Here is a 71,696-nt window from a genome sequence, read left to right as displayed (position 1 = left end):
ACAACTCTGGTGTATGAAACTATCGGAATAGATGACTTTTTGAAAGTATTTTCAACCTTTTTTGCAACTATTTCTGTAACCTCTTTACTCCTACGTTCATAGTTGTCGCCTCGGAGTCGCCCTATACGAAATCTTTCAAACTGATAACACAAAAGAACATCCTGGTAAGTAGGTAACTGGGACTCAGAGAGATTGTACGGATATATGCCAAATACAGGACATTTCTGTCTAATTTTAAATTTAGATACAGACATTTTGAGTTCTGTGTTCTGTTGAGAGAATGTAAGTGATAGCACTCGGCGAAATCAACGTCAAGAGCGAAGGAACTCGATGAAAAAATATTTATATGGAGACCAGTCCGAACGTGTCGCATGGCGCAGGGAAATGAATGTAAGTGATAGAACTCGGCGAAATCACTGACAAGAGGGAAGGAACTCGATGAAAAAATATTTGTGTGGAGACGTATCCGAACGTGTCCTTTGGCGTAGGTGAATGAATGTGAGTGATAGCACTCGGCGAAATCAACGTCAAGAAGTGTGGCCGCAAGCCGATTTTCACCTTGCGCTGTGGCGCGCCGCATTTTCGCTCGTATCTCGGGAACGTTTCATTTCGGTAGCAAATGACGTGACAAATAACTTTTGTTTTATACATTTTGCCATGAGATGCGTATTTCAGGCGCTAAGTAAACAATTTCACGATTTTAGGCGAATTTCCGAAATTTCAAGGCCGGAGTTGGGGTTGAAGATGCAATCCGATCTCAAAACAAAAAGTTGCATAGGAATCAGGAAGTACTAAGGCAACTTTTCCGCACTATTAGAAATCCCGAATCGAAAAAAGACCGGAATCGACCCACCCTACTAGCCCCCCACCGTTCTAGGATTTGTTCAGAATTGTTTTTTCATTATTGGCGGAGGCCATCCTTCGGGGCCGAAACTTGTATGTGCTTTTAATAATTTGAATTGTCAGAGGTAACTCCGACTTTGTTTTTTATACCAATTTGTGGAGTATTAGAAAATTGTGGATCTATTGGTTGTCGTGCGACGTACCCGGCAATATTTGATCGAGTAGTTGTTTCTTTAGAGAAGTCTTCAGAATACTGATCTTCTAGAGTTTTGTTTGATATGGGGGTGAGTTTCTTTAACTTTTGAAATTGCCTTAATTGTGAATTGAGGTATTTGTTTGTATTATACTCAACTTGAGTTGGTATGGTGGTAACTAGTTTTGTAACTGGTCCACTTTGTGTTTTGATGTGTAGCGTTTGAGCTTATTGTGCTTTTGAGCAGCGTGGTGTCTCTTGGCAATTTTTCAAATTTTGGGTTTCGGGATTTGTTTTTGCAATTAAACCCGTGTTTCTTTTTCTGTAAGCGCCTCTTTGAGGTGAGGTGGGATATCTGCTGTAATGAAGTATTGAATGGTGTCTTTTGTGACAATGGAAGCAATTAAATTTGCTTTTGCAATTTTTGTATGCATGCGCATGTGACAGACAATTTGTGCAAAGTCCTTTTGACCTGACAAAATTATTTCGTTCGTTAACTTTTAAGCTTTTAAACCTTTCGCAAGATTTAAGTTTATGCCCTCTTTTATGTACATAGTTCGCATGACGTAGGTTTTCGTTGTTCAGATGTGAACGATTTCGTTTTGTGAAAGTTTTTGTTCACGAGTAAATTGTTTTTTTTACTAACTTGGGGTCTATTTAAGCTTTCATTTTGGTCGTGTTTAATGTTCTTTTTTCTGATTATTTTTTCTTCTAACCTTTCCGCAATTTCATATTGGGTGGTGAGAAAATCTTTCATTTGTTGCCACGTTGGGAACTTTTTTCGTGATGAGAGCGATTGCTCCCATAGAAGTAACGAATTTTCTGGTAATGTGGCGGTGCAAATGTTTACCAGAATTAGGTCCCAGCTGTCTGTGGGAATATTTAGTGTCGATAGAACCGACAAACAATTTAAAACAGTGGATTCTAGTATGATGAATTCTACACTTGTTTCATTCTTGATTTTAGGCAAGTTTAATAGTGTCGTTACTTGTTTATCGACCAGTATTCTTTCGTTTTCATATCACGCTTTTAGAGCTTCCCAAGCCAAATTGAAATTATCGTCATTAAGAGCGAACTGTTTTTCTGTGGCGCCTGCTTAACTATTTGTCTTGTATCGGAGGTGATACAATTTTTGTGCTTTTGATAGTTCTGGATGGTTGATGTAAACGGCTGTAAACATGTCCCGGAAGGACTTCCATTCTTCATAACCTCCATAGAATATTTCTGTGTCACATGCGGGCACCTCGAGTTGGATGCCTGAACTTGCCTTTTGACTGTATATTTGTGGCAGCTCTACTCTACTGTGGAGAGTAGGTGCAATTGCTTTATTGAGTTTTAGTTGATCGGAGATCATAGCTTTTGTTTCTTCGTACTGGTCTAAGCAGTTTTCGTATATATCATAAGCCGATGATTTAAAATTATGTGGCAAGTCTGAATCGTCGGATTCTAGTTTAGCGTCATGAGCCGCTTGGAGGCGAGTCCAAAAATTTTTAAGATTTTGGCTTTTTATTTCTAAGAACGATTTCGAGTTTTCGTGAATCGGTGAAGAGGCAAATCTAGTGCAGTATCTTGCTAAACTGTCACCTTCTGAAATAAATTTAGCAACCTGTTTTGGGCGTGTAGCTCCTGCAGGCGTATTTTGATTATTGTTGTTGTTAACCATTTTTCCAAAATAATATTATTTATTTATATTTCTGTACGAAAATATATTCGATTTGTTAATTGCTATTAAAAACCGTGCTTTTTATTAATTAAAATATTTGATGTCCGTATGATTTTTATTTAGGTAGACCCTAATACTTGGACTTGTATGTGCTTATATTTTGTGCAATTGAGAGCTCGTTAAAGAGATCAATTCGCTTTGTGCCTAAGTATGCACGAATTGTTAGTATGTATTTCAGATTTATGTATTTTCTTAAGCAATTGAGAGCTCGTTAGAGAGATCAATTCGCTTTTTGTACGCAATTATGCTTGTTTTTGTTTACCAAAGAACAAGAGGTATTGCCGAATAATTGCCAATGTGTGCTTAGAATATGTGAATATGTGCGTGCACAATTTTTGTTTAACTGCGATTTGTTTTGTACTTTTGTATAAATGTCCATATACATAGATTATGCACTTATGTATATTTTTATATGTACAAATATATAAAATTAAAAGAGGTATGGAGAAATATGCTTGAATATACATATGTATGGTTGCTTTTGTGTTTTTTCTGTTTTTGTTTTATTTTATATACGGTATTACAATTTTGAGTATTGTATGTGCCTCTGCTTATTTAGTTTATAGAATCCTGCTTATTGTTTTATTAAACATTTAAGAGGTATGCCGGAAAATATGGGAAGTAAATTGATTTTTTTTGTTAATATGTGTATTTGAATACACGAAGATAAGCTAGTACCTAGGCATCGAAAAATTTGGTATTTGTATGCATGCATATACATATGTATATATGTATGTATTAAAGGACTTGATACGCTCACTTGGTATTTCTTTTATATGTAAAGTGCGCCTGTAGTATACGCATGTATGTATATTTCTCCAGCAAATTTTGCTCCTCCGCTTCTCTCAGTTGGTTGGACATGTTGTGTTTGTTGTTTGTGTTTGGTTTGTTTCTTTTTTTTTTGTTTTGTTTTTTTCGCGCCCGAATAGTGTTTGTTGTATTTATATACTTTTAGTTTGGGTTTTCGCGCCCGGCTGTCTGTGTTTTTTTGTTTGTTTGTTGAAATTATTTGTTTTATTTTGTTTTAAATTCGCGCCCGTTTAATTTGTTGATATATGTATATAATATATTTGTTTTACAGCAGGAATTCGCGCACAGTCTTTTTTGTTGTTGTTTTCTTGCACTTGCATTAATTTTTTTGTAAATATGTTTGTATTTTTGAGTAACTTCCCGCTCTTTTGATTAGGTTTTTAGTTTTCTTTTTTTTTTTGTTTTTCTTCATTTCTGCACTTTATATCACTACACTTTGTTTTTTGTCACTTCACCACTCCTGTAACACCTCGTGAATACATGTATATGGGTATTTTTGTGTCACTGCACTATTTATCTTGTTTTTGCTTTATTATGTGAGCACAAGTGTTTTTAATTATATTATACATTAAAAAATATACTTATATAAACATGTGTTTTTTTTTGTTTTGTTTTTGGTGTCACTGCTCTTTTTATGTTTTCTTATTACTTTACTTTATTTTTGTTTTTGTTCACACAATTGGTTTTAATATAATTAAATCTTATATCTTTTAATGTAATGTTTTTTCTTCACGAAAATCCGAAAGTGCCTTTCGGTAAGGCTCGAAGGGCCACGATTAATTTGAATACAAAATTTCTTTAGAGCATACGCTCTTAAATAAAAATGAATTTTATTTGTATGTTAATGATAAAATTAGCTAAAATATAATATGTAACATTATAATAGTCTTGAATTTTAATGTCGATTAAAATAAATGTCGACAAGCGGTGCGGCGAGAATCCACTTTCTCGAAACGGCAGCCGGTGCGTCAATTTTTCGTTGGTAATCTTATCGAATCTTGACGAAGTGTTGATGGTCGAATAGTTGACGTGCGAAAGTATGTTGATATGGGACGGGTGTGTGACGAATTGTTCAAAGTACAAATACGTCAGTATATCAATTTAAAGTTCGCCAATATCCCGATTCCCCTCCAGCTGATCGAGTATAATAAAAACATGCACATGCGAATAAACAGATGTGCGAAGCGGTGTAAAACCGAATCAGCTGTCCAAACGATGTTATTGCAAACGGGCGGGATGAGTCGCAAAACGAAAAGTGATAAAATGAAATGTTGAATGTTTCCCGTTTTCCATCCTTTTTGAGGAGTTTGTTAGTGTATAGGCATGGTCAGTTGTTTTGTGGTGTTCTCAGCTGTGGTTAACTAAGCTGTCTAATTAGGGTGCGCCAGTTTTTCCGGGGTTGTTTCAAATTTTTATTAGTGATCTGGCCGTTCCAGTCATTCCAATTGCAAAACGTCAAAACCTACCCAATCCAGTCAACTGTCAAAGTTCTGTAGGTGAGCAGTTCTCACATTTCCAGTGACAAGAGAGTTGGGGATCTCTTTATCTCTGGCAGAAACATCGTATTTCGCTACGAGCGGCAAGCGTTTTGTTCTCGTTTTTATACGAACAATGTTGCCATTACTCAATACGCATATGTAAACTAGTAAAACTAGTTTATATATTTATAAATAATAGTATTCGACTCTAATTTTGAGTTAGTTTAAGAAAATTTCGAACATATTAAAGACATTTTTTATAATTACTACAGTATATCGAGATTGGCAACCCTGCGTTGTGAGAGAGCAATCTGCTGACGCGTTCCTACGGGGAAAACCCCAAATCGTTGGAAATTCTATGGTGAGCGGGCGGTAGAAGCGGTGTTGGCTTATCATTCACATTGCGTTCCCATAAGATTCATTTGGGCATATGTGTTTGAAGAAACAGTGGTTCATAAACTGAAGTTATTATTAAAATTACTTTTTATTAAGAAGTTTAAAGAAATAACTTGGTTTGAAACTTTTTGATTCGAAAATTATATCTTTGTTTGGAAGTACCTACACTTGTGAATAATATTTTTCAATTAAGTCGAAATTAAACAAACATTAAATAAGAAATAGGTTATCTGGGGTCGAATCGTTACATCCGTGCACGGATCGGCAAACATACGCAGTGGCGTAGCTACAACTTCGGGCGCCCGGGGCCAAGGATGTTCTGCCGCCCCCTTTATCTACCTACCTAAATATCTTCGATATTAAGTATAGTATACAATTTAGGAAGGCCACGCAAATTCTGAAGTTCCAAAATTCTCACAATACGGTTTTTGAGGAAACTGATAGTAAATTTACAAGACATCTTATTAAAAGCCATAAAAAACCCATTTTTTGTTTTTAATGTCAACTAAAATACAAAAATTTTGTTCATATAAATATTTTTTTTTTTATTTTTAATGAGATATTCCATTCATTGGTTTCTTATTTGTGTTATTAATTACTAAAAATTATAAAAAACATAAAATTTAAAAAAATTTGCTCACATTTCCATAAATTTGTCTATTACGATTGGTAATTTGCGTTCGAATGACGATTCGAACGAACGGATACTTTTATATACTCGTTCACGTTTGTCATCATGCCAGATTACGATAGAAGCGTTACGATCACGTATATAAGCGCTACGATCACGTATGTCATAATACGAAATACAGACTTTTACGTGACGAGTGATAATAATGCGTATAGCTACAGCAAATGAGATTAAATCAAACATGGAATTTATTATTTGAAATAAACTTAATTAAATGCTGTTATAAAAACATAATAAAAAAATTATTACTAAAATAAAATATTTATTATGTTTTTTGTTATTTGTCTTACATTTTATAAATTTATAGTAATTACAAAGAGACTTAAAATTGTTAGGCAATTTTACAGTTATTACCCAAAGTGCAACTTCCCATATATGCGCGCGCTCTCATTTGTAAACATGGTGTGGCAAAATACATTGCTCTCATTTGTAAATATGGAGTGGTAAAATACATTGCTCTCACTTCCCTCTTCATGTTTGCCCCTCATCCAGCCCTCAAAATGTGCACTCGTGCCCGAATAACGAACATTTTGTTCTATATACATCAAAATTACAAAATCTTTTTGGAGATTCGCGGGTGTATATTCTTTATCTGGAGAGCCGCCTTTATTCTCTACAGAATATCAAGGGTATTCTCTTGCTCTTGAAAAACGCTTGCACGGTGCACGAATTGCAGAATTTCCACTTGCTGCAACGTCACAACAACAAACACACGCAGACAATTACTTGCAATGACTGTAATATATTTCAGAACAAAACCCATGTTTATTTTCGTGCAATGGCACGTAAAAGTATGATTGCGACGCCGTTTTAGATATCAATTTACATAAAAACATATTAAGCCTTTAAATTGTTGAGGAAAAAGTTTTAAATAGATTTTGTAATTTCCACTTAAATTATAAAGATTTGTTACAGCTTTTGGGTAAATTTTAGAATAGCATCCGCCGGGGGATGAAATTGATATCAATGGAAAGGTGACGTTTTCCAAATCACGATATGTAGCTGCCGCTGACTTAGTATTTAAGATATTTGCATTTAATTCTTATAAAAAATTCATTACTTTGAACTTGATAATTTGTATATTGTGAATGACTTTTTCACTTACATATGTTATGCACTTTTCACTTATTAACACTTCACTATAACGTTTCCGTATATTAATTTTTTTTAATATTTATTGGAAATAAAGCTTTAATTTAATTATTTTTATGTGCTTCGCTCGGGACACACTTCCAACCTCAAGTCCTCGCTCCCATCCTCTACCATGCCCAGTACCCAGAGACTTTCAACTCTTCTACTTGAAATATGAGAAAATAAGTGAGTACGTAAAATTGTATATACATAAGTGTTATTACCTTTGTTGTATTTCCGTTTTCCAAATCTTTTATCGATCTGAACAATTTTTCCAATTTTCCCGAGTCTCTTTATGGTCTATTTGAAACAACACAACGACTTCCCGACAATAGCTGTACCAATCACAGATGGTAGCTGTTGATAAAAAAAAGCTATAAAATTATTTGTTCGCACTTCTGTTTGGCACCAACGCGAAGCGTAAGCGAGCATGAGATAAAATATTTGAGGCAATGGTAGTTTCGCATTTTCGAACCAGGTACCTTTGGCCCTCGATATAGCAGCCAGCGAACGGCAATTACATTTACGGCATCTAAACGAACCCAGCGTATTATTCCCCGCTAGAGTTGGGATCATGCGCGTTTTCTGTTTACGGCACAATTTACTGCTTAAAATTAAGCCCTCTTCTTCCGCAAATGAAATGCACTTCTTCCTTGTGCTAAACGTTTCCACGATGTTCCACATTTTTTTTAGTTCTGCAAAGGTGAAAACATTCGATGCACTTGTACTTATACCGTTCTTCGAAATCTACAGAGAATACTTAATTAAAAATTTGGAAATATTTGATAACATACCAGGTAGTTTTGTACACATTTTATTATTTTTTTCTTTTTAATTAAAAACAAGTTAAGTGAAATGGAAAAATTTAAAAATCACTGACTGAACACTTGCTTAATTGCTTCGTCAAATTTAAAAGTAAAAGGGAGGAAAAAAAGAAACTTATTTCTTATTATTTATTTTCTTTCGTTGACAAATTCGCAGGTATGGCAATACCATTTATTTGCTAGAATGCAACCCTTTTGCTATTGTGCAAATGCAGAGAATTTAACTTAAATACACTTATTAAATTAAAGCTTTATTTCCAATAAATATTAAAAAATAATTGATATACAGAAACGTTATAGTGAAGTCTTAATAAGTGAAATGTGCATAATATAAGTGAAAAAGTCATTCACAATATAAAAATTATCAAATTAAATGTAGTTTTTTAACTTTAAATGCAAATATCGTAAAAACTACCTTAAACCACATAACGTCACCTTTCCATTGATATCGATTTCATCCCTGAAATCGGGGGATGCTATTCTAAATCCCATCCCAGTTTTTTGTTAAGAATGAATGCAAAATGTGCACCAATTCGCAATAGTCATTATCAATAAATTGGTCGACTAAGCAGTTCATATATCACTAGATTCTGCAATGTGTGCTCTCTTGGCCTTGCATATTTCGGTATAGGATTTTTGTATTTTGTGTCATCGTGCAATATTGCAAGAGCAAGAGAGTCCCCCTTATCGATACCGGTACCGATCCATGTTCGCGAAAATGTTTGATTTTTTACGATCAGTGCGCGCACATGTGTGTTGTTTTTTTTTATGGAGAGATGTAAAAAAATCATCAAAAGACACTGTTGCGTAGTGTGGGACTTTAACCCACTAAAAACAACATCTCAATAACGACACATAGCTTTGGTGAATTGCCCTGCAGAACTATCGATTAAGTATTACATCGCAGAGCAAGCTAAGCCTATTGACTATAACGTCTCAGGGTTTTTCGAATTGATTTTGGCTGTTTGCCTCGCTATATCGCAGTCGCTCTAGTCTTCGCTGCTCTTGAATAACCTTAGCGGCCCAGTGCTTCACATGGTTCCACACCTGCTTTGACCGCAGCATATGTGGCGCTATGTTATCTGGCATTATTCATTCAGAAATTTCCGTTTCTAAAAATGTCCTATCCTCCTCATATTTTGGGCAATGGAAAAATATATGTTCAGCATTCTCTTTTCCATAATCACAAGATGAGCATATTTCTACCTCATCATGGCCATATTTGTGGAGGTATTCCCTAAAACAGCCATGACCACTTAATAGTTGCGTCAAGTAAAAATCAACGTCGCCATGCTTTCTGCTAACCCAGGTTTCCACATTTGCAATCAACCTGTGCGTCCATCGTCCTTTGTGCGCTGAGTCCCACATAGATTGCCATTCTTTCAGACTCTGCTGTCTTTCTTCCTCGCGCTCTCTAGCTGTTACTGTACACTCTCTTTAACTCACTAGCCATTATTTCAAGTGGCATTATGCCTGCAATCACTCCTGCGGCTTCGTGAGACACCGTACGAAAGGCGCTGGCAACTCTAAGCGCACTTAACCGAAACAAGGACCTTACCGGTTTCGCATACGTTTTTTGTTTTAGCGCATTAGCCCACACTGGTGCTGCATACATGACTATTGACTGAGTCACTTTTGCCAATAATAGCCTTCGGCTCTGACTTGGCCCTCCTGTATTAGCCATTATTCGACTTAAAGCCGTGTTAACTCGCGCCGCTTTTTCACAAGCCTTCTCTATGTTTGGTTTGTAGTTCATCCTCGTATCAATTATTACGCCTAAGTATTTCAGGAATGACTGTGACGTTATTTTATGCCCGTCAATGTCCAAGGTGATGACCTCCACTTTCTTCCTGCTTGTTATGAGCACTGCCAGTTAAAGCTTCGCTGTTGTTAGCCATCTCTTTATTTTTTGTGCAATATTGCTGCATAAGTCCTCGATTTGGTGCAGTTCTTTTGCCACGATTGTCACCGCTATATCATCCGCATACCCTATTATTTCCACTTCTTTCGGTGTTGGAAGTCGAAGGATTCCATCATAGAGGATGTTCCATAGGAGTGGGCCTAGCACCGATCCTTGTGGTACTCCACCAGTAACTGCATACCGCTTTACCCCTTCATCCGTATCACACAACAGTACTCAGTTCGAGAGGTAGCTACTTATGATACGCAGAAGGACCGTTGGCGTTTTAAGAGCCTCTAGTGCTTTCAGTATTTGGGCCCAACTTGCGGAGTTGAATGCATTTTTAATGTCCAGCGTGACGCCGGCAGAATATTTTTTGGAACCGTACATCCACCTAGTTCCCTCGATGGCTTTGTCTGCAATTTCGGTAACTTTTTTGATTGCGTTAATTGTCGAGCGTCTTCTGCGAAAGCCGTACTGCTTGTCAGTTAAGCCCTTTATTTTTCAAGGTGTTTTTCTAGCCGATCACTTATTATCCATTAGAGGATTTCACCCATAATATCGATCATACAGAGGGGACTGTATGAACTTGGGTCATCTGGCGGCTTGTCTGGTTTGGGAAGCAGAACCAAACGCTGCATTTTCCATTTATTCGGGAAAACTCCATCCCTCAGGCACTTATTGAAGAAGTCCGTAAAATATTTTGGTTTGACTTTGATGGCAGTTTTTAAAGCCCTATTTGGAATGCCATCCAAACCAGGTGCTTTTGCGTTACCAAAACGTTCCGAAGCTTTTACGACTTCATTGTCATCCACAGGCAGAAAGACCGGATGCTCTAAGCTATCTAGGTCTACTGTTTGCGTTTGTTGTTTTGGAAACAGAGTCTCTACTATCTCCTTAAATAGTGTAGGGCAGGTCGGCATTTCTCCTTTGTCACCTCTAATCTTTGTCATTACCGCTTTGTACGCTGCATCCCATGGATTTTCTTCCGCTTTATCGCCGAGATCTTTAAAGCACGCAGCTTAGCTTTTCTTGATTGCTGGTCTAAGTTCTTTCCGTCTTGCTTTAAACATTTCGCGTAGTCGCTCAAATTCCAAGGTCCCTCTACTTCTTTGGTATCTCCGCCGGATTTTGTTGCAGTCACTTCTTAAAACAGCAATTTCACCATTCCACCAATATACTGGCTTTCGGGTGTGGTTGTATTTTTTCCTTACCATAGTAGTATCGCAAGCTCTGCTAACATGGTCAGTCAAAAATTTTGCTTGTTTATTCGCGTCATTTAGACTGCTTCATTTTTCGTCCATCATTATTTTAAATAAGTCTTCATCTATTGATTCGTCTTTCCATCCTCTACTTTGACCTTTTTTCGGCAACCCACTTCTCTTTTGCATTTATTACTATTGCAAGTGTCCATTATTATCGCTTGGTGGTCACTATGTGTGTATATATCACATATTTGCCACTTCGTCTTTCCTGCTAGGGATCTACTCAACAACGCAATGTCGATTATGGAACCATATCCATTTTTTTCAAATGTATTTTTGTTTCCCGTGTTTAGCAGCACCACATCAAGTACCGAGAATGCTTTGAGCAAGGCATTCCCACGTTGATTTGTTTTTCTGCTTCCCCATTCCCAGGCCTAAGCGTTGAAATCCCCTGCAATTACATAGATTCGGAGTTGTCGTTTGGGCATCTCTAACAAGTTCGTCAAGAATTTTTTCGTACGCTTCTAGCGATAAACTTGGTGGCAAGTAGCAACTATAGATGTGGGTACCACAAACTTGTGCTCTAGCATAGAACGATCGGCTAGTCAGTGTTCTTTCTTGCACCACCTTATCGCCGCAGACCCATATTGCCACTTTACCTGTGCTATCTGAGACCCATGTTCCTGTCTTTAGACTTTTGTATTGCTCGCATATTATTGCAACATCTATTTTCTTTTCGTACACTGTTTGTTTTAGCAGTTCCTGCGTTGCTTCGCAGTGGTTTAAGTTTAATTGGAGGATTTTCATTTCCTATTGCTGCTTGCTGCTAGGTAAACTGGGCATCTTTTACTGCCGATTTGATGGTTTGTATTCGGCCTTCCATTGATTTTGCAGGATACACAAAATGGTTCCTTCACACATGCTTTAGCAAAATGTCCCTTTTCTCCACACTTCATGCAGCATTTGCTTCTGTCTTCTGGGTTTGTGCACTTGCCTGCTATGTGGCCAGGCATCTATAGCATTTTTTGAGGTTCGCAGTTTCCCGTACTCTGTACACGACCCAGCCAATCTTGATTTTTCCTCCGTCTAGTAGACGCCTTGCCTCTTTCTCTGGAAGGCATAAAACTGCTGTTTGTGTTCCTGCATACGCTTTCTAATGTTTCTAATAGAACTCTTCTCCACATTGAGTTCTTTTAGCTACGACCGAATTGCTTGAACTACGTCGTCCTTTGTAGTTACACCGTCTAAGTCCCGAATTTCTATTAGTTTCTCGTGCGTTAAAACTCTTATTTCCATCTTGTTGCCTAGAACTTTACAAATTTCTTCCTTGTATCCATTGCTGTTTCCTCTTTGATCCGGTGCCAGCTCCAGCAGGATTTTTGTTTGGCTGTTTTTTTAATACGTGACACGTTTTCGCCCAAATTTTGGAGAGTTTCCTCTTTTTTAACCGCTTGTAATATCTCACTATAAGACATGCCCCCAGTTTTCGTGATCATCAGCGCACCCGGTTTCGGAGGGGCCTGCGAATAACTTTTTTTTGGAGACAGACGCTACCCAGTATGCCGCTCACTCTGAGTCAGACGCTTCCGGGATTTTTGTTGGTTTGACACCTATTTATGGGCGGTGGTTATTCGCCCCATCACAAAAACTTCGTCGGGCAGAGTAGCTTTTTAGGCTACACTGGGGGCCACTCAACTACCCGCCACCTGGTGACCCCACAGTAGCCCAAGCTAGCACATGTGTTGTCGTGTATGGCGCTGTGTGCGCACAAAATCTCATTTCTCTAGTGTCGCCGAACAGTGCAGATCGCGGTCGAACAGTGGCAAGTGTTAAGGGGGGAGCCTGCTTTAAAGGCTTCAAAAAATCGAATTTTTGAAGAATTTTTTTGGGAGGAAACAAATAATTGATTTAATCGAAATTTCTAGGCTTTATAGTTATATAATTGAGCACCTTTCACAAATTTTTTGGATACGAAATCTTTGATATTCTGCCTTTGGGAAGCAATTGCTCCATTGCATCTCCCATGTGCATTTTTCGGACGGCGGGAAGGATGTAGGTCGCAATTTCTATTGGAAACAAAAAATTCAAAGAGATTCATATTTTTTATGAATTTATCTTCTAGTTAAACTAAGAAAATTCCAAAGAAAGTGTAAAATTTTACAATTTTTTTTAAATTGAAAAAAAGTGGTTGTTGAACAAAAAAATTTTTTTTATGTTGTTTAAAAATATGTTCAAACTTGACTTAGTTTTGTTTAGCTTAAATAGAAAAAAAAATTTATGCCAATAATAATAAACTTTGCCCTCATTGCATACGACGTTTAGTTTTTTTTTCTTGCCCGCCAATTAAGAATAATCGTAAGAACAAAAAACCGAGAAATCACGCTTTAAAGTTTTCGCCTTTTGCCCAAGCGCTCATACATATGTATATCTGCTAAACGCTCGGTCACTATTTCCCTTCTAGCTTCGATAATATTTCGAACTCCCATCTTTAACTTTGGGACATATTCTTAGATAATATTTAAAGAGATTTAAGCAAAAAAAAATCGATTGTTTGAAGCTTTTAAAGCAGGCTCCCCTTTAATAGAAATTTCGTATCAGAATTTATTGATCTTATAAAAAATTAATTAGCAATTTGGCAAACGAAAAGTGATAAACAAAAAAATAAAATTGAGAAAAATTAAATTTGGAATGACTTATTAACAAAATACAAAGAAATAGATAAAAATGCTACATTAGAAATAAATTCCAAGAAGTGTTCCGCTTGCATGTGCGACATGTTAACTCTGTGAAGAACATTGTAGAAATATACATACATAAATACAAGTAACAAAAGAATCATATGGTCGTCAACAGCTGAGATCACCTAATCGAAATAGTTGATTTTTCGGCACAGAGATTTTAATAAAAGGACTTAAAAATAATAAAGAGGTTGCAGTATAGGCGCGTTACCGATATTTTTTTTGGTATTAGGGTCCCCCGGAAGCCTATTTTCACCCAAATAATATATACAATACTAAACAAAACTTCTTCTTCTTCTTAATTGGCGTACACACCGCTTACGCGATTATAGCCGAGTTAACAGCAGCGCGCCAGTCGTTTCTTCTTTTCGCTACGTGGCGCCAATTGGATATTCCAAGCGAAGCCAGGTCCTTCTCCACTTGGTCCATCCAACGGCGTGGAGGTCTTCCTCTTCTTCTGCTTCCACCGGCGGGTGCTGCGTCGAATACTTTCAGAGCTGGAGTGTTTTCATCCATCCGGACAACATGACCTAGCCAGCGTAGCCGCAGTCTTTTAACTCGCTGAACAATGTCGATGTCTTCGTATATCTCGTACAGCTCATCGTTCCATCGAATGCGGAATTCGCCGTGACTAACGCGCAAAGGACCATAAATCTTTCGCAGAACTTTTCTCTCGAAAACTCGCAACGTCGACTCATCAGTTGTTGACATCGTCCAAGTCTGAGTGACTTATAGAGTTTGGTTTTGTTTGTCGAGAGAGGACTTTGCTTCTCAATTGCCTACTCAGTCCGAAGTAGCACCTGTTGGCAAGAGCAATCCTGCGTTGGATTTCTAGGCTGACATTGTTGGTGGTGTTAATACTGGTTCCTAAATAGACGAAATTATCTACAACTTCAAAGTTATGACTGTCAACAGTGACGTGAGAGCCAAGTCGCGAGTGCGACGACTGTTTGTTTGATAACAGGAGATATTTCGTTTTGCCCTCGTTCACTGCCAGACCCATTTTCTGTGCTTCCTTGTCCAGCCTGGAGAAAGCAGAACTAACGGCGCGAGTGTTGAGCCGATGATATCGATGTCATCGGCATACGCCAGCAGCTGTACACTCTTATAGAAGGTGGTACCTTCTCCATTTAATTCTGCAGCTCGAACTATTTTCTCCAGAAGCAGGTTGAAGAATTCGCACGATAGGGAGTCACCTTGTCTGAAACCTCGTTTGGTATCGAACGGCTCGGAGAGGTCCTTCCCGATCCTACGGAGCTTTTGGTGTTACTCAACGTCAGTTTACACAGCCGTATTAGTTTTGCGGGGACACCAAATTCAGACATCGCGGCATAAAGGCAGCTCCTTTTCGTGCTGTCGAAAGCAGCTTTGAAATCGACGAAGAGGTGGTGTGTGTCGATTCTTCCTTCACGGGTCTTTTCCAAGATTTGGCGCATGGTGAATATCTGGTCGGTTGTTGATTTTCCAGGGCTGAAGCCACACTGATAATGTCCAATCAGTTTGTTGACGCAGTACGCTCGATAGAACCTTATATGCGATGTTGAGGAGGCTAATCCCACGGTAGTTGGCGCAGATTGTGGGGTCTCCTTTTTTATGGATTGGGCATAGCACACTTAAATTCCAATCGTTGGGCATGCTTTCGTCCGACCATATTTTACAAAGAAGCTGATGCATGCTCCTTATCAGTTCTTCGCCGCCGTGTTTGAATAGTTCGGCCAGCAATCCGTCGGCCCCTACCATTTTGTGTTCTTCAGGCGGGCAATTGCTATTCGAACTTCTTCATGGTCGGGCAATGGAACGTCTGCTCATCGTCGTCGATTGGGGAATCTGGTTCGCCTTCCCCTGGCGTTGTGCGTTCATTGCCATTCAGCAGGCTGGAGAAGTGTTCCCTCCATAATTTAAGTATGCTCTGGGCATTGGTCACAAGATCACCTTCGGGGGTCTACAAGAGTATGCTCCGGTCTTGAAACCTTCTGTAAGCCGCCGCATTTTTTCGTAGAATTTTCGAGCATTACCCCTGTCGGCCAGCTTATCAAGCTCTTCGTACTCACGCATTTCGGCCTCTTTCTTCTTCTGTCTGCAAATGCGTCTCGCTTCCCTCTTCAACTCTCGGTATCTATCCCATCCCGCACGTGTAGTGGTCGATCGTAACGTTGTGAGGTAAGCAGCCTGTTTTTTCTCTGCAGCGACACGGCACTCCTCGTCGTACCAGTTGTTCTTTTGCACTTTCCGAAAACCAATGCTTTCGGTTGCAGCTGTACGTAAGGAATTTGAAATGCCGTCCCACAGTTCCCTTATACCGGGTTGTTGACGAGTGCTCTCATAGAGCAGGAGTGCAAGCCGAGTAGAAAATCGTTCGGCTGTCTGTTGTGATTGCAGCTTCTCGACGTCGAAACTTCCTTTTGTTTGTTGGCGTGCGTTTTTTGCTGCACAGAGGCGGGTGCGAATCTTCGCTGCAACAAGATAGTGGTCCGAGTCGATGTTAGGACCTCGGAGCGCACGCACATCTAAAACACTGGAGACGTGTCTTCCGTCTATCACAACATGATCAATCTGGTTGGCAGTTTTTCGAACCGGAGACAGCCAGGTAGCTTGATGAATCTTCTTATGCTGGAATCTAGTACTACAGATAACCATATGTCGGGCCCCGGCTTCTTTGCCCACCCTGGCGTTAAAGTCGCCAAGCACGATTTTGACATCGTGGCGGTGGCAGCCCTCATATGTGCGCTCCAAGCACTCATAAAAGGCATCTTTGGTCACATCGTCCTTCTCTTCCGTCGGGGCGTGGGCGCAAATCAGCGATATGTTGAAGAACCTCACTTTGATGCGGATTGTGGCTAGACGTTCATTCAGCGGAGTGAATGATAGTACTCGGCGACGGAGTCTCTCTCCCACCATGGCCACTGTAGTAAATGTCACAAGGACCTACTCGTCTCTGTCCTTGTTCCGTCCATCGCATTTCTTGGACGGCGGTGATGTCAGCCTTTATTTTTGCGAGGACATCAACCAGCTGGGCAGCGGCACCTTCCCAATTAAGGGACCGGACATTCCAGGTGCATGCCCTTAATTCGTAGTCCTTCTTTCGATTGCCATGGTCGTCATCAAAAGGGGGGTCTCTCATCCGAGGCTGCTGTTGGTTTTTCATTGGGGTGAGCTTTTTACGTGGCGGGTCCCAAACCCAGCGCACAACCCTGCGGAGGATGTTTCGCCTTCTCACTTTAGCTCGCTTTCAAACGGATGTTCTTAGGCTACTCAGAAGATACTTGGTCAAAGACCGGAAGTAGTAAAGTGCTTGAGTGTAAAAGAATCGTTTCTGGCCACCCCCAAGTGAATGACGATCAGAGAACTTTCCTCACTTGCGTGAACTTCTACATATGACTAAACAAAACTATTTGTATTAATTTAAACAAAAATAGATATATTCTTCAAATATTTTTAATGAAATAGAAAAGATTTACCAATATTTTGATACAATGAATAAAATTTCAACCAAAACTAGATAAATTTAATCTTTATGAATTTTAGTAATCGAAATACATTTGAAAATTTAACAAAAACGTACTTAAAATAATAAATTGGATAGCATAACACGGCAACACACTCGTGCCTTTTCTAAAAGTGCCCATACACGAGCACACAAGTGCGTTCGATCGGTATATGTGCGCTTGCGGTTTATCGTGTATGGGCTTGTTCGCGTACCGATCCATGTTCGCGAAAATGTTTGATTTTTGACGATCGGTGCGCGAACATGTGTATCGTGTATGGCGTTGTCTGCGCACAAAATCTCATTTCTCTCGTGTCGCCGAACAGTGAAGATCGCGGACAATGGCAAGTGTTAAGTGGAGAGCCTGCTTTCGAGGCTTCCATTTTTTGAGGATTTTTTTGGGAGGGAAAGAATTAATTGATTCAAGCCAAATTTCTATGTTTTATAGTTATATAATTGAGCACCTTTCACAAATTTTTTGGATACGAAATCTTTGATATTCTGCCTTTGGGAAGCAATTGCTCCATTGCATCTCCCATTTTCAATTTCTATTGGAAACAAAAAATTCAAAGAGATTAATATTTTTTATTAATTTATCTTCTAGTTAAACTAAGAAAATTCCAAAGAAAGTGTAAAATTTTAAAATTTTTTTAAAAGTTGAATAAATAGTGGCTTTGGACCAAAAAAATTTTACTTTATGCTGTTTAAAAGTATGTTAAAACTTGACTTTTCTTAAAATTTTTTTAGTTTAAATAGAAGTTAATTTTATGCCAATGATAATAAACTTTGCCCTAATTCCATATGACGTTTATTTTTTTTTCTATCCTGCCCGCCAATTTAGAATAATCGGAAAAATGAAATAACGAGAAATCACGCTACAAAGTTTTCGCTCTTTGCCCAAGGGCTCATACATACATACATATATCTGCTAGACGCTCGGTCCCTATTTCCCTTCTAGCTTCGATAATATTTCGAATTCCCATCTATAACTTTGGGACATATTCTTAGATAATTTTTAAAGAAATTTAAGCAAAAAAAAAAATCGATTGTTTGAAGCTTCTAAAGCAGGCTCCCTCCTTAATCGAAATTTCGTATCAGAATTTATTGCTCTTATAAAAAATGAATTGGCAATTTGGCAAATGAAGAGTGATAAATATAAAAATAAAATTGAGAAAAATAAAAGTTGGAATAACTTATTAACGAAATACAAACAAATAGATAAAAGTGCTACATTAAAAATAAATTCGTAGAAATGTTCCGCTTCCCTGTCGCACATGTTAACTCTGTGAAGAACGAACGCAAAATGGATTTGTGTGTCGTGTATGGGCAAACGTATTCATACCGATCGAACGCACTTGTGTGCTCGTGTATGGGAACTTTAAGGCATTTGGCCGTTTTATTAATAGAATATTTAGGAAACCCTAACGAACTGCCTGGGCTTTTGCCCTGAGTCTTCCCTCATTCTATTGCATTCTTAATGTAATTTCTGTCATTCTATTAGCTTTCGCCTGCGTATGTATGGGAGAAAATTATAGGATTTGTTAATTGTAGGTTTATACAATGGTGAAGAAGGCACAATCCCGATTTCTTTGGCGCCGCGATTAAAAAATATATGGGGTTATAGGTACCGCAAACACTTAGTTTACGAGATATTCGATCTTAAAGTTCAAAAATTCGCAAAATTCGAACTTTTCAAGAAGCTATTTCACCACGTTAAACCCACTTTATTCACATTTTTCTCTTCAAATTAATTAAATTACACTATAATCTTTTAAATAAATCCACATTTTACACTTTTAGCAGGTTTTTTATTTAAAAAATCTTTATTTTAAAAATTACATTTTACGCTCGTTTGAACCTCATTTGTTTACCAAAAATTACGAAGAAATGGAACGCTGCCATGTGATGACAAGGCAATTCGCTGAAATTCCTCTTTTTCGCAAAAATTCCTCTATTCATGCATATGGATATTTTCTTTTTTAAATTTATTGAGCAAATAAGTAATATTATATACATGTATTAATAATATTATATAATAATATTATATATGTATACATTTTATAAGTAATATTATATAATAATGTTACGTAATAAAGTGTAAGGTATACAAACCAATGTATCATAAAAAACAAATTGAAATCGCTGACAGATATAATACCAAAATGTATAAATTTTATAACGAAAACTTAGGAGGATGGGGTCATGTGTAGAAGTTCACGCAAGTGAGGAAAGTTCTCTGATCGCCATTCACTTGAGAGTGGCCAGAAACGATTCTTTTACGTATGACTCAAGCAGCTCACGACTTCCGGTCTTTGACCAAGTAGCCTAAGAACATCCGTTCGAAGGTGAGCTAAAGTGAGAAGGCGAAACATCCCCTGCATAGGGTTGTGCGCTGGGTTTGGGACCCGCCACGTAAAAAGCCTACCCCAATGAAAAACGACAAACAGCCTCGGATGAGAAACCCCTCTGTTGATGACGACCATGGCAAACGAAATAAGGACAACGATATCAGGGCATGCACCTGGAATGTACGGTCCCTTAATTGGGAAGGTGCCGTTGCCCAGCTGGTTGATGTCCTCGTGAAAATAAAGGCTGCCATCACCGCCGCCCAAGAAATGCGATGGACGGTACAAGGACAGAGACGAGTAGGTCCTTGTGACATTTACTACAGTGGCCATATAAAGGAGCGCAAGTTTGGATTCGTGGTGGGAGAGAGACTCCGTCGCCGAGTACTATCATTCACTCCGGTGAATGAACGTCTAGCCACAATCCGCATCAAAGCGAGGTTCTTCAACATATCGCTGATCTGCGCCCACGCTCCGACGGATGAAAAGGACGATGTGACCAAAGATGCCTTTTATGAGTGCTTGGAACGCACTTATGAGAGATGCCCCCGCCACGATGTCAAAATCGTGCTTGGCGACTTTAACGCCAGGGTGGGCAAAGAAGGTATCTTTGGCACTACGGTCGGTAAATTCAGCCTTCACGAGGAAACATCCCCAAATGGGTTGAGGCTGATCGACTTCGCCGGGGCCCGAAATATGGTTATCTGTAGTACTAGATTCCAGCACAAAAAAATTCATCAAGATACCTGGCTGTCTCCGGATCGAAAAACTACCAACCAGATCGATCATGTTGTGATAGATGGAAGACACGTCTCCAGTGTTTTAGATGTGCGTGCGCTCCGAGGTCCTAACATCGACTCGGACCAATATCTTGTTGCAGCCAAGATTCGCACCCGCCTCTGTGCAGCAAAAAGCGCACGCCAACAAACGCAATCACAACAGACTGCCGAACGATTTTCTACTCGGCTTGCACTCCTGCTCTCTGAGAGCACTCATCAACAACTCGGTATAAGGGAACTGTGGGACGGCATTTCAAACTCCTTACGTACAGCTGCAACCGAAACCCTTGGTTTTCGGAAAGGGCAAAAGAACAACTGGTACGACGAGGAGTGCCGCGTCGCGGCGGAGAGAAAACAAGCTGCCTACCTCGCGACGTTACGATCGACCACAACACGTGCGGGATGGGATAGATACCGAGAATTGAAGAAGGAAGCGAGACGCATCTGCAGACAGAAAAAAAAGAGACCGAAATGCGTGAGTATGAAGAGCTTGATAAGCTGGCCGACAGGGGTAATGCTCGAAAATTCTACGAAAAAATGCGGCGGCTTACAGAAGGTTTCAAGACCGGAGCATACTCTTGTAGAACCCCCAAAGGTGATCTAGTGACCGATGCCCAGAGCATACTTAAATTATGGAGGGAACACTTCTCCAGCCTGCTGAATGGCAGAGAATGCACAACGCCAGGAGAAGGCGAACCCGATACCCCAATCGATGACGATGGAGCAGACGTCCCATTGCCCGACTATGAAGAAGTTCGAATAGCAATTAGCCGCCTGAAGAACAACAAAGCGGTAGCGGCCGACGGATTGCCGGCCGAGCTATTCAAACACGGCGGCGAAGATCTGATAAGGAGCATGCATCAGCTTCTTTATAAAATATGGTCGGACGAAAGCATGCCCAACGATTGGAATTTAAGTGTGCTATGCCCAATCCATAAAAAAGGAGACCCCACAATCTGCGCCAACTACCGTGGGATTAGCCTCCTCAACATCGCATATAAGGTTCGATCGAGCGTATTGTGTGAAAGATTAAAGCCCACCGTCAACAAACTGATTGGACCTTATCAGTGTGGTTTTAGACCTGGAAAATCAACAACCGACCAGATATTCACCATGCGCCAAATCTTGGAAAAGACCCGTGAAAGGAGAATCGACACACACCACCTCTTCGTCGATTTCAAAGCTGCTTTCGACAGCACGAAAAGGAGCTGCCTCTATGCCGCGATGTCTGAATTTGGTATCCCCGCAAAACTAATACGGCTGTGTAAACTGACGTTGAGCAACACGAAGAGCTCCGTCAGAATCGGGAAGGACCTCTCCGAGCCGTTCGATACCAAACGAGGTTTCAGACAAGGCGATTCCCTATCGTGTGACTTTTTCAACCTGCTTCTGGAGAAAAAAATTCGAGCTGCAGAACTTAGTAGAGAAGGTACCATCTTTTATAAGAGTGTACAGCTGCTGGCGTATGCTGATGATATTGATATCATCGGCCTCAACACCCGCGCCGTTAGTTCTGCTTTCTCCAGGCTGGACAAGGAAGCAAAACAAATGGGTCTGGCATTGAACGAGGGCAAGACGAAATATCTCCTGTCATCAAACAAACAGTCGTCGCACTCGCGACTTGGCACTCACGTCACTGTTGACAGTCATAACTTTGAAGTTGTAGATAGTTTCGTCTATTTAGGAACCAGTATTAACACCACCAACAATGTCAGCCTAGAAATCCAACGCAGGATTGCTCTTGCCAATAGGTGCTACTTCGGACTGAGTAGGCAATTGAGAAGCAAAAGTCCTCTCTCGACGAACAAAAGCCAAACTCTATAAGTCGCTCATAATTCCCGTCCTGCTATATGGTGCAGAGGCTTGGACGATGTCAACAACTGATGAGTCGACGTTGCGAGTTTTCGAGAGAAAAGTTCTGCGAAAGATTTATGGTCCTTTGCGCGTTGGCCACGGCGAATATCACATTAGATGGAACGATGAGTTGTATGAGATATACGAGGACATTGATATAGTTCAGCGCACTAAAAGACAGCGGCTACGCTGGCTAGGTCATGTTGTCCGAGTGGACGAAAACACTCCAGCTCTGAAAGTATTCGACGCTGTACCCGCCGGGGGAAGCAGAGGAAGAGGAAGACCTCCACTCCGTTGGAAGGACCAAGTGGAGAAGGACCTGGCTTCGCTTGGAATATCCAATTGGCGCCACGTAGAGAAAAGGAGAAACGACTGGCGCGCTGTTGTTAACGCGGCTATAATCGCGTAAGCGGTGTCTACGCCAATTAAGAAGAAGAAACTTAAATTTTGTTTGAATATTGGATATAAAGTGGTTATATTATTTGGTTATCATGCAGTCATATTGAAACAAAATTTGAGTTTTGGATATAAAGTAGTTATATTTTTTCGTTATTATATCTGTCAGCGATTTCCATTTATTTTTATGATACATTGGTTTGTATTTTAGGTGACGATATATATAGATATTATTATATTTAAAATATGAGTTTTGGATATAAAGTGGTTATATTTTACGGTTATCATGCATACATATTGAAACAAAATTTGAGTTTTGGATATAAAGTAGTTATATTAATATTATTATATTTAAAATATGAGTTTGAGTGCATAATAACCAAAAAATATAACTACTTTATATCCGAAACTCCAATGCAGAAAGGAGTCCTACGCGATATTACTTCAGTCACCCCGGGTATTCGCTCGGCCAGGGTTATTTTTTTAAGCGCGGCCGAAGGCCGCCAATGCATAAAGGAGTACTTCGCGAAAGTACTTCAGTCACATAAATCACGCATTACACATATAAATATGTAGAAAGTATTTTTTATGGTTAATATCGAAAAAAGAATCACGCGATAAAACAAACAAAGAAAAATTGTTAAAAATCCTACATATTTACTGTTTAAGATGTGGCAAGGCTCGTTTTCCTCATAATTGTAAACAATCTAATCTTTTCAAGGATGAGTGTGCTAAGTGATTTTTAAATTAATGAATTTAAGTAGAAAAAAAAAGAAAAGTGAAATGTAAGCTTATTTCAAAGCTTAGAGTGTGTATTTAAATATACGAAGTAAAAAATGTGAAAAAATTTAGTGCAACATAGAGAAATACCATGTGTTATTAGTGCAAATTTTTGAAATTTTAATCGTGAATATTTTAAAAAGTATTAGTAATTTTTAAATTATTTTTGAATATTCCTCCTCCTCTCTTCCGCCAAAGTAATCGGAATCGTGCCGTGAAGAACGAACGCAAAATGGATTTGTGTGGTGTATGGGCAAACGAATTCATACCGATCGAACGCACTTGTCTGCTCGTGTATGGGCACTTTAAGCTTTGTGTCGAGACAAGAAAAATTTTCTCATCTGAATGAGTTATTAGGAACAATAAGAGAGAAAAGTATCACATTTTGGTTATTCCAATATGTTTACATCGATTATTATCGCTTCGATACTTTTCGTAAAACTCTAGAAATTACGTTCTTTTCAACACACGCTTCCGGTGAGAGTACATGTGGGGTGTATTTGGTAATTTTAGTTTTAAGTGTTTAAAATCTCTTAAGAATCATTTTTAATTCTCAAAAAGACTTTAATTATATTTTCTGTTAAACAATATTTAAGAACCCCAAATTCTATGTGTCTATTTTCGTATATCATTATAATGAATTGCTGTCATACTATATTTACAAGAACCGATTTTTTTTCATAATGTTAATCGAAGTAGAAAATTTATTGTATAGAAGAACCGATTACAAAATCTTTCTATCTAAATCCCACCATTTTGTATGTTCGTAATTGAATAAAAGTTATAGTTTGTTAGGGCTTCTACCACAATTGAAAATTGACCAAAAGATAAGCTTTTTGTAGTGCAATTGTATGAGCGGCAGTATTCCTACGAATGAACAGATGGTGAAGAGTTTTGTGTTACTGACGGAGTGAGAATACATATGTGTTGATTTCGAAACTAAAATTGTTGACATTCATTTATTTTTACTAAGTTTTCCTGATTCTTTGAAGGTAACCCCTGAGTGCTAAAATGAGGACAATCAACTCCAGTCAATGTGTTAAAATACCGAAAGGGATAAAAGCTTCGGTTAAAGCGCGTATAGTAAAAATAACTGGAGCTAGAGGTTGTTTAGTCCGAAGCTTTAAACATCTTGCTTTGGATATGTATATGGTCGATAAACGTACGTTAAAAGTAGAAAAATGGTTTGGAGCAAAAAAAGAGCTGGCATCTGTACGTACTGTTTGCAGTCATATTGAAAACATGATTAAAGGTAAACAAGCAATAAATAATATATTTTATATCTTATTAATATATATATTCTATTTTTTAAGGTGTGACGTATGGATTCCAATATAAAATGCGTGCAGTTTATGCTCATTTTCCAATTAACTGTGTAACATCCGAAAACAATACTGTAATCGAGATACGGAATTTCCTTGGAGAAAAATATATTCGACGTGTTCAAATGGCTCCTGGGGTGACTGTAGTAAATTCTACTGCACAGAAGGATGAATTGATTGTAGAAGGAAATGACATAGAGGCTGTTTCTGGTTCAGCTGCCTTGATTCAACAGTCAACCACAGTTAAAAACAAGGACATCCGTAAATTTTTAGATGGCCTTTATGTATCAGAAAAAACTACAGTTGTGAAAAAAGAGGATTAAATACAAATAAAAGTCGCTCAAATTTGATTTCAGGTATTTGTTGTTGTAGCGTCAGAGTTCTGGCGATTTACCTGGTACAATTCTTTAACTGATTTAAGGTATGGGTGGATTTTTAAATAGCATTCCCCGAATTAAGTGTTAAAATGGGTTCTGTAGAACAGGCGCTGGCACAATTCCGATTTCTTTGGCGCTGCGATTTGAAGGTACCGTTGGAAAGAGGAAGTCCGCAAACGTTTAGTTTACGAGAAATTTGACCTTAAAGTTCAAAAATTCCCAAAATTTTTAACAAGCTATTTTACCACATTAAACACTTTACTCGCATTTTTCACTTCAAATTAATTAAATTAAACTATAAACTTTTAAATAAATCCACATTTTACACTTTTAGCAGTTTTTTTACCGAAGAAATCTTTATTTTAAAAATTACATTTTACACTCGTAGTGAACATCATGTGAGTGCTAAAAATTACGACGAAATGGAGCGCTGCCATGTGATAATAAGGAAATTCGCTGAAATGCCTTTTTTCCCAAAAATTCCTCTACCCCTTCATATGAATATGTTCTTGGCACAATTACGATTACTTTGGCGCCGCAATTTGAAGGTACCGTTGAAAAGAGGAAGTCCTCCTTATTAAAAGATATGTAGGGCCATAGGTACCGCAAACGCTTAGTTTACGAGATATTCGACCTTAAAGTTCAAAAATTCCCAAAATTCGAACATTTCAACACGCTATTTTACCACATTAAACACACTTTACTCACATTTTTCATTTCAAATTAATTAAATTAAACTATAAACTTTTAAATAAATCCACATTTTACACTTTTAGCAGTTTTTTACCGAAGAAATCTTTATTTTAAAAATTACATTTTACACTCGTAGTGAACATCATGTGAGTGCTAAAAATTACGACGAAATGGAGCGCTGCCATGTGATAATAAGGAAATTCGCTGAAATGTTTTTTTTCCCAAAAATTCCTCTACCCATTCATGTGGATATGTTCTTTATTTAATTCAATAAACAAATAAGTAATATTATATATATTGTCACCTAATATACAAAAAAACGTATTATCAAAAATAAATGGAAAGCGCTGACAGATATAATAACCAAAATTTAACCATTTTATAACGAAACCTCAAATTATGTCGTTATGTTTCAATATCAGTGCAAGATAACCAAAAAATGTAACCGCTTTGAAAGGAAACTCAAAATAATTTTTTTTTTTTTTAACGCAGAAAGGAGTACTATGCGAAAGTACTTCAGTCACCCCGGGTATTCGCTCGACCAGGGTTATTTTTTTAAAGCGCGGCCAAAGGCCGCCAACGTAGAAAGGAGTACTACGCGAAAGTACTTCAGTATAGTTAATATAGAAAAAAGAATCACGCGAAAAAACAAACAAAGAAAAATTGTTAAAAATCCTACATATTTGCTGTTAAGATGTGGCAAGGCTCATTTTCCTCATAATTGTAAACAATCTAACCTTTTCAACGATGAGTGTGCTAAGTGATTTTTAAATTAATAAATTTAGGTAAAATATAGCAAAATAAAAGTGAAATGTGAATTTATTTCAATGTTTAGAGTGTATATTTAAATATACAGAGTGAAAAACGTGAACGTGAAACATAGAGCAATACCATGTATTATTAGTGCAAATTTTTGAACTTTTAATCGTGAATATTTTAAAAAATAAAAGTTATTTTTATATTATTTTGGATATTTCTTCTCTGGAGAAGCTCCCCTATCCGCACATACTCCATTTATACGGAAATTCGGTTTTTTTACCCCTCCGCCAAAGTAATCGGAATCGTGCCGACCTCACATACGTCTGTAACAGCAATATATAGTTCCGAGCCAAGCGGGAGTAGTACAAAACTCAAATAAAATATGCCCCACTACCCTAATTTCCCCTCAAGCGGATAAGCGCGTTCAAGCAGAAGCCATAGTCTTACCGCAACTTACTAACATGCTTCCAAGCTATTATATTCATGGATAGCAATCATTGGCAAAAGGTTACACACCTAAAGTTAGCAGATCCTAATTGCAACACCCCCGCTCAAATAAACCTTCTATTAGCAGCGATCTTATATCGCAAATTATGTTGAAAAATTTGCAAAAATACTTCTGGCAAAAAATTCCATTTTCGGATGGGTCGTAAGTGGACTAGTTGCGGAACCAATCACAACAATGACAACTCAAGTTGAGGAAATCTCAAGCGTGGACCTCAATTCACAATTCAGAAAATTTTGGGAGTTAGAAGAACTCCTCCCCATTTCAATTACAACACCAGAAGAAAATGGTCGGTGTGTCGTACGACTACCACTAAAATAACAATTTCCAGACACACTCGCCCTAGGTCACTCTCGCACCTCTGCAATACAGCAGTTTCTAAGTATGGAAAAACCCTATTGGAAAAGGTGATCTCAAACAATATTATGATAGTGTGTTAGAAGAATACCTCCATTTAGACCACATGGAAGAAGTAAGCCCATGCGAAAAAATTATAAAAGACAAATATTACTCATTCTATATACCACATCATGCAGTAGTAAAGCCTGAGAATAAAACAACCAAAGTTAGATTAGTTTTTAATGCCTCAAGATCCACCAGCTCGTAGAATTTTTTAAATGATATTCTATTTACGGGAACCACACTCCAACCAGATTTAATGCTCCTCATATCCCAATTTATATACAAATACGTATTCAATGGGAATGTCGAAAAAATGTATCTTCAAATAGTCGTACATAAAGATGATCAAGATTTTCAGCGCGTTATTTTCCGAAAATCTGCCAATAGTCCACCACGCGTCTTTAAATTGAAAACAGTTACCTTTGGCATAAACTTTGCCCAATAAGTATCTAGCCATTCGTACACTACACGCACTGGCAGAAGACACAAAGTCAGAATTTCCTCTGGCAACACAAGTCTTAAAAACACAAACATATGTATGTAGACGATATCGATATCGAGACGATATACGAGTCCATATCACAAGTGATAAAGGTCCTTAACACCGCAGGGTTTCCCCTAAAAAATATCACAGCTAATCACCAAAATATCTTAAAAATATACCAAACGACAATTTGTTGGATACTAATTTCCTTATATTCGAAAAGGAAAGTACAACAAAAACACCGGGCATCCAATAGAATGCGATATTGGACAATAACATACACGACAGAGTTCATATCCGCATTATCCGCCATAACAAAGAGACAAATTTTATCACCAATGGCAAAACTTTTCGACCCCGCAGGATGACTTTCGCCAAGTACGATACGAGCGAAAATCCTGATTCAATAATTATAGCTAGACGGAACAGACTGGGACAAACAAGTGAAACCTGTTCGCTTAGAAAAGTGGTCCCAGTTTGCTAGTGATCTGAAATACATCTCGCAGATACAAATTCTGCGGTGGGTAAACTATTCCCTCGAATACAAATTGCAACTACACGGCTTCTGCGATGCCTCTGAAAAGACATATTGTGCCACTATCTATGTGCGCATACAAAGCGATACCGCAACTACAAGCCACCTACTAGTGCCAAAAGCAAAAAGTTGGGCCTCTAAAAACACTAAGGCCCGGTTTCACAGTCCATACTTATGTTGTACTTAAGATAAAACAGGAAAATATTGTTTTACAGTTCATACTTATGTTATGCTTAAGTACTGAAAAGGGGAGACTTAAGCAGTGCTTAAATAACAGCTGATTTTTGTTATGAATTTGCTTTGAATTTTCAGCGACATCTTTCGTAGCGTAGGGCAAGTGTCCGTTCGTTTGCACTCAATAACAGCTTATACTTTTCCTTCAGTTCCCATAGGTGCTCCGACTCGCTAGTGATGAAATTTGGGGTTCTTTTGTTGTTTTCATCAATTTTGATATAATTTTCCTCGCAAATTTATGTATTGTCTGTTATAATTTAAATATTTCAAACATATTTTTATGAATGACATTTGTAAAACATATGTTGCCCATAACGTTGCCATATATCATAATAAAATTTTATAGAAATTGAGCATTGACTGTGAAACGCAAACGACCACTCAGTTTGCAACAATACTTAGCTAAGATTTTATTTAGGCACAACTTAAGTATGGACTGTGAAACCGGGCATAAGTCTCCCACGACTTGAACTCTGTGGCGCTCTGCTACTAGCTTCCATGGTGCAGACCCATTTAAACATGGCGAAATACAAATTATATCTATGGTCCGATTCCACCACACGCGTGGAAAATCTATATTTCTAATCGAACGTCGCAAATACTTGACCTAGTAGGATCAGCCACTTGGCAACACCTAGCCAGTGCCGACAGCCCTGCTGATCTAGGTGCAAGAGGATGCAAACCTCTGCTTCTCGCCACCTCCACTCTCTGGTGGAATGGCCCCCGATGGTTAACAGAATCTCCCGATTCTTGGCCACAATCGCCAATGCGCAACATAATTGATCCAGAAAATCGAAAAATCGACACCTATCACACATTATTGGATGATAATGACATTCTTGAACGATTTTCATCGTTCCTCCGAGCCCTCAGAGTAGTCGCCTATATGCTCAAATTCTTAGAGCGGCTTAAACTTAAAGTTAAAGGAGCAACTTACCTCCATTGTGATGCATTGACGCACCAGACTTACAAAAAGTAAAGGTTCAGCCGGGTTTTAAACCCATTTCTAGACACGAAAGGTCTGCTTCGTGCGAATGGTCGGCTTGCTAATTCAAGTCAACCATATAATGACCGCCACCGTATAATTATACCAGAGAGGTGTCCATTTTCCATCTTATTTATCAGATATATCCACATCCTAATGCTTCACGCTGAACATCGCCTCATGCAACATATACTCCGCCAAGAGGTGTACATTCCACGACTTAAGCCCCAAATCAAGAAGTTCATTTTCATGTGCATGGTCTGTACTATGCATAAGCAGAAAATGCGATCGCAGATTATGGCAGCACTTCCACCTGAACTCTGCAATTTTGTCCTCCCTTTCATCACTACAGGTATCGATTTACAGGGCCTTTTCTGATAAAGGCACACATGCTAAAGTCTCCTAACCTCATGAAAGGCTATGTGGCTGTTTTTGTCTGTTTCACGACAAAGGCAGTACACCTTGAGCTTTGTACGATACGAATCTGACGGTGGAGGCTTTTCTCGCGGCATTTGCACGCTTCGTCGGACGACGAGGCTTTCCATCATAATTCAAATCTCATTTTAAAAAGATAGCTGGCAACCACAAAATTAATTCTGAAGAATTCACAACACTGTTAACTAGAATTGAAGCCGTTCTTAGCTCACTGCCTCTCGCTGCACTCTCGCAAGTTCCCTCCGACTTTACTGCCCTCACGACAGGATATTTTCCTAAAGGAGCGCCCATCCTGGCCACACCTGAGCCAAGCGTGGAATCGCTCTACTCATTAAACCGTTGGGAAAGTATTAAAATTCTCCATCATAGTTTCAATTACCGATGGAAAGATGATTATTTAAAGGACCTCCACAGAAGGTACCGATGGAAAACAACAGAAAAGGCGCCTAAACTTGGAGATTATGTCTTAATCAGATACTATTGTCTCCTCCCTGCCGAAGACGGCTTGGCCGCAGAGAGCCGCTCTACTATGGCTCCGATGATCATATTCGCTTAGTCGATCTCCTTACACCAACGGGAACACTAACCAGGCCGCTTGTTAAGCTATGCTATTTGCCAACCACCGATAAAACCGAAAAGTATACCGAAAATAACGTAACCGTAACTAATAAACAAAGAAACAAAAAATAAATAATAATAAAATCCTCCACTATCAATAAGTAACAACAAAAAACAAGAAAAGGGAGTCGATACACATGACGACTCACTGCTGTCACATTACGTGGCACCAATGCCCATATGAATATATATATGTGTTAACTAAAATAACATCTTTTAACAGATACATATTGATGCCGAGATGCCAACTGCCCCCAAGTCCACAGTACGTTCGGCCGTTACTGTTCTGCGCTCGAAGGCTACACCAGTAGCAGCGCCGCGAACAACCATAGCCACTGCAGCTCCCCGAGCAGTTTCAAAGGCTCCGAATAATGACACGCATTCACAACTCCAATGCGCATATTTAAGGGGATGACCCCTCAGCAACGCCAGCAGGTCGCTCAGGCACATGGCCATTGCTTAAATTGTCTGGCGCCCACCCATCTTACGCAGGAGTGCGCAACGTGCTATCAATGCCAGATATGCATGTGGCACCATCATACGCTACTACGCCGCATCGCCGCACTCGACGGCGGGCGTCATGATGCGCCTTGCAATCGTAATGCCATCAGAGACCCCCGTGCAGGCCGGCATACCCTACGGAGGACTCACGTTCCTGGCGTCACCGCAATCCGTAATGATAAAACTACACACGTGTGCACCAACCACAATCACTCCATCTGATTCAGCACCAACGAGAATAAAGAAGGACCGATGAACAGATCCAGTGCAGTTCGTTCTACGACACTAGCATCGATCGGTCCTACGTTTTCGCGTCCCGCTTCTATCCTCCGCCATCTTTTGCGAAACCCACCGAGTGTTTAAATAGTTTAATTTACCTTAAAATCCGTGTGCTATATTATCAATTGGTTAAATAAAACCTCTATTTGTATAAATATCCACACGGACGGATAAACCCCTTTTTTCGCTAATTTTATTCAACATTTTCAGTTTTATTATATTTCTTTGTTTGTTCACTGTCTGACTAGCTTTCGAAAATAAAAGTTAGGATGGAATGGATGTAGCAAACATTTTTAAGTTTTTGAAAGCTAGTTTATATAATTTAGAAAATTGTGTTTTTAATTCGTTCCATATTTCCAGTGGATTTTCTGCTATACTTCCAACTGGAGTGTGCAAATGTATGAATAGCTCTTCTAACATATCTAGCAAATTGTTTTTGTTTAGTTTCCAATATTTTTGGACTAACTTATGAAGATCAGTCGAAATACTAAAGGAGTTTTCAGTTTTATCAAAACTATCGGAAGAGTCCTTGTCCTTCGCCCATCGTGAGCAATATTTTCAACCCTCATAATAGTTCTTGCTTACCAATTATAAATTCTATTGCCATTGAGGGTAGTCAAATTTTTTTGTGGGCGAAAATAACCATTTGCAAAAATGGCGTCGACCAAGCAAGTACGAACTATGTATATAAGTAATGGTAGAATTAGAGGTGCATAACCATATCCATATAAAACAGCTGATTGAATCAAATTTACGGGGAACAATGTTTCCAATTAGAGGTGCGTTACCATAACAACATGCCCATAACCATAACCATAGATATCAATTGAATTTTGATTTTCGCTGTAACCATAAAAAGCTGTTTGTTGATTTTTTGACTTTTCATTTCAAATTTCGTTTGCATTTTGTTTTGTTCGCCTCATAATTTTGTATTTATAAAGCTCGGATTGTTTAACGTAATGCGATTTTTAAACAGCAATCAAATAATAATCTATTAATCAAAATGGATGATATTAAATGAATAGAATGTGTGCGGAATTCGCCATGCCTACATATATGACAAGAGTCATGTCGACTTCAAAAATCAAGAGACAAAAATGCGCTCTTGGAAGGAAGTCGCCGATAATTTGGAAGTTGATGGTGAGTTCAATATACTTGTAAATATTATAATATTTAATATACAATATGTTTGGACATTATAAACAGAAAGTGTTGTTATGAAGCGTTGGGGCAACTTGAGAGAACGCTTCTATAAAGAAATTAGAATCTCACAAAATGCTTCAGGAAGTGGCGCATTCATAGGAAGGCAGTGGGCGCTATTTGAAAGTTTGCAATTTTTTAGAAGTCACATTATTCCTCGTCCGTAAGTAAAACGCATTATTACCATATCCATGTAAATAATGAGAACATTAATATTAACAGAATGCGACAAAGTGCGCCAATATTGAAACGCAGCGACGAGAACTATGACTTTATAAACATTTCGTCCGAATCTATATCACAAGATCTCTCGCCATCACCTCCAATTTCCCCTGGGCAGTTAATTCCGTCCGACCAATCAACAATAATTCTGTCCGATCAAACAACAGCAATTCCGTCCGATCAGTCAATTCCGTCTAGTCAGATATCAGCAAATCCGTCATTAACATCGCGACCACGAAAGCGAAGAGGCAGACAGCTTGACGAGGTGGACACTGCCATCCTCGGAACAGTGAAAACTTTCCAGGAGGTATGTGAACTAAGAGCGCGTCGGGAAGAGTTTGAGGCGGAGATAGGCGGTTTTGGGCGAATGATAGGGTTAGTTCGTAAACGCAGTAACTTGGTTGCACTGCATATTTGCAGGGGCAACGCGTTCGTCAAAAAAACCTGCGGCAATACTGCTCTTCGTCAAAAGTTTTTTAATGCATGCAGTTGGCAGCACTTCGGCAAATTGTCGCAGACATTGCAGTAATTTTTTTGAAACTGCGTAGAACCAAAGGCGAAATGGAAGAGTGAGTAAAATGATTTCTAATTCTACATATGTCTTTAATTATTAATATGATTATATAATAATAATAGGCCTTATCTACATTTAGATCCCACGAATTTCCAGCAAATTATATAAAAATTTTAATACGAACAAGGCTGGACATGGAGTCGGAGTTCCAGGAAGGAAGGAAAAAAAAATCATTCCTGTGGGGGAGAATTCTTGAAATAATTAAAGAAAAAGTTCCAGAATTTAATTTATCACGGGATCAGATTTCCCGTAAATTTGTGACTCTCTTCTGCACATATAAAAGAATTAAAAAGCGAAATAGCTTAACAGGGCGTGCTGCAAGTGCTTGGGAGTTTTTTGAAGAATTTGACGATGTGTATGGAACCAGACATTCCATTAGTACGCCACCTGAGAATTTGCATTCGTCTTTGTCACTGCCAAGTACAAGGAATGCTTCCAATGTAATGGAAGATATTGAGGTTTCGAATGACTCTCCAGGAACCTCGAACAACACAACATCGACCAATCTCGGCAGAAGGCGTAGGACAACCAGTGCCAATGAGTCTCTGGAATTCCTTGAGGAAGAAGCTAAAAATGAAAACGGAAAGGCACGATCAGATTATAGAGCTTGAACGGGAAAAGATGCAAATAGAGCGCGAGATAATACAAACCATGGCTAGCCTTAGAGATATGCTTCAAAAGTTTTTAGATAAGATGATAGTATTTAGTCTTAAATATGAATATGGCTGTAAAACAGAGTAATTGGAGTTTTTTTTTAATTTAACTTACGAATAATTTTAAGTTGTTAATTAGTACACAAATAAAACACAATGGATTCCACTCATAAGTATTTTACTTATATTTATTTAAGAACAAAACAACGTTGTCAAATTGCGCCTTATAGCAATTCCATCTAAATCGTCATTTTCTTGAGGTGCCATGGAAGTACTAAGGTGATTTTCATTTTCTTCATTTATGACGTTATTATTTTCTGGTAATCCAACAAGATATTTCGAAGGGTTTCCTCTATTTATAATAAAGTTGTGCAATATTGTACAGGCAAATATTACCATTGATGCTTTTTTGACTGACCTCAAGTTTATATAATTTAGTATTTAAAACTTTTGTTTCAAAATTCCATACGACTGCTCGATAAAAACACGAGTTGAGCTTAAGCAGTAATTAAAGTTTCTTTCTTCCGATCTTAAATGCCCATTATCTCTGTAAGGTGTGAGCAGGAATTTTGATAAAGGATAGGCAGAATCTCCTAAAATGACTGCATTTTCAGCAAGTTCCACTTCACCGGAAATAATTCCTTTATAAATAGGGCTAGTTTTCCATACATGAGTATCATGGCAACTGCCTGGACATCCAATAAATACATCCAGAAAGCGAAATTTACTGTCACATATGGCCTAAACATAAGAGTTAGCAGAAATTTTGTGTTGATAAAACTGAAGCTTAAATACACAAACCTGCAAAATAATGAAAAAGGATTGCATCGGCTCCTTTCGAAATGTTCCATTACTTGCCTTTGTTTAACAGCAGAAGGCCATGTTATTTCATTTTTTAATGAAGAAACCATTTTAATAAGATTAAAAAATATTTTATGCGTGGTTCCCTTCGCAACACCAAACCGGTCACTAAGCTCGCGAAACGTGACGTTGCTGTTACCCAATTTCCACAGCGTTACATAAAGGCACATTTCAAGGGAATGCCCCAACCGGCCGCGCAATGACCTGGTCCAATATGGTTGGATAGAGTTTCGCAATATCTAAAACACAAAGTAGCACATTACATACATATCAAATTCAACAACTAAAAGTTAAGCTTACCATAAAAGTTGATCGCGCCATCCGAAAATGCGATTGAAATACATCCTCTGGATAGTTTTTTATTATATTCAGGTAATTGCTCACTTTTGGTACGGACCGCCTTTTCTTTTTTAAATCACTTTTTAGTAAAAGATTTCTTCTCTTTACTTGTTTAATCCTTTTTTTATTGTGATTCAATAAAATATTCTCACTCTGAAAGTGTAAACACAATGGCTACGACAGACTGCAAACTACATCTGTCAAATATTAAAATACACACGTTCTTATGGGCAGTGTTATTTTGACAGCTGCACGACTACACGACTGCAGGCCGACAGTTGTCGTTCTCGCTAACTTCAATTTGCTCCTATTTTTGCCAACGACAGTAGGACGACAGTAGAGTTGACAGTAGAATGGAAGATAGAAAGAGGAGGTAGAGTGGTGATGCCACTAATATGTAAAATGTAAAATTATTCACAGCTCTAACAAGCTTGAAGTTATTTTACAAATAAAAGCATGAAATAGCTATATTATAGCTCTATTATATCATTTGTAATAACAAGTGATAATTTAAAGCAAAAATATTTACCTATTTACTTATTTTTTGCATAAAAAATTTCACTTTGAACAAAATATTTAAATTTCATTAAAGTGAAAGGTATTAGTATGGCCACAACGAAATTGTGTACATGCAAAATGGACAACTGCGTTGTTTTGTGTACATGCCGGCCATTGTGTTTTTGAAATTTGAGCGATTAGTCTACTTGCGGTAAGTATTATTTTAATTGTATAATATTTTTGCATTTATTGTATGTAATTAGGTTTAGAAAATATATTTCAGATTTCAGCATGGATTTGGATGAAGTGTTAATAGAGGAAGTGCGCAATTGCCCCCTTATTTTTGATGTCTCGCACAGAGACTATAAAAATTTAAGAAAAAAAGAAATGACATGGAAACAAATTTCAACAAACACAAGGTTGAGCGGTAAGGCAAATTATAAATGAAATATATAAAATTCTAATATTAATTTCATATCCAGAAACAGAATGCAAAAAGAGATGGAAGAGTCTCCGAGACTCTTACAAGCGATGTAAACGCATGGAGCAAGTCGCTTCCGGGAGTGGCCAACAAACTCCTCGGAGAAAATGGCGTTATCTGGAAGCAATGTCATTTATGGAAAAAATTCCAAATTCAAGGCGGTAAGTAAATATCCTTACGTAACGAAAATTATTTTTTTAATAATGTATTTTACAGTACTATTAGCAGCATAAGCGAAGATTTCGAAAGTGTCCAAGACAATATAATTATAGAGCATCTTCGGATGGACGTGGACAAAAGGTATATTTTATTTCTTTGTTTTGTTTTGAAAAATTTATTCATTAGTTTCCAATTCATTTTCGCAGAAAAAGAACGGGGATGCGTTCGCAAAATTCCTTGAAACGGCAGGCGCGAGCATATGCACAATGATTAACGAATCACGATCGCGTAAAACCAATTCAACCGCACAACATTTTGCATCCTTGGCTACAAAAATTTCGGAAGCCGGTCTTCCGCCAGAAATGGTGACAAATATCGAGGCTGTTCGAGGAAATCAGCAATTTCTATTTGGGGTATTTGGGGTAGATTAATTGAAAATGTGATATATAGACTGATGATAGACTGAAAATATTTTTAGTTCAATTTATGTAGAAAATTTTTTTTTTTAAGTAGTAAGCAAAATTGAATTTCATGTTTTTTTTGTATATATGTATATAATGGTGATATTAGAGGTAACTTTCTTTATTTAAAAATGTGATATATAAGAAATGTTGAATATGTATGTAAATAGTCAAATAATATTTTTTTTAAGTAGTTAGTAAGCAAAATTGAATTTCATGTTTTTTTGGTATATATGTATATAATTGTGATATTAGAAGTAACTTTTTATTTAAAAATGTGAAATACATACATGAAATGTTGAAGAATATGAATTACGAAAACGAAATTGAATTCCCTTTTTTATATACATATACTCGTATGTATGTATACAGTGATTATATTAGAAGTAACTATTTAATTGAAAAATGTGATATACCAGAAATGTGAATAGTCAAATAATATATTTTTTAAATAAATAAGTAATCATGAAGTACCTGTTTTACAAATTTTGTTATATATAAATATATATATATATATATATATATACAAATATATTGTATTTCTGGATAACTATTTTAAATAAAAACCTTTTTTGTACTACAAACATAAACTTTGTGTTTTATTGATAAAAATAATATTGTATGAAAATAGTTAACATTATACGGCATTATTTGAAATATATTCCTTTAGGGTTTCACGTAACTGAAATGCGTTTGCAGTTGAGCGATTGGCTACTCTTGGTTGAAACGATTCAAGGGAATTTGCTTCTTCTCTCCAACGTCCGGGTATTTCTCTGTTACCTTCTGAGTGGTCCGCAAGTTCAAGGGTGAAGTAATTCCTGTCATTTTGTAACATCAAAAAGTTATGAAGCACTACCGTAGCTAAAACAATTTTGTCTGCATTCTTTGGGCAAGCATGTATTGTTGTATGCAATACTCTCCATCGATTGGCCAAAATTCCGAATGCGTTTTCTATGTGCACTCGGGCTCTAGACAACGCTAAGTTAAATTTGTCTTTATCTTCTGGTAAGTGACGGCCGGGAAATGGTCGCATTAAATTTGGTTTCAGTGGAAACGCACTGTCGCCGACGTAGTAATACGGAAAGCTATTCGTTGTACCCGGTAAGTTTGTGTCAGAAGGAACTTCCAGTGTGCCATTTAGCAACTTCTTTCAACCGTCATTTTGGCTTCCTAGAGCACCGACATCAACATATGTGAACACGTAATTAGCATCACTCACTGCCATTAGTACAATGCTAAACGTTTTCTTATGGTTGTAGTACAACGATCCGCTATTTCTTGAGCTTGTTATACGAATGTGTTTCCCATCTATAGCTCCCAAGCAATTCGGCATTCCAGTCTTTACATAGAACTTGCTTGCAATATCTCGAAGTTCGTGTGCGTTTGGTGTTGACAAATATGCATCATGCAATTCATCCCAAATAGCTTCACATGTTTCGTATATAATTTTTCGGACTGTGGAAACTCCAAGTTTAAAGGACCAAGATAGGACATTGAAATTGCATCCTTGTGCCAAGAAACTGAAATTGGTAAGAGTTTAAGTATACCAGTGTAATAATTATTTCACATTGACTTACATTAATGTTACCGCCAAACGAGTCTCAGGCAGAATTGGTTTTCTATTTGAAAAACGTTTTAATCGTTGCTTTAATAGCGACAACAATAAATTATATTTAGCAACGCTCATTCTCGTAGCTTTATAAAAATGCTCCTCATCCTTTTCCTTAAGCTGCTTGATGCATGTTCTATAAAATCCTTCCTCTTCGCGTGAAATATTGACAGGACGAACCCACCACCTTCGGGAGTTTCTATTTACCTCCTGGAACACTTCGTGTGCAGTATTGACAATACGTACAATATTAAGAATAGTCCTCAAACATTCCTCGCTGTCCATGGTTATTTTATTTATTGAAATTAAAAAATTTGTATCAAATTACTCAGAACGACAAAGAACGAAACAACTAACTATCACACTGTGTACATATAAAATTGACAGCTGTGTTTTGTGTACATGCCGGCCTTTGTTATGTTGTTGCTTCTCACAAATGTACATGTAGTAAGGTGCACAACGACGTTTTCAGTTCACTGTCGTGCCGCTGCAGTCTGTCGTAGCCATTGTGTTTACACTTTGAGTTTCCTGGTTATCAATAATTACGTTAATTAAAAATTCCATTTCTCTGGCGTTCGTGAATGCGAAAAAATTCTTCGCAGCACAATCGCAATGGCAAGGCAGTAGAATCAGTTGATTGTGCAGTAGCAACCACAGCCGGCAAGAATGCAGCAGGGTTGCCCAAAATTAACGCGTTTACGAAGTAACCCATATGCTTTCGATTTCAAAAATGAAAAAATGAAGGCAAGCATTGGTGATGGTCAATGTACTGACATTGTAATGCAAGCTCAAATTGATGAAGAAGAAGAAAGCTTTGTGTATGTGAACTAGAGCTCCCACTCCCGGAATGTTTTCGAATTCCCTGGATTTCGGGATATCGAAATTTTATTTCCCGGGATTCCCGGGAAAAACGGGAGAAAATAAAAATTGCTAATTATTGCTTATAAATTTAAAAAAATTAAATTAATTTTTTATTTCGAATCAGTTACATAGATTCAATTAAGTATGCCCATGTTCTTGGGTTCTTTATAATAAAAATTATTATTTAATAATAATTATTATTTCTTATAAATTGAAAAAAATATACATATAATTCACTTTTTATTTCGAATCAGTTACATGAATTAAATTAAAAATATACCTATGTATTTGGTACTATATATATATTATTTTGTCAAAAAACAAATAATAAAAATCACAGATCGATTTCTGTAGGAACTTATTTTAAATAGTATTTTAAAAATACAAGCGCATCCATTGTTTCATCGTTTAAACTAGATCTGATTTTAGTGCAAATGCGGCCAGACACTGAAAAACAACGCTCGCATTCAACACTAGTTGGTGGTATTGTCTTTAAAAAATTACAAGCAACCTCCAGATTGCTGCCAAGCCCGCCACCCCCAAGAAGTAAATTTATTTCCTTTGGTACCGCTTCCTCTACTGATAATGAGACATCTCTTTTTAAAACGCGAGATTCTTTGACAGTTTCTTGCAACCTTTGCTTCAACGTTTTTTCCTTTTCATTTTCGATTATTTTTAAATCAATATCGCGATTCTCAACATCATTAGTATTGTACTTCTTGACAATTTCTACAATAGTGTTTGTCATTTCTTCTAAATTCGGTTCATTTGTGGTACTTACAAAATTTCCCGTTATTAATAGTTTCAATATATTCGTGTATATTGTGCGCCTTTCAGAAACGCGTTTTTTAATTGATTCAAAAAGATTGAAAGCTATTGATAAGTCCACATTTTTAACTTCGTCCAGCATAAAATGTATCACTGCATCAACAGAAGAGAGGTTCATGTCACGGCGACACAAAGCTTCTATAGCTAACTCTGCCGGCTTTAAAACTTTAATAATGCTTTTAATAATATTAAATTCAAAATCTTTCAAGCAATCTGCCTTAAGGTCGACCATCGCTTTTTTCAAGCAAGACTCCAGCATATGAAACCGTTCGATCATTTTTAGTAAACTGTTCCACCGAGTCTGACAATCTAGGATGAGCTGCAACTCTTTGTTGAACTCCATTTTCACATATTTTTGTAAAATTTCATTCTTTTTGGGAGATTTTCGAAATGACCGTACAACGCTCCGAATTTTGTCTATAATTTTTTTGATATCAAATTCGTCTGTAAGTTCTCCACGTTCTTCATTATCAGCTAACTAAAAATACCATAAAAATTAGATTTTCATATTTAAAAAATAAATAAATATGTCTACCTGTATGCAATCAGTTTGATCTCTCGTATCTTCTTCGGAATCATCATCTTCACATATAGAAATTTCATTTGGCTCAATTCTTATTTGTCTTTTGTACATCACATCAAGGATACCGAGCTGTATTCCATGTGCCAGGCACAGCTGTTGATGTGGACCTATGCGTTTGCCAATTTTCAACATAGTTGAGGCACCATCAGTGATAATAGAAATAATATCAGTTGCTAAACTCAAGTCATAATCTACCAAACGAGATTCAATCATATCAATGCAGTTTTCAGAAGTTGCGGCACCTTTTATTCGGACGAGTCCCAAGTTCCATATGTTTTTTTGACCATGCAGTATTAAATTCAAGTAGCGTTTATTGGCCACAGAAGTCCATTCGTCGAATGAAATGCTAAATCTATTATTTTTCACTTTCAAATCGATTATTTCTTTTTTCACTCTTTCGCGACATTCTTCAAAATATTCCATTACATATTTTCTGATTGTGGTGTCAGATTTGGGAACTTTAAATTTTCTGGCTTCCATACCTTTTCTGATTTGTTTTGATTGCGCAATGGTTGAAAATGCTAATCCATCCACAGCTACCAAACTGGCCATAATAGCACGAATATTTTCTTCATTGTTTGGTGAAAAATGTGAAGTAATTTTTGCCACTTTCTTGGGAACAGCAATTGTAGGAGTTGCTTCGCGGCACAACTTTATGCCATGAACCTAAAATTATCAATTTCTCTATAATCTTATTTTCATTGCGGATTTATAATTTTTACCTTTAAATGTTCGTGTAATCCTTTTGTTGAACCACCCTTTGTTTTGAGGACTGCATTACATTTTTTGCACTTGGCTTCCTCTGAACTTGTTGATATTAGAAAATAAAACCATGTTGACGATTTGTCGTCTCCTTTTTTTGTGTGCTTTATAAATGATGCTAAGTGAATGAAAAATTGTTATTTTAACAATTATAATTAAAATATTTAGTACTTACATTCCATTTTTACAATTTATACAATAAGCACAAGTGTAAGTTTGTAAAATGCAGTGCGGTTGATCGTATGCTTGGCACATGCTACAGATTGCCAATTAACAGCTGATCAAACCAGTGCTGTAACTTTGATCAAACAGTGTTGTAAAGTACTAAATTCTTACTAATTGTTTTTTGGCAATGTTCATCTATTGTAAATACAACTTTGCTTATGAAAAAATAATAATTAATAGTGTTTAAAAAAAAGGACAAAAATCCCGAATATCCCGGGAAATTAATTTTAAATCCCGGGAGGAGTTTTAAGTCCGGGATCCCGGGATTTCGGGAGCCCGGGAGCCCGGGAGTGGGAGCTCTAATGTGAACTAATCCCTCAATTATGAGAAGAGTTTTTTAAACTTTTATTATATATTACTTTTTGTTCTTTTAATCAGAACGGTTGAATTTTTGAACCTGAAGTACAAAGGATATAATCCATATAACTTTCTATATAATAATTATTTGTGTTTATTTAATTAATTTTTTGTTGTCGTTGTTATTGTTAATCAATATGTATGAAATACACGTAAATTTACATTTTCAACATTTTTTTTTTGAATTTAATATGTATGTTTATAAGTGTTTTATTCTGTATGGTTTTGAAAAGGTACTGCACCATTGTTCATAAAATAATTGGTGAGGTGTTCTCTGTGGTTATACGCACTGTTTCGACCCCTGCGTCTAAAAGTTTGTGCTGACCGCAATGGTCCCCCACAAGATCTTAATTCGTTTCTCGTATTTACACAACTTTTTATAATTATAATACATGGATCCTGAATTTGGAGGGCATTTTATCGCATTGTTTTTTCCGTCGATCGCACCTACACAGTTTGGCATGTTCCACATTTGCGCAAAGTCGGTCGTGATGTCTTTATACTGTTGTTGCGTGGGTTCACTCAGATAAATTGGTGAAAGCATTTCCCAAATAGCCTCAGATGTCTCCAGCACTATGTTTCTCACCGTGGTATTTCCGATTTTGTAGCTCTATGCTAATTTTTTGAAAGGAGTTCCGTATGCTAAGTACCTAACAATCACCTTAATAAATATAACAAATGGAGTAATAATCAAATAAACTTACAGAAGTGTGAGGGACAAACGCTCTTCGGCATGGATTTGTTCCTTGAATTTACACATTGAAGGTGCCATTAACTTCAAAAAAGTATAATACAACATCCTATTCAATCTTGTATGGGCAAACAGTTCTTGTTCATCCATATCTTTATCGTTTTAGAACCTATTAACATTAATAGGATGGACACGCCATCGCCCTGCTCGCTTGAATTGCTTTTTTTTAGCACATAATGCTGTAATATTAAGAAATAATTTATCAATTTCTTCGACACTGCTCATTTTATTTAGATTGTTTGGCACTTTTGAAATGAAAACAAAAATTCCGAATGAAAGATCAGCTGATTAAGGTTATGGCACCAATAATCGAATGTTATTTTATCTGTCAGCGATTTCAATTTATTTTTTATGATACATTGGTTTGTATTTTAGGTGACGATATATATATTATTATATTTAAAATATGAGTTTTGGATATAAAGTGGTTATATTTTACGGTTATCATGCACTCATATTGAAACAAAATTTGAGTTTTCGTACTGTACTGTAACCTTACACTTTATTACGTAACATTATTATATAATATTGTTATATAATATTACTAATACATGTATATAGTATTACTTATTTGCTTAATAAATTTAAAAAAGAAAATATCCATATGCATGAATAGAGGAATTTCAGCGAATTGCCTTGTCATCACATGGCAGCGCTCCATTTCTTCGTAATTTTTGGTAAACAAATGAGGTTCAAACGAGTGTAAAATGTTTTAAATGTTTTAAAATAAAGATTTTTTAAATAAAAAACCTGCTAAAAGTGTAAAATGTGGATTTATTTAAAAGATTATAGTGTAATTTAATTAATTTGAAGAGAAAAATGTGAATGAAGTGGGTTTAACGTGGTGAAATAGCTTCTTGAAAAGTTCGAATTTTGCGAATTTTTGAACTTTAAGGTCGAATATCTCGTAAACTAAGCGTTTGCGGTACCTATAACTCTATATATTTTTTAATCAGGGGGACTTCCTCTTTCCAACGGTACCTTCAAATCGCGGCGCCAAAGAAATCGGAATTGTGCCGATTTGTTAACGGTAGGAATTTTGAATTGAGCATATTTACAAAGTTTGGCGACTTTTTAATTTTTTATTACCAATTTTTCGACTAAATTTTCTTTTAGGCTACATCAACAATGGCATCTCATGCTAAAGTAGCTGTTGATGATGTCGTAGCAGTTATTAAAAAGCATATCGACCATTTTACAGAGAGAAGTAATTTTCCAATTTCTTGGCATATAATATGGAAAACCATGAGCAATGAGTTGAAAAATAAATGGACACCATATAATGTATATGTGAATGTCATTAACAATAGGAGAAAGGTACTTGCTATTGCCTGTGATGAATTGGAAATTCCTTTTCATGAAGAGGTGAAAAATGTTTCACTTCACAAATCAACGTTCGAAGACTCAGTGACTGATCCCTTTAATGAGTCGTTTGAACTGCACGAGGAAAGTGCGGATTTAAACGAATTCAAAGTGCTCGTCACTGCAGCTGAATGGGTGAGCATACAAGGAGATGAAAAAACTTATAATGATGGATGTACTTATATTACTCTTCGTTCAGGTATCAGAGATCGTTAAAAATATTACTCTTTAAACTATTAATGGCTTTTTCAAAAATCAATTATTTTTGTGACAATATTAATGCCGAATAATGTTTTGATTTTTTCATTTTCCAATCTAATGAAAATTTAAACTCACTTATGATCTATTAAATTATAAATGAAAAATTTGTTATTCCAATTTTTTCATTATTTTCAATGGAAAATAAGATTCTTAAAAGTAAAATCATTTCGATAATGAGAAATAGGGAAGCCACATTTAAATTGAACTTTGAGTGGAAACTCATTATTGGGGATTTTTCCTTAATATTAAAATCAATGAGTATAATATGAAATTTGCAAAAGCGAGTCCAATGCGTTACGTACCAGCAAACTTTAATTAAGATTCAGGAGACGATTTTAATGAACGCCAATTCTTGCCTTTTTCATTAATTAATAAGGCGATAATGAACATTTTCCTTTTTAATTAGCTACTATCAAAATAATAATAAATAATCTCTATCATTCATTGAAACAATTACATAATTGTGGAAAGTGATTTGTATCGCATTATTAATTGAATGAAAAATAAAAAGTAAAAATTTCCATCAATTATAATTATTGTCACAAATATGAAGAATTTTTGATTGTTCTATTATCTTCCATTAACCATTCATTTGAAAATAAAAAAAAAATGATTGTTAGACATTGTGACGATATATAATTAATTATTGGAATTATTTATTTCCTAACCTCCCTTAGGTACATGGACAGATGAATTTTTCGAGATCATTCAACGTCAAACTAATCTCCCATGCTGCCTCAATTTCGACAAGCACAAAATTTCACGATCGGGCAAAGCTACCCATTATGTGATCGTCACTGATCACTGTGCTAGCAAACAATGCAATAATCCTTTATATTGTTATCTGGATGAAGAACCCGAAGAAGGAGATTTTTTTATGACTATTAGGATTATTGAAGGTAAAATTATTATTGGTAGGTAAAAAATAATCCTTGAATTTTCATTGTAGACCTCCTTGTATGCTCATCCATTCAGCTGCAGTGACGAGCACTTTGAATTCGTCTAAATCCGCACTTTCCTCATGCAGTTCAAACGACTCATTAACCTTCCTATACTCGCGTGTTGGTCTGTGAGACCGACGAAACACATTTTCGTAATTATTTTTATGCAGATAAATCCTAAGAAGTTGAGTTCCTTGCTAGCGGATTTGTGGTTAACTTCGTTTTAGTACACGCCGCGCGTACGGGCGAAACACATGTGTTGTACCATTCATCACCAATCGCTCCACGAGACCGACGCGAGTATAGATGTAACTTTTTGTGTAAGTATTAACATAATTTATTTCGTGCATTTGTATATTTTTACGGACTTTGATTACTTTATAAAGTACATATAGTGAAATATATGTATGTATGTTGCTCTATATTATATTTTGACCAATTTTATCATTCTTTTTTATGTTTTAATTCATCTCAAAATGGACGATGATCAAATCAGATTGCTGCTGGAAGAATTGAGTTCTAGCTCAAGCTATGAAGACGAAAATGACAGTGAGGTGGAAGATAACGTGGAGGTACAAGAAGAGACATACGATACCGAGCAAGACGATGACAATGATGAGATATCTGAGGAAGAACATAATGAACGATCCCATGATTTTTACTTAGGAAAAGATGGACAGACAAGGTGGAATAAATCTCCTGCCTCAAATCCAACAAGGCGAGGTGCTAGAAACATAGTTACTCAACTTCCAGGCGCTAGAGGAGAAGCTAGAAATTTGAAGGAACCAGCTGAGCTGTGGCGGCTTTTTTTTCGGAGGGCACTATCAACCTGATAGTAAAGTACACTAATGAACAAATTAATCTTATGAAGCTTAATTTCACAAGAGAGAGAAACTGCGCCGATACAGACAATATTGAAATTGAAGCTTTTTTAGGCCTTTTACTGTTTGCTGGAGTCAGAAGGAACGCTCGTGTAAATGCCAAAGATTTTTTCAGAACTGACGGGTCATCCCCGGAGATATTTCGATTGACTATGGGATTATTAAGGAAGGGCTAAGTGTAAGTCCAATCATATAGAGTAAAGTCAGCCGGATGTTCGAAAATCCTGATATTAATTATTTAGGGGCTAGGCCAAGTTTTCGCTCAAATTTATCTATTTTAGGCACAAAGATACACTCTTATGCGTATTTTATTCTTCCTCTCTCTCTTATTTTCATTGGGATAACGCACATATTGAGCGATATATGCGGTACAAAGTCACCTGGAAGTTCGAAAATCTTTATATTAGGTATATGGGGGCTATGATACGATTCAATCCATTTTTGACATACAGACATTCAGTCATAAGAGAAGGATTGAGCGACATTTTCGATCAAAAGGGGCTTGAACAGTTTTAGCTGTATTTGAACAAATTTTTTTCACAAGGTGACACACACTAAAGGCATTATTCGTGGAAAGTTTAAATCCATTATATTAATTGCTTCTTCATTTGTGTACTGGGAAGTAAAAGAATCAAGTGAAATTTAAAATTGTGCTATGTGGGAAGTAGGTGTGTTAATTCTTCGATTATACTCATTTTCACAGGGTGACATAGGTTTTAAATTTTGTCGAAATCGGTCAGTCGGGTCCTGAAATATTGGATTTCTCCAAAAAGTGGGCGGTGCCAAACCCATCGTTTAATTTTTACCCCAACCCCTAAAAATTCTTGTTATACCAACCCGTCGGCAAAATTTTATGTTTCTGGAGCTTTTAGTACTTTTGAACAGAACCGTTATATAAGGAGTGAAGTGTAGTTCTTTTAGTATTTGTGCTGAGCGAATTTTGTTGTTGTAACTTTAGTGGTTTAAGAGATAAGTACATTAAACATATTAGGGGGCGGGCCCTGCCTACTTTTTAAAAATTTTTTATCCACAGGTGCCTCTTGCTACTGTGATCTTTTGTACCAATTTACAGCTTTATATCATAATTTATTGCTTAGTTATGGCACTTTATGTGTTTTCGGTTTGTGGGCGTGGCAGTGGTCCGACTACGTTCATCTACGAACTGGATTTTTTTATACTAAAGAACCTGTATACCAAGTTTCATCCAGATACATATCTCAATTTTTACTGACTGACAGTGTACCGGATTCAACTTTTCTCGTCATCCTGATTTATTTATATGTCTATGTATATGTATATAACCCTCATACATATATCTCGATTAGTTTTAGGTGATACGTAATTATTCTTTTGCAGATGCGGTAGGCAGGATGTTTGTTCTTTCTTAAAAGTAAATTTTCCGATTACCAGTTCCTGGTAAGTATTCTTTTACAGATGTGAGAGACAGAATATTTTTTATTATTTCAATTGTAATTGTTCAATTCGGTTTGGTATCGTTTACAATCCCCAGAAATTTAGCTTTGGAGGACACAGATTTTTTGTACCACTGAGGTAAAGGTCTACATATGATCCAGCTTTCACCCCATCTCAATTGAATTGAAAATATTCCATTCAGCGCTACCAACCATTTGGACATCCAAATACGTAAATGAGATCCTGTTGAGTAAGCCTTGACAGCAATAATCTTTAATTTGAGGCCTTCAAACACGTCGCTTATTTTAGCGACATTACCTGTCAAGAATTCCAAGGAGATTCGGTTTGTGCACTTGATGACCATACAGTCCCCAATCATTTCTGAAGAGTTATGCGTCAGGTGGATTATCGAGCAACAACCCTAAGATTAAGTTCACTAATCTACACTAACTTCTTCTGTATAGTGTTTGGAATAGTGCAAAACTCTAAGCTATAGTTTTACTACAATTTACTAAGATATTTCATATATTGGGTGCGCAACTAAGTTTCCGCTTTTTGTCAATATTTGGCTCCAATAATTAGTGGTGATCGATTTTGATATATCCAAAACGTGACAAACCTAATCTAGACATTTGAAAAAGAAACTGCAGTTCCCCTATATAGCAATAGTACATATGACCGATTTCACACCAAATAATCGTTATTTGTGGGAAGTGTTGATTTTCTTCTTTCAGTCAAATAAATTGGAAGCTGAAGCACACAGAAAACTGCCCAAAGTTTATGGAGGGGCTACCCCTAGTGAAACAACGTGCCGTGATTGGTTCGATATTAACAACAGTCCGAGTGAATGATGGCTATGAAAAAAGAGACATTACTCGATAACATTGGAAGTCAAAGACAAACTTTTGTTCCTTTTGACCTAAATACCAAGATACACAAAAAGTCTTTCTGCTGTCTCAATACAAGAAAAAGTTGATGGTTCCCGATGAGAAATACATTGAATTATTCACTTGCAATTATTTCCTTACAATAAAATTCCATTTTCATAAAAAAAAGCTTCGCGAATATTGATTTTTATGTGGATACATTGTTCGGCTCTTAATTTGTATACTCAAAAGTGAAACAATCGGATGGAATTTACAATAGCGTTATATGGAAAGATGGGCGACATCCATCGTCTTATTTAAAAACCGTCTCCTATAAAACCGTGTTGTACCATCTCGAGTCATGTTTTTTGCGTATTTACTTAATTATTTAACGTGCTTTTAAGTACTGTGTAGTTTTAAGAGTACCGGTTTATTGGAAGTGAGCGAGGTTACCGTCCGATTTCATCCATTTGTATAAAGTCGATAGGGATACTTAAGGATTTATCATGAGCGAATTTGGTTATTGCATTTTCAACATTTTTAGCTCCTAAGTGACCCTTTCTATTACAATGCCCTGTGTCAAATCACAGTTGTATAGTGTTTAGTTATGGCACTTTAAAGGCACGGCAGTGAAACAGTAGCATGTGAATATGGCCAACCCAACACCCCAATCGATGACGATGTTATAGATGTTTCATTGCCCGACTAAGATGAGGTTCAAATAGCAATTACCCGCCTGAAGAATAACAACGTGATAAAGGCTGATGGATTACCGGCCGAGTTTTTCAAATACGGCGACGAAGAATTGACAAGCAAGATATGGTCAGATGAAAGCATACTCGAGCGTAATGTGTGAAAGACTGAAGCCCACTTTCAACAAACTGATTTGACCTTAACAGTGTGGCCTTAGACCTAAAAAATTTACTATCGACCAGATATTCACCAAGCACTAAGTCCTGGAAAAACCCGTTAAAGGAAGATCAGCGCACACCACTTCGTCATCGATTTTAAAACCGCCTTCGACACTACAAAAAGGAACTGCCTCTATACCGCTATGTCTGAATTTAGTATTCCCGCTAATACGGCTGTGTAAGCTGACGTTGAGTAGGACCAAAAGCTCCATCAGGATCGAGAAGGACATCTCCGAAAGGGTTGATACCAAGCGTAGGGACCTATAGTGCAAGTTCTTTAACTTGCTGCTGAAAAAAATAATACGAGCTGCGGAGCTCAATAGAGAGGATACAATCTTCTTTAAGAGTGTACAATTGCTGGCCTACCCCGATGATATTAATATCGAATTGGTGCCAAAAGCGAAAAGAAGAAACGACTGGGGTGGTGTTACTAACTCGACTATTACCTCGTAGGCAGTGTCTACGCCAGTAAAGAAGAAGAAAGTCTGAGCAATGTTAAAGATTAATGTAACCAACGCAGGTCTCTTTCTATCACAATAAACACAGTATAGTCTACTTTCCAGCTGCCTTTAAACTGTTTCCGTTGATCAAAATGTGAAATGAAATTATACGGACAAGTTTTCTTAAAAGGTTGGTTGGAGTCGCAAGTGAGGAAAGTTCGCTAACTGCAAATCACTTGGGAGTGGCCAGAAACAATTATTTTACGTATGGCTTAAGCAGCTCACGACTCCTGGTCATAGATCAAGTCTTTTCTGGGTAGCCAAAAAACATCGGTTTGAACGCGAGCTAAAGTAAGAAGGCGAAAACCTCCCCAGGGTTGCCCGCTTACCTGCCATGTAAAAATCCTACCAAGGAAAAAGAAACGACAGCCTAAGAAAAGTGTCCCCTTTTGATGATTTGAGGGCATGCACTTTGAATGTTCGGTTCCATAATTGGGAAGGTGCCCCTGTCCAGCTGGTTGATGTCCTCGTTAGAATAAAGGCTGACATCACTGCCGTCAAAGAAATTCTATGGATAGAACAAGAACTGAGGTGAGTAAGTCCTTGTGACATTTACTACAATGACCATAAGGGCGCAAATTCGGTGTGAGATTCTCGATGGGAGAGAAACTCCGTCGCCGAATGCTGACATCGACCCCCTTGGATGAACGTTAAGCCACAATCCGTTGCAAAGCGAAGCTCTTAAACATATCGCTGATTTGTGCCCACGCCCTGTCGAAGAGAATGACGAGGTGATCAAAGATGAATTATATCACCACTAGGAGCGCACCTATGACAGCTGCCCCTGCCATTACGTCTACATCATGCTTGGCGACTTTAACGACAGGGTGGTCAAAAAAGGTATCTTTGGCACAACAGTCGGTAAATTCAGCCCGAAAATATGTTTATCTCCAGTACTAGATTCCAGCATAAGAAAATGCATCAATCTACCTAGCTGTCTCCGGATCGAAAGGCTACCAACTAGATCGATCATGTACGCTCCGAGGTCCTAACATGGACTCGGACCACTATCTTTTTGCAGCAAAAAACGCACATCAACAAACACAAGGAATGGAACGCCCTATACCGAATATAGCGGTCGAAGAAAATCAGTCCTATTATTTGCCGTACAAACCACGTATATTCGGTATTCGGTATTAACACGTCCATCTTTTGTTCCAAGGAATACTTGGCTCCATATCGGTCTCGATTAGTTTTAGCTGCTAGAAACAATCGTTAGGTGAACAAAACTATTTTACTCCGTACCAACATGTTGCAACAGTACAATAAACTGCAATAAACTATTAAAAGTAAGAACAAGTAAGGAAGGGCTAAGTTAAGATGTAAAAAGATCAACGATATACTTACCGTTATATATGGAGCAAAGTCAATCGGATGTTCGAAAATCCTGATGTTAGTTATATGAGGGCTATCTAAGTTTTCGCCCAAATTGATCTATTATCGGCACAAGGATACACCATTGTGAGTAAAACATGCTCTTTCATTGTTTTTTATTTAGTTACTTAAGTCTATAAACATTAAATCTTACAGACTAATAGAAAATTATGATTTAAATTAGAATTCCAAATTACAATTATACAAATAGATACTTTAAACTAAAAAAACAGAATTAATGGTTTTAATGAGTGAGAAAAATCAAGAAAAACTTTCCCGGAAATCGAGTAAAATTTTGGCACAGCACGCTTTAGAGGAGCATAATTCACAAATCTAGTATTCTCTTTTTTATAATAAAATGGGGAAATAGATCTGAGACAACGCCGAAGAGTATTGAAATTTATTTTTCATAAATAATAATCCAATAGTTACATTGAAAATAAATGAAAGGCGAATGAACTGTCGATTTTCCAATGATTTAAGATGTAAAAGCAATAAAAGAGATGTATTCAGTCAATAAACTTTAAAGAGCGGAGGGAAAATTTAAGAAAAATCTTTGGAACGCGTTCAATCTTATTAATTGATGATAGGCCTCTTAATGAACACTGCATACTGAAATAAAAAAATGTATACAATAACTTTAACGTATCTTCTTCTTCTTAATTGGCGTAGACACCGCTTACGCGATTATAGCCGAGTTAACAACAGCGCGCCAGTCGTTTCTCTTTTTCGCTACGTGGCGCCAATTGGATATTCCAAGCGAAGCCAGGTCCTTCTCGACTTGGTCCTTCCAACGGAGTGGAGGTCTTTCTCTTCCTCTGCTTCCCCCGGCGGGTACTGCGTCGAATACTTTCAGAGCTGGAGTGTTTTCGTCCATAAGGACAACATGACCTAGCCAGCGTAGCCGCTGTCTTTTAATTTGCTGAACTATGTCGATGTCGTCGTATATTTCGTACAGCTCATCGTTCCATCGAATGCGGTATTCGCCGTGGCTAACGCGCAAAGGACCATAAATCTTTCGCAGAATTTTTCTTTCGAAAACTCGTAACGTCGACTTATCAGTTGCTTTCATCGCCCAAGACTCTGCACCATATAGCGGGACGGGAATTATGAGCGACTTATAGAGTTTAGCTTTTGTTCGTCGAGAGAGGACTTTACTTTTCAATTGCCTACTCAGTCCGAAGTAGCACCTGTTGGCAAGAGCAATCCTGCGTTGGATTTCCAGGCTGAAATTATTGGTGGTGTTAATGCTGGTTCCTAAATAGACGAAATTATCTACAACTTCAAAGTTATGACTGTCAACAGTGACGTGAGAGCCAAGTCGCGAGTGCGACGACTTTTTGTTTGATGTATTAATATCATTGGCATACGCTAGCAGCTGTACACTCTTATAAAAGATGGTACCTTCTCTGTTTAGCTCTGCAGCTCGAACTATTTTCTCCAGAAGCAGGTTGAAGAAGTCGCACGATAGGAAATCGCCTTGTCTGAAACCTCGTTTGGTATCGAACGGCTCGGAGAGGTCCTTCCCGATTCTGACGGAGCTCTTCGTGTTGCTCAACGTCAGTTTACACAGCCGTATTAGTTTTACGGGGATACCAAATTCAGACATCGCGGCATAAAGGCAGCTCCTTTTCGTGCTGTCGAAAGCAGCTTTGAAATCGACGAAGAGGTGGTGTGTGTCGATTCTCCTTTCACGGGTCTTTTCCAAGATTTGGCGCATGGTGAATATCTGGTCGGTTGTTGATTTGCCAGGTCTAAAGCCACACTGATAAGGTCCAATCAGTTTGTTGACGATGGCCTTTAATCTTTCACACAAAACGCTCGATAGAATCTTATATGCGTTGTTGAGGAGGCTTAATCCTCTAAATTCAAATCGCTGGGCATGCTTTCGTCCGACCGTATTTTACAAAGAAGCTGATGCATGCTCCTTATCAGTTCTTCGCCGCCGTGTTTGAATAGTTCGGCCGGTAATCCATCGTCCCCCGCCGCTTTGTTGTTCTTCAGGCGGGTAATTGCTATTCGAACTTCTTCATGGTCGGGCAATGGAACATCTGCTCCATCGTCATCGATTGGGGAATCGGGTTCTCCTTCTCCTGGTGTTGTGCGTTCACGGCTGGAGAAGTGTTCCCTCTATAATTTAAGTATGCTCTGGGCATCGGTGACTAGATCACCTTTGGGTTCTGCAAGAGTATGCTCCGGTCTTGAAACCTTCTGTAAGCCGCCGCATTTTCGTAGAATTTTCGAGCATTACCCCTGTCGGCCAGCTTATCAAGCTCTTCGTACTCGCGCATTTCGGCCTCTTTCTTTTTCTGTCTGCAAATGCGTCTCGCTCCCCTCTTCAACTCTTGTTATCTCTCTCATCCCGCACGTGTTGTGGTCGATCGTAACGTTGCGAGGTAGGCAGCCTGTTTTCTCTCCGCTGCGACACGACACTTTTTGTCGTACCAGCTGTTTTTATGCATTTTCCGAAAACCAATGGTTTCGTTTGCAGCTGAACGTAATCCTAAGTTCGGACCGACACTGAAACATTTTGAAAACACATTTGTGGGTTGTGGAATCTAAGTCGTTCGGACCGGCAATGTGTGTTTTCGATGAGTTTTCACTGACAACTATCAATAGGAGGATTCTCTTGCTCTTGCAAGATTGCACGATGACACAAAATGCAAAAATCCTATACCGAAATATGCAAGGCTAAGAGAGCACCATAATATATGACGGCACGAAAATAAACATGGGTTTCGGTATGACATATTTTACAGCCATTGCTAATAATTTTCTGCGTGTGTTGTTTGTTGTTCCGTTGCACCAAGAGGAAAATTCTGCAATTCGTGCACCGTGCAAGGGTTTTGCAAAAGCAAGAGAATCCCCCTAATATGTCAATATCAACTGACAGCTGTGTTTGTATATAGAATGTAAGCAAATATAAAGTGACAATTTAGAGGCGACAAAATATTCCTCCAATAAAATTAATTAAACTAGAGCAGGCACCGATTAAAATGAGTGGAATATAAGTTTTCAGGTAGTTTTCAGCGAAAACTGAGCTTTCGTTTGACAGATTTTACATGGACGAAAACACAAGTTTTCGTGCAAAAACCTGTTTTTCCCACGAAAACATGTTTTCGTTGTCGGTCCGAACATAGTATAAGGAGTTAGAAATGCCGTCTCACAATGACGAGAGCTCTCAGAGAGCAGGAGTGCGAGTCGAGTAGAAAATCGTTTTGCTGTCTGTTGTGATTGCAGCTTCTCGTCGTCGAAACTTCCTTGTGTTTGTTGGTGCGAATCGATGTTACGACCTCAAAGCGCATGCACATCTAAAACAAAACAACATGATCGATCTAGTTGATGGTTTTTCGACCCGGAGACAGCCAGGTGACTTGATGAATTTTCTTATGCTGGCATCTAGTATTACAGTACTTCCCTTGGTTGCAATAGTATAAAGTGAACAATTCAGTTGTGATTGCAGCTTTTCGACGTCAAACATTCCTTGTGTTTGTTGTTGTGCGTTTTCTGCTGCTTATATAAATACATATACTATATAGTCTCCATTTGGCGGCACATTGAAGAAGAATCGACGGCGCGTTGTTAACTCGGATATAACCGCTTAAGTGGGGTCTTCGCCAGTAAAGAAGAAGAAGTACGATTTGTTCAGCTATGAAATAAAACAGCCAAATTAGGTTTTATTCACAAACACAATTTGTGCAACTGCTAGTAACGGGTTTTTCGATAAGAGCGCTACAAAAGTTTTTTTTTTAGTAAAAAAAAACGGTTTATGATATCAATGAAATTCTTTATTTCAGTGAAAGTACATTCGACGCTATTAAGAATGGAGCTCGATCTTCATGGCCACCACGGACACACTTATAAAAGTCCAGACGCTGAACCCAATTTTCCACGGTTTTCAAGCTAAATCGCCCGATATTGCTGCAATTTCACGTGTGACAGCGTTATTTAAATTTTATTATACTTTTGCAAACAATTCCTATAGAGTATTATAGTTTTGCTTACCTAACGGTTGTATGTATCACCTAAAACTAAACGAGATAGAAATAGGGTTATATATATCAGAATGACGAGAAAAGTTGAAATCCGTTTGACTGTCTGTCTGTTCGTCCGTGCAAACTGTACCTTGAGTAAAAATTGGTTGAGATATCTCGATGAAATTTGTGCACGGGTTCCTTACTGAAAAAAAAAATCCGAGTTCGTAGATAGGTTTATGCGGGCCACACTCACAAATTGCCATTAACCGAAAACATATAAAGTGCCATAACTTAGCACTAAATTAAGATATAAAGCTTTAATTTGGTACAGAGGATCCCAGTAACAAGAGGCACTTGATTCGTTCAGTTTCCAGTACATAAAACAAGAAGCAATTAATATAACGGGATACAACTTTGCATGAATAATGTATTTAGTGTGTGCCACTTTATGATCAAAAATTGTTTAAACACAATAAGAACTGTTCAACCCCCTAGGTACCGAATATTTAGACCCCGGTACCTATAGTTGACTTTTGATCGAAAATGTGAGTCAATGTGTGATGTATATAACTGAAATTAAGAGATAATCTTTCTCTTATAATAGTATGTCTGTATGCCAAAAATGGGTTGAATCGGATCAATATTTCCTTGAGCCCCCATATACCTAATATAAAGATTTTCGAGCTTCCAGGTAACTTTATAACGCATATATCGTCCAATATGTGAGTTATCTCTTAGAAATAAATACTACAGAAAATTATCTTCAACTAAATCTCATGTTTCTTTTGTCCAATTTCAGCACTACACAAAACGGTTTAATGATTTGGATACATTTCTCTATAAAAGGTTTATTGATAGTACGGATTCTAACATTAAGTAAAACCTTAAGTCTTTTTGGAACTTTGTAAAATCTAGAAGAGCGTGCTCGGCCATTACTTCTGATTTACGCTGGGGAATTATTCAAATCAAATTTTGTACCCGATGAAAATTAAAAATAAATTATTTTTCGCAGTAAAATTAATAATTGACGTCAATCAGGATGGGTTTGTCTCAAATTTAGCGGTTTTAGCGAATATTTCATTTTGCCTTCTCCGCTGGATTTCAAGTGAATTGTGTTTACAGAGATTTCTCTAAGGCCTTTGATAAAGTTTCACACAATATTCTGATAATAAAAATTATCATCTTTAGGTTTTCACTCTGTCTTCTTGCAGTGCATTAAGTCATACATATTTGCACAATAGACGATATGTTGTTAGTGTCGATGGGGTGTAATCCGGTTCATTCATTGCGTCTTCGGGAGTGCCACAAGGAAACGTTTTAGATCCACTTCTCTGCTTATTGTTATTATGACATTTCCTGTTTTTTCTCTTTTACTAACTTTTTGCTACATATATGCAGATGATTTAAACATTTTCGCAATAATCAAAAACTCAGAAGATTTATTCAAACTTCAATGTGGTATTGATAGTTTTTATGATTGGTGTTAAAATCTAAGCTTTATCTGAATCTCGGTAAATGTTCTCAAATCTCGTACGGAAGGGGACGTAGCATCTTGCCTTCAAGTTACAATATTTCAAATTGAGTTCTAAGATAAGTAACTGACATCAAAGATCTTGGGGTAATCTTTGACAATAGATTTTCTTTCATTAATCACATCAAATATATCACTTCTAAATCATTCTCTGTGCTTAGCCTTGTCCGTCAAAATGCTTCAAATTTTTCCGACCCCTATACGTAAAGGTTATTGTATACATTTTTTTATTTCAGTATGCAGTGTTCATTAAGAGGCCTATCATCAATTAATAAGATTGAACGCGTTCCAAAGATCCTAAAAGCGTGCTGTGCGAAAATTTTACTCGATTTCCGGGAAAGTTTTTCTTGATTTTTCTTACTCATTAAAACCATTACTTCTGTTTTTTTAGTTTAAAGTATTTATTTGTATAATTGTAATTTAATTAATTTGGAATTCTAATTTAAATCATTATTTTCTACTAGTCTGTAAGATTTAATGTTCATAGACTTAAGTAACTAAATAAAAAACAATGAAAGAGCATGTTTTACTCATAATAGTGTATCCTTGTGCCGATAACAGATCAATTTGGGCGAAAACTTAGCTAGCCCTCATATAACAAACATCAGGACTTTCAAACATCCGACTGACTTTACTCCATATATATCGGTAAGTATATCGTCTATTGTTTCATTATACCTCAATGATCTCCAGGAAAGTTTTGTTTAGTATGTGACATGATAGCAGTATAGATAAAATGGGGTCTATGCTACCCCAACCCCCATATACTACACACGTATAGTGATTTCCGTTTTTCTAAGCAACTACATGTTTCTGTCAGTGCATGAGATATACATATATAGTATACATATGGGCCATTCCATCAATTGGCGACATGGTTTTGTACCCGTGGTTCTTCGATTTTGACGAAACTTTAGAATATCATAATATAGACCTAAATAAGAATATCTGTAAACTTTTTAGTGGTCAAAGTTGCTCCATTGCTTTTTGGCGCGCAATTCAAATTGAGATCAAACAAAAAAATTACTATATCTTTTATTTTTTAACGACAAAATTGAGTAAAAAAAATTTGGAAGTTATCCAATTTTATGTAAAAAAATCTCAGCTTTCTGATAAAAATATTTTCAAAATCCAAAAAAAACATTTTTTTCCAAAAATCCCGTTTTTTGTGCTTTTCCCCCAATTATTTTTTGAAAATTGACTTTTTCATTCGATTCCTCGTTCAATTTTACATAAGAATTAGTGTTCAAAAATATGGGACTCTGATCCCATGAACAACAAAAAAAAGTTAACATTATTGGCATTCCTATCGCAGTGTGAAAATAATCGATATCGGCCAACCACGCCTTCTTCGCATATTTCAAATTTTCTTTTCCATCTAACTCCAGTACATAATATAGAAAATATTATCAAATTTGCGGTTTGCTTTATAATATGTAAGCTATGTTAACAAAACTAACTGAACGTATGATATTGGACCTATTATAGACGTAATGCTGAATATACAATGTGTGGGGTGTGTAAGTTAAAAAACGTTTCGTTATTTTTACTAAAAAAAATGTTTTCTGGGAGCTATGCTCCTTTATTGAATTCCACTTAAGAACTAAAATTAACAATTAATTATACTTAACTCTAGACCTGCCGCTGCAACGGGTACGGAGTTTGCTGACGCTGCGCTTCCCACAGGTTGGCACTTCGCTGACGCAGCGCTTCCCACAGGTTGCCACTACACGTGTCGCACTCTCAGCGATTTAGTGGTGTCATATTATATTACTTTGTATCATATGATATTAGTGCATCATATGATACTTTTTGAATGTATGGGGTGCTAACTAGTCCCCCTTGAAATTCAAACGTCCTCGTTTGAACCTTTAGGTGTATTAAAAATTTGGTTGAGTCCTTCTATTGCGGTTTGTGACAGTTTATTGGGTTCCTCTTCTTTTTGTTTCATCAGAAGATTCTTCCCGAAAATTAAGGCGATGATTATTAAAATTACGATTAGAGTGATGCTGGTTCCGAATTTAACTCTGTTTGCTGCTTCTAACAGACTTACTTCCTTTGTATTGTTGAAGTTAAGCTGTTTCAGCATTTCCAGCGAGAGGAATTCTTCTATCTTGAGTGGTGCGGATGACGGTTGTAGGATGGCTGGTAGTGGTTTACTTGCTGTTCTTTCTTCGCTATAGAACTTTTTCCCGTTGATAGCAATAGTTACGTTGGTATACAAAATGATGAAAGTCCCGTTTAGAAATGTAGATTCGTTGTTTATTAAAATTTCTCCGTTGTATTTATTTGAAAGTAAAATTCCAGGTCCCATTTCCTCTATAGTTGGGATATGCTGGTTGTTGACCTCCGTGCAGTTTGGCAAACGACTTTTTAAAAGATTATTTATACAAGTATCATTACTTAAATCTACTACATTATTACTTAAGCATATTTGTAGGGAATTGTATTTCTTACAATAATTTTCTATTCCATAAATTCCCTTTTCGCAGTTTAAAATTGTATTAAAATTTATCTTATTGATCCTCCCGTTATTTTTTACTGCCCTAATATCTAATGTTTTACAATTTTGGTTATCTACGGTTGGGAGGCTAACAATATAAATTATAATTTTGCCATTAGTTGCAATTTTTATTTCCGAAAATTCGAGTGCTTCGTCTAAATTTACATATGGAATATTGTCATTGTCTATTACTTCTTTCACAATATTTATTTCTTCATTTGATAAAATAAAAGAGTTTATTATGTTGGCTTTTGCCCAATGTATTGCGTATGCAATATTTAAAATTTCTTCTTTAATTATTTCTAATTTATATTTTAGCTGTAAAAATGCTTCAATTTCTAAACTTTTTTCATTTTGCATGGTTTTAATTATATTATTTGTAATATTGGTTATTTCGCTAATTTTGCCAATTGTAAGGTTTGTTAATTAATACCTGATTATTGTTATTTTGTAATACATTATTTATTTTATTTGAAATTATTTCGTAGTCTTCATGGTCAGGACTTCCTGCAATCCATTTCCATGCGCTACCCAGGAAATTTAATGATCTTTTTATTTTTTGTTCTACTTTGAGATTGTTAAGTTGGGCTCTTATCTGTGTTATCAAGTGGAATATGAAGGGGTAATTAGGGTTTTTGCGGATAGATTCGGTTTTGATAGTCGATTCTATGTGGTCAAGTGTGTCCGTATATTTTTCTATGTCAATTTCATGTATTATCCTAAATGTTCCTGTTTGTAGTCTAGCCGTTCCCTTTTCTATTGTTATTAATTGGGAGTTCGAGTAGTCGAGGATCTGTACTTCCGCCAGGCATAGCGGTAGTAGTATTCTGAAAAAAATATCGTACATATTTAGTTACGTATTCTTCCTTTGTGAATTATTTGTCCTTTTTCTGTTAACACGGTACTATTTCTATCTTCCTTAACTATTTCCTTACTGTAGGGTTTACTTAACTTAGTTCCTAAACTTCTATTTTGAACTGAATGATTATACTCAGATACTGCTCTTTCTAAAAGCTCTTCAAAATTTCTGTGTCCACCGTTTTCTTTTATACAACGCATTATTTCGATTAATGTAGAGTGGAACCTTTCCACTTGTCCGTTAGCTTGGCTTTTGTATGGAGGAGTAGCGTAAACTTCTATTCCTAATTCGTCTTTCATCATAAATTTTAAAGAAGCTGAGTTTAAAGATGGCTCATTGTCGATAACTATTAATTTTGGTACTCCGAAAAAAAAATATAATATCTCTTAAAGGTTTTCTGACGTCTTCTATTGCTCTGCTATTTAGGCTTTTTGTTATTGCGTATTTTGTAAATTTATCTAAAGCTGGCATGACTATTTTTCTCTCTGTTAAAAATATATCGATATGGACTGGGTGTCCTGGATATGTTGGTAATGGAGTTTCTGCAATTTTCGGTTGATTGGGATGTCTCTCATACTTATTTTCTTTACAAACGGTGCAGTTGGCTATTATTCGTTTTATTTTATTTAGCATACCTGGAAAATATTTTGTTTCGAGGATTTGTGTTTTATTTTCAGTGGCATTCCTCTACGCTCTTAAATGTTGTTTTAATATGACGTTCTCCTGTTCTTGTTCGTTACTAATATCTTCAACTAGTTTTTGGGTATATCGTCTTTTAATGTTACTAAAATGAAAAGGATAGATATTTTGCATCATACCCATTATCCTTTCTTCTGTATGAATTCCATTTATAACAGATGGGTTAAGGTATCGTTTCAGGTAAGAAATCAATAGCTTTTCGTTGTACTCTGGTTCTGTAATTATATGTCTATGAACTGTTGGAAAAATTATTTTAAATTGATATGAGGATATTTCATCGATCTTGAAAAAAATTTGATTTTTGAAAACATTAATTGGAACTTCTGTACAAGGGATTAAATTGTGGCTTGAGCTTTCATCGCTATGGATCGTAGGTGTGAGTGAATTTATTTGAATTGGTATCCTTGAAAGGGCGTCTGCAACGACATTTGTTTTACCAGGTTTGTAAGTTAGTTCATAGTTATATTCTTCTAAAATGGCTTTCCATCGCTTCATTTTACTATTAGTATTCTTATGGCTTAAGGCATAGGTAAGAGGTTGATGATCGGTGATAATTTTAACTTTTTTTCAACCGTAGAGGTAATTTCTAAGTGAATTCAGGGACCATATTATACCAAGCATTTCTTTCTCATTGGTAGCATAATGCTCTTCGGCTTTACTTAAAGTTCTCGATATGAAAGTAATTTTGGTCTACCGTCTTGCGATAGCACTGGCACCTGATGCGAAATCTGAGGCGTCGGTCGTTAGTTCAAAATCTTTATCGAAAGTTGGAATCCTTGGATACTAAAGTATTTTTTTATTTCTAGTTAAATGCTTCTAAGGCCTCGTTGTCTAATTCTATTTCTATTTTCTTCGAGTTTCGTTTGGAGACATGACCGGCTTCTCCTCTTAATAGTGCTGTTAATGGTTTAGCTTACTTTTGCGTAATCCTGTATAAATCGTCAGTAATACAACTCTGACATACCTAGGAAGATTCTTAATTCTTTGAGAGTTTGTGGAACTGGAAATTTAGCTACCGCTTCTACTTTTCAGGGTTTGTTTTTATTCCATTTGAACTGATTACATATCCTAAAAATTCTACTTCCTCTTTAGCGAATGTGCATTTGTCTAACTGGATTTTCATATTTGCCTTTTCTAATGTTTGGAATACTAACTCTATATTTTTAAAATGCTCCTCTTCATTTTTTCCAAATATAATTACATCGTCAATGTAAACGTAGCATCTTACTCCGGGCATCTTAGACGGGGGTTTCGGTTATTGTCCGGATTTCACCTTTTACGAGAGTGGTGTAGGTGAGTTTTTCATCAGGATCAGAAAAAAGGTTTGGGCATTTATCAATAATATTATTAACTTTATTTTGTTGTTGTAAAGAGAGGTGTGGAATATTGATTGCCACATTATTCACTTCGTGTGATATTCTTTGCTTTAACCTTATATTTATACTTTGACAAATCGTCATTAAATTTTTGTCGGTATGAATAATTGCTTTTAATTCTTTAAGTGTATCGTTGCCTACTATGCCGTGAAACGACCTTTAAAGTTGGCAATATGAAAAATTTTATTTTCCCTACTGTTGGTCCAAAAATGTCGACAAAGGTGTGGTGGGTAATTTCGATTGTCCCGGCAACTGATTTTACCGTAAAGCGCTTATCGCCGTTCAGAATTGGATTCCTAATTCTAGTGATTGAATGTAATTCTTATTGCCGATCCGTATCAATAAGAAAATCTATTGTGTCTCCGCGCCTTGTTCTAAATTCGTAATAAGGCAGCGAAGACGGCGCTAATCTAAAAAATTAATAGTATCAGGCTCATTTTTACCTGCATTATCATAATTGCTATAGGAATTGTCATCATATATCCCGTTCGGGTCTAATTCGACTGCGTTAGTAAAAAAATTTCTTTGTATTTTGCTTGGAGGGTGAGTCAGTTGTGCAGAAATATGACGTTTCGGTGGTCGATTGTCCTGGAATATATTGGGCCTATTTTGATAATTAATTTGTCTTGACCGTATGGACTGGTCTACTTCCATTGGGGTCGGTGGTTTAGGTGGTAGGTTCGGTCTGTTATTAAAGGAGGTATTTTCTCTAGCAATATGGGGGTTGTTCGGGTAATTGCTGAACCTCGGAATGAATCCTTGGTTATTTTGCATATAGTTGCGAAAATGTTGGGGATATCGGTTTGTTTGGCGACCGAATGCCTGTTGGTCGAAATTTCGTCTGGGGGAATGGGAATACGTTAATTCGGGGTAAAAAGCTCTGTTGTTATTGAAATTATTAAAGTTGTTATTGAAATTATTAAAATTGTTATTTCGGGGAGGTCGTGGTGGTGGTTGGATATTGGGTTTGTGTGTGTTGTTCGCATGATTTATTCTATATGTCATATTGTCAAGTTTTTGACATAAATGTATTGCTTAGGGCAAGGTCGTCGGTTCTCTCATGCTGAGAAGACGAGGTAAGTCACCATTAAGTCCTCTAATAAATGTGTCAAGGGCTTTATCCCTATATGAGTTTGTCATAGTCCGTATGGATTCGTCACTTAGCTCAAGACATGAAATTTTGTCTAATATAAGTGAAAGGTGTTGGTAAACTTTTTGGTAGAAGGTCGCTATGTCGTCGTAACGTTGGACCAGAGTGGTCTTCTGGTATTCGAGGGTACCTATGTCCCTTTTATCCGAGTAATGCATCATAAAGCATTTTCGCATTTGACTCCAATCGAGTGGAGTATTGTATGATTCTAATGCGGTGTCGGCGTCGCCAATTATTTTATGCCTTATCGTATGGAGTATCGCAAAGTATTTAGGAGTATTCTTGACTCCCTCATAAGCTTTAAAAATACTGTGTCTCATGCTCTTCCTCCAGGAGTTAAATTCACTCTGAGATCGTCCTGAAAATTCCCTAAGGCATTTAACCATGTTCGGAATTTTATCTAGTTCGTTTATGTTATTCGCGTTCAGTGTCACACTGTGGTCGGGTTCGGTAAAGTCAGTAATATTCTTGAGTACTCATTCGTTCGAGTACTTCGAACTATTGTCGTTATGGAAGGCTTAGGGGTGGGAGGGTTTAAAGGATGGTTTGGAAGGATTTGTAGGATGGGTGGTTTGCCCATAGTCTATCCTCATTTGATTTAATTGTTCAATTAGCTCTTCAGCTGTATCCGGCATTATGATAATCTTTTCTTTTAAGTTAATTAGTTTTAAAAAAAAAATTTCGTTGTAATAGTACTTTCTTTGACAATATTAGAATCTTTTTGCAAAGCTTACGTTAATTTAAGGCTTTTTTTCCTTTTTGTATCGGATAATTAATTTCTTTCAATTCAAGTTTCGTATTCTTTATAATAATAATATTCTTTATAATTTCTTTTTTTCTTTTTGTGTCGAATAATTATTTTCTTTCAATTCAAATTCCGTATTCTTTATAATAATAATATTCTTTGTAATTTCTTTTTTTTCTTTTTTTGTGTCGAATAATTATTTTCTTTCAATTCAAATTCCGTATTCTTTATAATAGTCTTAAAATATAATATTTTATAAATCTTACATTAGGTGTTTCCAGCTTTCCATAGGATGTTGTGATGCGCTCCGGGGTTGTCCCTTTTCTTTAACAGTACTGAGGTCCCTCGGCGTTTAAAAATCCCACGTTGTGCGTTGTAGCCGCTCGTTAGCACAGTATTTATTGTATTTTCCGTTGTTACACACTTTTTTTTTTTTTTAACTCACGGAGCCTTACTTTTTTATTTTCAGGCTTTTCTTTTTTATTCACAATCACTACCGTTCGCCACTCGCGAAGCCTTACTTTTTGTTTTTCAGGCTGTTACTATTTACGCGCGCTGGTCCTGCTCGGGCGCCAGTTAAAAAAAACGTTTCGTTATTTTTACTAAAAATGTTTTCTGGGAGCTATGCTCCTTTATTGAATTCCACTTAAGAACTAAAATTAACAATTAATTATACTTAACTCTAGACCTGGCGTTTGCCGCTGCAACGGGTATGGAGTTTGCTGACGCTGCGCCTCCCACAGGTTGGCACTTCGCTGACGCAGCGCTTCCCACAGGTTGCCACTACACGTGTCGCACTCTCAGCGATTTAGTGGTGTCATATTATATTACTTTGTATCATATGATATTAGTGCATCATATGATACTTTTTGAATGTATGGGGTGCTAACTTATATACAGGGTTTGTACGGCAAATAATAGGACTGATTTTCTTCGACCGCTATATTCGGTATAGGGCGTTCCATTCCTTGTGTTTGTTGATGTGAGTTTTTTGCTGCAGAGAGACGGGTGCGAATCTTGACTGCAAAAAGATAGTGGTCCGAGTCAATGTTAGAACCTCAGAGCGTACATAATCGATCTGGTTGGTAGCCTTTCGAGCCGGAGACAGCTAGGTAGATTGAAGGTATTTTCTTATGCTGGAATCTAGTACTACAGCTAAACATATTTTCGGGCTGAATTTACCGACTGTTGTGCCAAAGATACCTTTTTTGACCACCCTGTCGTTAAAGTCGCCAAGCATGATTTTGACTTAATGGCAGGGGCAGCTGTCATAGGTGCGCTCCAAGTGGTGATAGAATTCATCTTTGATCACCTCGTCATTCTCTTCGACAGGGCGTGGGCGCAAATCAGCGATATGTTTAAGAGCTTCGCTTTGATGCGGATTCTGACTTAACGTTCATCCAAGGGGGTCGATGTCAGCATTCGGCGACGGAGTTTCTCTCCCATCGAGAATCTCACACCGAATTTGCGCCCTTATGGTCATTGTAGTAAATGTCACAAGGACTTACTCACCTCAGTTCTTGTCCCATCCATAGAATTTCTTTGACGGCAGTGATGTCAGCCTTTATTCTAACGAGGACATCAACCTTCTGTTTCTGTTTCGCCTTCTTACTTTAGCACGCGTTCAAACCGATGTTTTTTGGCTACCCAGAAAAGACTTGATCTATGACCAGAAGTCGTGAGCTGCTTAAGCCATATGTAAAATAATTGTTTCTGGCCACTCCCAAGTGATTTGCAGTTAGAGAACTTTCCTCACTTGCGACTCCAATCTTTTAAGAAAACTTGTCTGTATAATTTCATTTCACATTTTGATCAACGTAAACAGTTTAAAGTCAGCTGGAAAGTAGACTATACTGTGTTTATTGTGATAGAAAGAGACCTGCGTTGGTTACATTTTCTTTAACATTGCTCAGACTTTCTTCTTCTTTACTAGCGTAGACACTGCCTACGAGGTAATAGTCGAGTTAGTAACACCACCCCAGTCGTTTCTTCTTTTCGCTTTTGGCACCAATTCGATATTAATATCATCGGGGTAGGCCAGCAATTGTACACTCTTAAAGAAGATTGTATCCTCTCTATTGAGCTCCGCAGCTCGTATTATTTTTTTCAGCAGCAAGTTAAAGAACTTGCACGATAGGTCCCTACGCTTGGTATCAACCCTTTCGGAGATGTCCTTCTCGATCCTGATGGAGCTTTTGGTCCTACTCAACGTCAGCTTACACAGCCGTATTAGCGGGAATACTAAATTCAGACATAGCGGTATAGAGGCAGTTCCTTTTTGTAGTGTCGAAGGCGGTTTTAAAATCGATGACGAAGTGGTGTGCGCTGATCTTCCTTTAACGGGTTTTTCCAGGACTTAGTGCTTGGTGAATATCTGGTCGATAGTAAATTTTTTAGGTCTAAGGCCACACTGTTAAGGTCAAATCTGTTTGTTGAAAGTGGGCTTCAGTCTTTCACACATTACGCTCGAGTATGCTTTCATCTGACCATATCTTGCTTGTCAATTCTTCGTCGCCGTATTTGAAAAACTCGGCCGGTAATCCATCAGCCTTTATCACGTTGTTATTCTTCAGGCGGGTAATTGCTTTCGAACCACATCATAGTCGGGCAATGAAACATCTATCATCGTCATCGATTGGGGTGTTGGGTTGGCCATATTCACATGCTACTGTTTCACTGCCGTGCCTTTAAAGTGCCATAACTAAACACTATACAACTGTGATTTGACACAGGGCATTGTAATAGAAAGGGTCACTTAGGAGCTAAAAATGTTGAAAATGCAATAACCAAATTCGCTCATGATAAATCCTTAAGTATCCCTATCGACTTTATACAAATGGATGAAATCGGACGGTAACCTCGCTCACTTCCAATAAACCGGTACTCTTAAAACTACACAGTACTTAAAAGCACGTTAAATAATTAAGTAAATACGCAAAAAACATGACTCGAGATGGTACAACACGGTTTTATAGGAGACGGTTTTTAAATAAGACGATGGATGTCGCCCATCTTTCCATATAACGCTATTGTAAATTCCATCCGATTGTTTCACTTTTGAGTATACAAATTAAGAGCCGAACAATGTATCCACATAAAAATCAATATTCGCGAAGCTTTCTTTTATGAAAATGGAATTTTATTGTAAGGAAATAATTGCAAGTGAATAATTCAATGTATTTCTCATCGGGAACCATCAACTTTTTCTTGTATTGAGACAGCAGAAAGACTTTTTGTGTATCTTGGTATTTAGGTCAAAAGGAACAAAAGTTTGTCTTTGACTTCCAATGTTATCGAGTAATGTCTCTTTTTTCATAGCCATCATTCACTCGGACTGTTGTTAATATCGAACCAATCACGGCACGTTGTTTCACTAGGGGCAGCCCCACCATAATCTTTGGGCAGTTTCCTGTATGCTTCAGCTTCCAATTTATTTGACTGAAAGAAGAAAATCAACACTTCCCACAAATAACGATTATTTGGTGAGAAATCGGTCATATGTACTATTGCTATATAGGGGAACTGCAGTTTCTTTTTCAAATGTCTAGATTAGGTTTGTCACGTTTTGGATATATCAAAATCGATCACCACTAATTATTGGAGCCAAATATTGACAAAAAGCGGAAACTTAGTTGCGCACCCAATATATGAAATATCTTAGTAAATTGTAGTAAAACTATAGCTTAGAGTTTTGCACTATTCCAAACACTATACAGAAGAAGTTAGTGTAGATTAGTGAACTTAATCTTAGGGTTGTTGCTCGATAATCCACCTGACGCATAACTCTTCAGAAATGATTGGGGACTGTATGGTCATCAAGTGCACAAACCGAATCTCCTTGGAATTCTTGACGGGTAATGTCGCTAAAATCAGCGACGTGTTTGAAGGCCTCAAATTGAAGATTATTGCTGTCAAGGTTTACTCAACAGGATCTCATTTACGTATTTGGATGTCCAAATGGTTGGTAGCGCTGAATGGAATATTTTCAATTCAATTGAGATGGGGGGAAAGCTGGATCATATGTAGCTTTACCTCAGTGGTACAAAAAATCTGTGTCCTCCAAAGCTAAATTTCTGGGGATTGTAAACGATACCAAACCGAATTGAACAATTACAATTGAAATAATAAAAAATATTCTGTCTCTCACATCTGTAAAAGAATACTTACCAGGAACTGGTAATTGAAAATTTACTTTTAAGAAAGAACAAACATCCTGCCTACCGCATCTGCAAAATAATACTTAGCAAGAACAGGGACCCTAAACCAAAAATAGTTATGTGGATGTATATGGCCGCCATTGGACTAAATTTTGACATACGAAGTACTCGGGAGGATGACGAATCCGAAGTGGACTACGGAGTAAGGCAGTTGTTTACTAAAATCAAACTCCAAGCAGAGGTACTAAGTATAAAGGGTATTAAAAGCAACTATATACAGATATAGAATTGCTGACCTTGTCCACGCCTCTTATTAACTCCAGCCTAGTGAAGACCGATATTCATTGATGCTTTTTTCCTATTGCAACCAGTTGCTACAGGGTATTATAGTTTTGTTCACATAACGGCTGTACGTATCACCTAAAACTAATCGAAATAGATATATGGTTATATAAACATATATGTATAAATAAATCAGGATGACGAGAAAAGTTGAAATCCGGTCTGAGTCTGTCGGTAAAGAGAAAGCAAAGTGCATTGTTACAATCGACACATGCAGGATGGGATAAGCTGAAATGCGTGAGTGTGAAGAGCTTGACAAGCTGGCTGACAGGGGAAATGCTCGAAAATTCTATGACAAATTGCGGCAGCTAACAGAAGATTTTAAGACAGAAGCCATACACTTTTGTAGAACCCCCAAAAGTCATCTATGCCCAGAGCATACTAAAATTATAGAGGGAACACTTCTCCAACCTACTGAAATCGAACAGGCGCCAGGAGAAGGCGAACCCGACGAACAAAAACCAAACTCTTAAAGTCGATTATTATTCCCGTCCTGCTATATGGTGCAGAAGCTTGAACGATGTTAACAAATGATGAGTCGACGTTGGGAGTTTTCGAGAGAAAAGTTCTGCGAAAATTTATGGTCCTTGGCAACAGCGAATATCGCGTTCGATGGAACGATGAGCTGTACGCGATATATGACGACATTGACATAGTTCAGCAAATTAAAAGACAGCGGCTACGTTGGCTAGGTCATTGTTGTCCGAATGGACGAAAATCCTCCAGCTCTGAAAGTACTCGACGAAGTATCCGCCGGGGGAAGCAGAGGAAGAGGAAGACCTCCTTTTCGTTGGAAGGAGCAAGTGGAGAAGGACCTGGATTCGCTTGGAATATCCAATTGACATGTAGTGAAAAGAAGAAACGACTGTCGCGTTGTTGTTAACTCGGATATAATCGCGTAAGCGGTGTCTGCGCCAGAAAAGAAGAAGAAGGGGCGTGAACAGGTTTTATTGGATTTAAACAATATTTGGTCGTAAGAGGGCACCCACGAAAGCCAAAGACGTGCAAAGTTGCGACTTGTTATATTAATTGCTTCTCGATTTGTGTACTGAAATCTGAACGAACCAAATATAATTGAAAATTTTGGTATATGAAAAGTAGGCGTTGTTGTTGTCCGATTTCGTCCATTTTAACAATGTAACATGAGAATATAAGAAGAATGCCACGTACCACATTTTGTCGAAATCGGTTAGTGCGGTTTAAGATATGGCGTTTTACCACCGTCCAATTTTTATACCAGCTCATGAGACTCTCTTATACGATCTCGGTGGTAAAATTTAATGCCTCTGGCATAATTAGTTATTGATTTATCGCGCTTTTAGTAGTTTTTAACAGTACCGTTATTTGGAGAGTGGGCTGGCAATCCTCCGATTTTATCCATTTTTTCATTGTCGGTAGAAATTTTTATACTCGTAAGATTTGTACTCAGGTAATTTAGTTTTTTATAATTTAAGTGGTTTAGAAGATATCTACATCAAACTTGTTAGAGGGCGGGGCCACGCCCACTTTTTCAAAAAAATTGAAAAAAATTTGAATTTGAAAAATTTTTATATTACCCCATATCTATAGCGATTAGTTTTGGTGATACGTACAACCGTTAGGTGAACAAAACTATAATACTCTGTAGCAACTGGTTGCAAGAATATATAATTAAATTATGTAATTATTTTATTGAATTATATAAAGTAAATTAATTGAAGTTTTTTTATGAGAAAAAAAAATGGTGAGCTTCCAAAAAAAAAATGACGATTTTACTTAAAAAAAATTGATTATTTTATAATTGATCGTGTTAAATGTTTTTCGTGTATTTTTTCGAAAAGTTCATTCAAAAACAAAAATTTTAAAAAAAAGGTCCCCAAAAGTCAATTCCTACAAAAGTTATGGCTATTTGAAAATAAAAAAGCCATTTTTTTTTTAAATTCATAACTTTTTTGAAGTTGGACAAAAAATTTTGAAAAAAGTCTCAAAAATGTTTTTCAAAGGTTAGAAAAGGATGAATAAGTTTCAGCAAAATCTAAAGGGGTCGGGTTCAAAAGTGGTCGATTTAGTATGGAATACCCCATATGTAAAAGAGAAAGAGGAGTTATGCAATATCGTCTTATTACAGATATATTGCAATTCAATTTGATCATAAGGAGTCATGAAATTTACCGTAAAACTTTCACTGCTGGCCTATTTACAATCTGTGGTAATTCGTGGGTGTGTGTGCCGGAGGAGGCATCGATGTTGTCAACACGTTAGACTTCGAATTCCTTGGAATGGTGGTAGCAATTGGTAAAAATCATACAAAACAAATTACATAATTAAGCTGTTTTTAAACAATAACAAATCAAATAAACACTCAAATAATTAATTTTCGTGGGGAAAAAAGTGAACATCAGCTGTTTCTTTTACACGTTACTTGTGCGTATATTAATTTAGCTTCCCTGTTCTAAGAATTTCCAACTGTAATCATCGCTGCCATACTGATCAAATAAAAGTAAAAAAAATCTTCTAATTCAAGCTTTATTATCGACCAAACTACAGGTTGCTAATATCCAGTAGAGAGATCATTAGAGAATAAAAATGGCTGAACTTCTTCATGAGGTGACGCCGAGAAACAATCTCAGCTCATTTAGAGTAAATAAAATAAGAGCATTAGAAAAAACTAACTCACCTATAAGTCAGAGGCTTAAAACTTTGGAAGCGATGTGCAATCAGTTGCATAAAAATAACATAGCGTTAA

General features: G+C 37.1%; 5 protein-coding genes and 1 long non-coding RNA gene across 8 annotated transcripts; 3 read left to right on the top strand and 3 right to left on the bottom strand.

Moving 5' to 3' along the window:
• Window positions 1–23,980: 23,980 nt before the first annotated feature.
• On the top strand, window positions 23,981–25,243 carry LOC120781663 (60S ribosomal protein L9). Of its 2 annotated transcripts, XM_040113883.1 has the most exons (3): window positions 23,981–24,073; window positions 24,563–24,822; window positions 24,884–25,243. In XM_040113883.1, the coding sequence occupies exons 2-3, from the start codon at window positions 24,582–24,584 to the stop codon at window positions 25,213–25,215; spliced, it is 573 nt and encodes a 190-aa protein (XP_039969817.1). In that variant the 5' UTR covers window positions 23,981–24,073; window positions 24,563–24,581; the 3' UTR covers window positions 25,216–25,243. The 2 variants fall into 2 exon arrangements, with proteins under 2 accessions (XP_039969817.1, XP_039969818.1); XM_040113884.1 differs by lacking the exon at window positions 23,981–24,073 and having other exon boundaries at window positions 24,545–24,822; window positions 24,884–25,242.
• A 4,720-nt stretch (window positions 25,244–29,963) lies between these two features.
• Window positions 29,964–34,521, top strand: LOC120781593. The gene is made up of 4 exons (XM_040113827.1): window positions 29,964–32,839; window positions 32,906–33,062; window positions 33,122–33,690; window positions 33,775–34,521. The coding sequence occupies exons 1-3, from the start codon at window positions 32,797–32,799 to the stop codon at window positions 33,648–33,650; spliced, it is 729 nt and encodes a 242-aa protein (XP_039969761.1). The 5' UTR covers window positions 29,964–32,796; the 3' UTR covers window positions 33,651–33,690; window positions 33,775–34,521.
• On the bottom strand, window positions 34,516–35,717 carry LOC120781596. Its single transcript, XR_005706101.1, has 3 exons — window positions 35,510–35,717; window positions 35,150–35,448; window positions 34,516–35,089 (listed from the first exon to the last, which is right to left on the bottom strand). It is a non-coding gene; the product is annotated as an uncharacterized LOC120781596 (long non-coding RNA).
• A 475-nt stretch (window positions 35,718–36,192) lies between these two features.
• Window positions 36,193–37,208, top strand: LOC120781594 (transcription factor Adf-1-like). Of its 2 annotated transcripts, none has more exons than XM_040113828.1 (5): window positions 36,193–36,257; window positions 36,316–36,473; window positions 36,529–36,688; window positions 36,744–36,827; window positions 36,893–37,208. In XM_040113828.1, the coding sequence occupies exons 1-5, from the start codon at window positions 36,211–36,213 to the stop codon at window positions 36,954–36,956; spliced, it is 513 nt and encodes a 170-aa protein (XP_039969762.1). In that variant the 5' UTR covers window positions 36,193–36,210; the 3' UTR covers window positions 36,957–37,208. The 2 variants fall into 2 exon arrangements, with proteins under 2 accessions (XP_039969762.1, XP_039969763.1); XM_040113829.1 differs by having other exon boundaries at window positions 36,202–36,257; window positions 36,330–36,473.
• Window positions 37,209–38,147: 939 nt separating this feature from the next.
• On the bottom strand, window positions 38,148–39,122 carry LOC120781595 (protein ALP1-like). The gene is made up of 2 exons (XM_040113830.1): window positions 38,725–39,122; window positions 38,148–38,667 (listed from the first exon to the last, which is right to left on the bottom strand). Exons 1-2 carry the CDS (start codon window positions 39,039–39,041, stop codon window positions 38,298–38,300), a joined length of 687 nt encoding a protein of 228 aa, XP_039969764.1. The 5' UTR covers window positions 39,042–39,122; the 3' UTR covers window positions 38,148–38,297.
• Window positions 39,123–39,962: 840 nt separating this feature from the next.
• LOC120781759 lies at window positions 39,963–42,039 on the bottom strand. Its single transcript, XM_040113994.1, has 4 exons — window positions 41,966–42,039; window positions 41,751–41,908; window positions 40,981–41,694; window positions 39,963–40,923 (listed from the first exon to the last, which is right to left on the bottom strand). Exons 1-4 carry the CDS (start codon window positions 41,970–41,972, stop codon window positions 39,976–39,978), a joined length of 1,827 nt encoding a protein of 608 aa, XP_039969928.1. The 5' UTR covers window positions 41,973–42,039; the 3' UTR covers window positions 39,963–39,975.
• Between the last annotated feature and the right edge of the window lie 29,657 nt (window positions 42,040–71,696).

The sequence above is a fragment of the Bactrocera tryoni genome, unplaced genomic scaffold, assembly GCF_016617805.1.
Source record: "Bactrocera tryoni isolate S06 unplaced genomic scaffold, CSIRO_BtryS06_freeze2 scaffold_7, whole genome shotgun sequence".
Lineage (NCBI taxonomy): Eukaryota > Metazoa > Arthropoda > Insecta > Diptera > Tephritidae > Bactrocera > Bactrocera tryoni.
The sequence above is the reverse complement of the archived record's forward strand: the minus strand, read 5'-3'. Positions and strand labels throughout refer to the sequence as shown.

Bases quoted from the DNA above. Each gene is read 5' to 3' on its own strand.
- LOC120781663 (XM_040113883.1), top strand. From the start codon at position 24,582: ATGAGGACAATCAACTCCAGTCAATGTGTTAAAATACCGAAAGGGATA. The intron at 24,823-24,883 runs GTAAACAAGCAA...CTATTTTTTAAG, and splicing joins TATTGAAAACATGATTAAAG to GTGTGACGTATGGATTCCAA.
- LOC120781593 (XM_040113827.1), top strand. From the start codon at position 32,797: ATGCGCTCTTGGAAGGAAGTCGCCGATAATTTGGAAGTTGATG. The intron at 32,840-32,905 runs GTGAGTTCAATA...CATTATAAACAG, and splicing joins CGATAATTTGGAAGTTGATG to AAAGTGTTGTTATGAAGCGT. The intron at 33,063-33,121 runs GTAAGTAAAACG...TAATATTAACAG, and splicing joins AGTCACATTATTCCTCGTCC to AATGCGACAAAGTGCGCCAA.
- LOC120781594 (XM_040113828.1), top strand. From the start codon at position 36,211: ATGCCGGCCATTGTGTTTTTGAAATTTGAGCGATTAGTCTACTTGCG. The intron at 36,474-36,528 runs GTAAGGCAAATT...TTTCATATCCAG, and splicing joins AACAAACACAAGGTTGAGCG to AAACAGAATGCAAAAAGAGA. The intron at 36,828-36,892 runs GTATATTTTATT...TCATTTTCGCAG, and splicing joins CGGATGGACGTGGACAAAAG to AAAAAGAACGGGGATGCGTT.
- LOC120781595 (XM_040113830.1), bottom strand. From the start codon at position 39,041: ATGGACAGCGAGGAATGTTTGAGGACTATTCTTAATATTGTACGTATT. The intron at 38,668-38,724 runs GTAAGTCAATGT...TACCAATTTCAG, and splicing joins CGTTTGGCGGTAACATTAAT to TTTCTTGGCACAAGGATGCA.
- LOC120781759 (XM_040113994.1), bottom strand. The intron at 41,695-41,750 runs GTAAAAATTATA...TGATAATTTTAG, and splicing joins GATTACACGAACATTTAAAG to GTTCATGGCATAAAGTTGTG. The intron at 40,924-40,980 runs GTAGACATATTT...TGGTATTTTTAG, and splicing joins ATCAAACTGATTGCATACAG to TTAGCTGATAATGAAGAACG.